Source organism: Vitis riparia, chromosome 9 (genome assembly GCF_004353265.1).
Source record: "Vitis riparia cultivar Riparia Gloire de Montpellier isolate 1030 chromosome 9, EGFV_Vit.rip_1.0, whole genome shotgun sequence".
Lineage (NCBI taxonomy): Eukaryota > Viridiplantae > Streptophyta > Magnoliopsida > Vitales > Vitaceae > Vitis > Vitis riparia.
In genome coordinates this window covers 15284173-15356261 of record NC_048439.1, presented here as the reverse complement: position 1 = coordinate 15356261, position 72089 = coordinate 15284173, and the positions used below count along the sequence as shown (strand labels likewise).

The window sequence follows — 72089 nt, the reverse complement described above, 5'->3', positions numbered from 1 at the left end:
TTGTTCACAGTATCTAAATCCCTGATTACTACCAAAAAGTGCTATTTTATAGACCTAATTATAATGGTTTTAAGCACCTTTGAGTAGTAATCATATTCATTTAACCCAATTAATTCATTAAGGTCCTTAGTAATTGGTTTTAACCATTTTGTGGCAAGTTTACATGTTTATATCAGCTTATGAATCAATTCAAGCATGCCAAATGATGGAGGAGCTACTTAGACAAGCCAACCAAAGAAGAAAAGCAAAGAAAAGCAAAGAAAAGCAAAGAGAAGCAAAGAAAAGCAAAAGAAAAGCAAAGAGAAGCAAGGAGGAAATCTGAGGTCAGCAGCTGCAGTGTTCTTTGGCACTTTTTGAGAACTTCCCGAAGTCCATTTTTTACATTCTATATACCATTTCAAATCTCAGGAAGTCAAGAATCCAACGCTTCAAACCGTGCACGATTTGGAGCTGAAACGAGGAAGTTATGGCCTTCGGAAGAAAACTGCTCCAGGTATGCGAAAATTTCGCACACCTTCTGAATGGTGTGCAAATTTCGCACACCCCTATGCGAATTTCGCACACCTGTGCGAAATCTCCCCTGTTTTGCCGACTCCACACGAGATCTTTTCTTTTTAGATATTTTTGTATAAATTTCCATTCTTCTCCTTGTAATCCACCAATCATAAGATTTCTTAGCTAGGAAGGTTGGAAAAACTTCTCTATATAAACTCCTTTGCATCCGTTGAAACATATGGAGAAATTTATGTAATATACCCATATATATTGAAATATACCACAGAGCCTTGCTCTGTTTCTCCTTCTCTTCTCTTTCTCATTTTCTTAGTAGCCAAACATCCTTGGTGGATGAAATCCCCGAGGATGAGAGGCTAACCTTTTAAGTTTCTCAAAGTATGGATGTTATGTGATGGTTTGGATGCATTCCCATGGAAATTTCTTGCACCCGGAAGGTAAGGTAGTCGTTTTTCATAAATGGTTCATTAATGCAAAGTTTAGTTTTTATTTCCATTGGACAACTTCCAATGGTCAATACTTGATAAGCTTTTGGATTTCTATCCATTAGTTATCTCCTACGAGCTATTGGGAGGTGAGGTTTTCAATTCCAAGTTTTGCATTAATCCATTAGAACCAATTTCAATGGCCATTGAAAGGTGAGTTTATCACCCGGAATGACTTTGAGTTGCCAATATTTGGTAAGCTTTTGGCTTTAGACCATTAGTTATCTCTTACGAGCCATTCAAAGGAAGTCTAAGGTGAATAACCATTGATGAAATGCACTACCATCTGTTTTGTCATTTTAAAGGATTAAAACTTGATTTGCTAAATCCATACCGGTTCGGGAAGCAAGCATCACCATAGTTGCAACCCCAACGCGAGGAGCCTATCCTGAGATTTCCAATTTGCATAAAAGCCATAGCATAGCCATCCTATCTTTGAGAAACTTGTTTTTACACCCTTTCATTTTAGTCTTTAATGTTAGCTTAAATTAGTTTAAATCTTTCTAAACCATTTACATCTTCTTTTAAAGCTAACATCCATAAGAAAATCACCTATTTTCCTAATTTGAATATCACTTGTGTTTGCGAAAACCCTTCCCAGTGAACGATCCTAGAACCACTATGCTATAGTAGCTTGGCTACTTTAGTAATAGTATCTAAGGTATAAATTTTGTTGATACGCCTTTAAAGCTAAGCTACCATGAGTCGCATCAATCCCTAATCTTATGATCTAGAGTCATTGATGTCATACATAGCCCTGAGTTGTTCTTACCATCTAGAGCCCTGAGCACATGACCCGGAGTCATTCATATCATTCATAACCCCAAGTTGTTTAGAGCATTTAGTTCCCTGAGCTTCTGATTTGGAGTAGTTCATATCATCCACAACCTTGAGTTGTTCATAGCATTTAGAGCCCTAAGCTCATGACCCAAAGTCATTCATGTCATCTATAGCCCTGAGTTATTCATAGCATTTAAAACCATGACCTCACAACTCCTAGTCATTCATATCATCCATAGTATTGAGCTGTTCATAGCATCTAAAGCCTTGAGCACTCGACTTGGAATCATTAATGTCATCCACAACCACTAGCTATTCATGGCATCTAGAGTCTTGAACTTACCACCCAGAATCATTCATATCATTTGCAAACCTATGCTTTTCGTAGGATCTAGAGCCTTGAAATCAAAGGACCCCGAGTCATTCATATCTTCCACAACCCTCAATAGTTCATAGCATCTAGAGCCCTAAACTTATGACCCATAGTTGTTCATGTCATCCACAGCTCTGTGCTATTCATAGTATCTAGAGCCCTAGCCTCACAACTTAGAGTCATGCATGTCATCCACAACATTGAACTATTCATAGCATCTATAAGCTTAAGCTCATGAGACCTTGAGTCATTCATATCTTTCACAATCCTCGGTTGTTTATAGCATCTAGACCCTTAAACTCATGATCTAGAGTCATTCATATCATTTATAGCCTTAAGCTACTAAGAGAAAGTAGAGACTTAAGCTCTCAGGACTTGGATTCATTCGTGTCATCCACAAACCTAAGCTGTTCATAGCATCTAGAACATTGAGCTCACAACTTCAACTCGTTCATATCATCCACAATATTGAGTTGTTCATAACATTTAGAACCTTAAGAACCTGACTCAGAGTCATTTATGCTTCCACAACCATTCACTATTTATAGCATCTAGAGCCTTGAGCTCATGACTCGGAGTCGTTCATGTCATCCACCACCCTAAGTTGTTCATAGTGTCTAAAGCCTTGAGCAAATGAGACCTCGAGTCATTCATATCATCCATAACCCTCAACTTTTCATAAAATCTAGAGCCCTAAGCTCATGACCCAGAGTAGGGCCACCCTGAGTTGATGACCCAAAGTCGTTCATATCATCCTTAGCTTTGAGTTGTTCACAACATATGTAGCCCTCAATTCACGATCTTAATTTGTTCATGTTATCCACAACCTTGAGCCATTCATATCATTTAGACCCTTGAGTTCATGGGACCCTGAGTCATTCATATCATCCATAGCCCTCCGTAGTGCATAGCATCTAGAGCCCTGAGCTCACGACCCATAGTCATTCATGTCATCCACAACCCTGAGTTGTTGATATATTCTAAAACCCTATTCATAACATCCCCGAAATCGTTCATATCATCCACATCCCCGAATCATTCATAACATTTAGAGCTTTGAGCTCACGACCCAGAGTTTTTCATGTCATCCATAGCTTTAAGATGTTCATAGCATCAAGGGCCTTGAGCTCACGAGACAGAGTCATTCATGTCATCCTCATCTCTAAGATGTGGATAGCATCTATAACCCTTAGCTCACAAGCCAGAATTATTCATATTGTCCACAACTTTGAGTTGTATAAAGCATCTAGAGCCTTGAGCTCGTGACCCACAATCGTTCATGTCATCCTTAACTTTGAGTTGTTCATGGCATCTAAAGCCTTTAGTTCACAACCCTGAGTTGTTCATAACATCCATTACCTCGAGTTATTCCTAGAATTTAGAGCCTTGAGCTCACAACCCGAAGTTGTTCATGTCATCCATAGCCCTGACCTGTTTATAGCATTTAGATCCTTAAGCTCATGACCCGAAGTCATTGTTATCATTTTCAGATCTAAGCCATTCATAGCATCTAGAACCCTCAGCTCACGACCTAGAGCCATTCATATTATCCATAGCCTTGAGGTATTCATGTCATTTAAAGCCTTGAGTTCATGACCTAGAGTCATTCATGTCATCCACATCCCTAAGTTGTTTATAGAATCTAGAGCCCTAAGCTCATGAAACCATGAGTTGTTCATGTCATCCAAAGCCTTGAGCTGCTCATGACATCAAAGCCCTGAGCTCACGACCCAGAGATGTTCATATCATCAATAACCCTAAGTTGTTCAAAGAATCTAGAGCCCTGAGCTCACGACTCAAAGTCATTCATGTCATCAATAACCCTCAATTATTTATTGCATCTAGAGCCTTGAGCTTACAACTGAGAGGTGTTCAAGTCAACCATAGCCTTGAGCTGTTTATAGCATTTAGAGCTTGAGCTCACCATTGAGAATCATCTCTATCATTCGCAGGTTTGAGCTATTCATAGCATTTAGAGCCTTAAGCTCATGGGACCTTGAGTCATTTATGTCATCCACAACCCTGAGTTATTCATAGCATATGGAGCCTTGAGCTCACGACCCAAAGTCATTCATTTCATCCACAACCCTTAGTTGTTCATGTCATCCACAACATTGAGTTGTTCATAGCATCTAGAGCCTTGAGCTCACAACCCAGAATCATTGATATCAACCACAACCCTAAGTTGTCATAGAGCTGTGGGCTCACGGGACTCGGAGTTGTTCATATCATCCATTGTTGATTCATGCCTAATTGGTGTCCCAGCTGATTCGTGTCCAGCTGGTGCTCCTTAATTGAGGGAGTAATCGACAAAATTTATAACCTATTACACCATATACTAGGGTAGCAAAGACAAAGCTACTATAGCATAGTGGCTCTAGGATCGTTCACTGGGATGGGTTTTCACTTCACAAATGATATTAATTCAAAGTTGAATTAGTGCCTTTTCATTTCAAGGTTAGCTTTAAAAGAAAACATAAAGACGTTTGAACAAAGATTGGTTTTAAGCTAACAAAAAATAGTAACTGATTTTACTTAGAAAAGAAAAAATGTTTCTTGGAGTTTTAGATCACTAGGCTCAGATTCCTCATATAAAAAGGGAGTTCCGGTCACTTGTTTCTTTTCCTCGCATTAGAGAATTAACATATAGTTCCTTCTCCAACCGGTGCTATACAGATGCTTCCCATTAATGGGTTCAAACACTAAATCCCTCTCACTGATGCATCTTGCAATGGCTCATACCTCTCACCTAGCACTTGCCATTCAAGGTGATCTTTAACCTTGGATTACCTGTCACAAGCTCGCAAGAGATAACTAATGGATGTCTCCTTGGAGTCTAAAAGCTTACCAAGTGTTGGCTATTCTAGAAAATCCTACCTTCAAGTCACCTCCCAGAGGCTCGCAAGGGGTAAACTAGTGCATCTCCATGGACGGAGATCACTTGCCTTACCAAGTGTTGGCCCAGGTGATTTAAAGACATTTTAAGTTAACTAAAAAGATAAAAACCATTAACGGGTCACACTTTCTCTTCATTAAAAACTAAAACAACAAAACTTCCAATTTATACATGTGGAAACTTACCCGGCTTTCTTCACTCCAAGAGACGAAGAGCCTAGCCTCTCATCCTCTGAGGAAAAATCCTCAGAGTTTGATTGGCTAGAAAGAAAACTAAAGAGAAAACAAGAATATAAAGAAGAAACAGAGCAAGTGCTCTGTATTTTACTTCCTTGCTAATTTGTACAAAGGATGCTTTGGAACAAGCTACTCCCCGAATCCTCTCTTTTTTAGTGTTTACAAGAGAGTTTATATAGGAAGGTAATTTACCCTTCCTTGGATACTTCCTAGCTAAGGAATTACATGAGTGGCTGAATACAAGGAGAAAATGGAAATTTATACAAAAATATCTGAAGAAAATATCTAAAAGAGTCGATGCAAATATCGGGAAGCACTAAGGACCATTTCGCAGGTGAAAATGAGGTCTGCGAGATTTCGCAGATGTACAAAAAGGGCTGCGAAATTACTTCGCAGCAACCGGTTAATTTCGCACCGCTGTGAAGTGGTCTTCCAGGTTGCGGCTATTGGCTTCCAACTTGACGTGAAACTTCAGGGGGAATTCACAGCACTGTGCAAAAAGGCTGCGAAATATCTCGCAACAAAAGGGTGATTTCGCAGCACTTTGCAAAATCTTCCTTCAGCTTGGAGTGATCGGCTTCCAACGGCTGTAACTTCCTCATTTCGACTCCGAATTGCACACCATTTGAAGCATTGGATTCTTGACTTCCTGAGCTTTGAAATGGTATATAGAATGTAGAAAATGGACTTCGGGAAGTGCTCCAAAAGTGCGAAAGAAGACTGCAGCTGCTGTCCTCTGTTTTCTTCTTTGCTTTTCTCCTCTTTGCTTCTCTCCTTGCATACTTTGAACGACTTTGGCAAAGGGCTATGGAGCTCCAAAGCTTGGTTCTTCATGAATTTGAGCTTTCCATTGCTTTGCCATGGATTCCAAATAACTCTCCTCAATCTCATATTGCTTTGGTGATCAAAAAGCTATCAAAACACCAAAACTTAACACAATTTGATTAGAATTGATTGCAAGGGTCCTTAACATGTTAATTGGGTTAAAAGGCAATAACTACTACTCAAAAGTGTTTAAAAGAGTTAATTACAAGCTACAAAATAGCACTTTTTGAGTAGTAATCAATTGTCCTCAGTTTGACATAGCATTTAGAGCCTAAAGCTTACTACTCAGAGTTGTTCATGTCGTCCACAACCCTAAGTTCATGGGACCCTAAGCCATTCATATCATCTAGATCCTTGAGCTGCTCATGGCATGTAAAGCTTTTAGTTGTTCAAAGAATCTAAAGTCCTAAGCTTATGACTCAAAGTTGTTCAAATCATCGACAGTCATGAGTTGTCATAGTATCTAGAGCCATGGGCTCATAGGACATAGAGTTGTTCATATCATCCATAGCTCTAAGCTACTCATAGCATCTAGAGCATAAAGCTCACAACATGGAGTCCTTCATGTCATCCATAGAACTTCGTTATTCATAGCATATAGAGCCTTGAGCTCATGACACCGAGTCGATCATGTCATCCACAACCCTAATCTGTTAATAACATCTAAAGTCGTGAGCTAACAACCTAGAATTGTTCATATCATCCACAACCTTGAACTTCTCATACCATCTAGAGTCATGAGTTCATGAGACCTTGATTCATTCAAATCATTCACAACCCTCAACTATCCATAGCATCTAAAACCCTAAGCTCACGAGCCAAAGTCAGTCATGTCATCCATAACCCTGAGTTGTACATAGATCTAGAGCCCTAAGCTCACAACCTAGAGTCATTCATGTCATCCAAAACCTGAGCTATTTGTAGCATCTAAATCCTTGAGCTCATGACCTAGAGCCATTTATGTCATCGATAACCCTAAGTTGTTCATAGAATAAAAAACCTTAAGCTCATGACCTCGAGTCGTTCATATCATCCATAATCATGAGCTATTCATAACATTTAGAGCCTTAAGCTAACAACCTAAAGTCGTTCATATCATCCACAACTCTATGTTGTTTATAGCATTTAGATTTTTTAGCTCACGACCTAAAGTCATTCATGTCATCCAAAACCTTGAGTTGTTCATAGCATTTAGAGCCTTGAGCACACGACCCTAAGACAATCATATCATCTATAACCCTATGCTTTTTATAGCATTTAGAGCCCTAAGCTCACAACCTAGAGTCGTTCATGTCATCTACAACCCTAAGCTATTCATAGTATTTAGGGGCTTAAGCTCATGACCTGGAGTCATTCAAGTCATGCATAACCCTAAGTTGTTCGTAGCATCTAGAGCCTTAAGCCGACGACTCAAAATTTCTCATATCATCCACAACTCTGAGCTATTCATAGCATCTAGAGCCCTAAGCTCATAGGGTCTCGAGTCGTTCATATCATCCAGAGCCCTGACCTACTTGTAGCATCTAAAGCTCCAAGCTCACGACTAGGAGATGTTAATGTCATCCATAGCCCTGGGCTATTCAAAGAATGTAGAGCATTGAGCTCACGACCTGGAGTCATTCATGTCATCCATAACCCTTAGCTATTCATAGCATTTAGAGCCTTAAGCTCACTACTTGGAGTCATTCATATCATCCACAGCCTTGAGCTATTCATAGCATTTAGAGCCTTGAACATACGACCCCGAGTCATTCATATATCAACAACACTACGCTTTTTATAGCATTTAGAGCCCTCATCTCATGACCTGGAGTCATTCATATCATCTACATTCCTGAGCTATTCGTAGCATTTAGCAGCTGATTCGCATGAATACCCAGTCGGGTCATTTAATCAAAAACATTTATAAAACCTATGACCTCATACTAGTGTAGCAAAGCTACTATAGTATAGTGGCTCTAGGGTCGAACTCTGGGATGAGTTTTCATTCTACCAGTGATATACTCATGATTAGAAATTAAATTTAATGATTTCCTTTATCAAAAACTTAAAGCTTAAAAAGAAAATAAAATTTGTTTTGAAAGTATTTGAACCTAAATTAACATAAACTAATTAAAAATGGAAGAAAGAAAGTTTCTCGGAGCTAAGGATTGCTAGGATCAAGTTTAGAATGCAAAGTGGAAAATTCCGGATTTTTCTCCTCGCATTGGGGATTTAACCTATAGTTATTTCCCGAATCGGTGTAGGTTTAACAATGAAGATTTAATCCATAAAAATCAATAGAAATGGTAGTCAAGGTCCATTAATGGCTTTAGACACTATATAGGTCTTCACCTTGAACCACTTTCCAATGGCTCGTACATGATAACTAATGGACTAATATGGATCTAGCAATAAGCATCCATAAAGACCTGAAGCTTACCATGTATTGGCCATTCAAAGTGATTCTAAGGGATTTAAAGCAAAACTTTGGATTAAAAAGCCATTTATGAACTTCAACTACCTGAATTTAATGCACGAGCGTTTTCCACCTTTTCATCTGGACTTTTCACCTAGCTTCCTTCACTCCAAGAAACCAAGAGTTTAGCCTCTCATCCTCTAAGAAAACATCCTCAGAGGTTGTTTGGCTTCCAAGAAAGATAAAATAGTAACGAGAAAATAGAAAATAAGAGTGCTCTGTATATTGCTAAGTGTTCAGCTTAACACTCGGGTTCCATGTCTTCAAGAGGTGATTTCCACCCCTTATATAGTTTTTACAAAAGCAAAGCTTTTCATTGGCTTGATACAAGGAGAAGAAAGGAAATTACATCAAAAGAAACTTAAGAAAATATCTAAAGTGGAGTCGGCAAAAACAGAGGAGATTTTGCACAGGTGTGCGAAATTCGCACACCATTCAGAGGAGATTTCGCACAGGTGTGCGAAATTCGCACACCATTTAGGAGGTGTGCGAAATTTTCGCACACCTGGAGCAGTTTTCTTCCAAAGGTCATAACTTCCTCGTTTCAACTCCAAATCGTGCACGGTTTGAAGCGTTGGATTCTTGACTTCTTGAGATTTGAAACGGTATATAGCATGCAAAAAATGGACTTCGGGAAGTGCTCCAAAAGTGCCAAAGAACACTGCAGCTGCTGTCTTCAGATTTCCTCCTTGCTTCTCTTTTGATTTTCTTTGCTTCTCTTTGCTTTTCTTCTTTGGTTGGCTTGTCTTAATGATCCAAAAAGATGTCAAAACACTAAAACTAGCCACAAATATGATTAGAAGTCATTGCTAGGTCCTTAACATGCCAATTGGAATAAAGATGAAGAATTACTACACAAAAGTGCTTAAAACATAATGACTTAAAGGTGTAAAATGGCACTTTTGGGTAGTAATCACTCCCCCCAACTGACACATTGCTCGTCCCTGAGCATGAAGGAGAGAAAAAGAAAGAAAAATAGATAATAATAATTCACAAAATCATGCTGATCACTCCAAAAAATAATCAAGTGGCATGATTGGATCAAACTCTCACATGGCAAGTCAAGGATATAAAACTCAATCATCAACAAGAGTTATCAAATAACTTACCAATCACAACTTGCAAAGAGTGGGCATTATGCAAATTTGAGTATCAAAATAATTTCCACTCCCAAAGGATCAATACTTAATCTTCCATAAAAAATCTAAGTGTTAAGGTGCTTAGCTTCCAGTTATAGTATGTCAAACTATATTCTCCCCCAACTAAGGCTTTTCTCTAACTTTAGCAACACTAACTCATATATAAAAGGCTAAGAACGCACCCCTTTTCTTTTTCATTTTTTTTATTTTTTATTTTTTTATTATACTTCACCCATCCACCCATGTAATGAGCATTGAGGTCGGTGAACTCTCAACCAGTAAAGGCTTAGGGCACCAGGCTTTAAAGATTTTCACCATATACCCCTCGGACCTTGCTCGGGTTTCAAAGCAAGTGAAGCAAAAATATTTTCATAAGACACATTGGCCTTTTATAAGGTGTCCAACACTAATAGAATGAAGTCAATGGCACCAAGTCGAAAATTTCCTAAGTTTAGGGAGTGAGAAAGTTTTCCATCTTATAACTGGAATCTAATGTGTTCAGTGTGTGAAAAGATTAGAGTGGAAGACTTAAGATTGAAAACAAAAGGAGCTTCAACAATTTATCAACTTTAATAAGCATAATACAAACTCTGAGACTATGGCAATAAGATAAGAATTTAATTTCTCCCATTTACTTTTGAGAATTTATCTTTGAGAAAACAAAGAGAGTTTGTAAAAAAATTTTGTTAGCAAAATAATTTAACCAACAATTCAACAACTTACTTCCTCAATTCTCCCCCCAACTAGGACGAACATTGTCCCCAATGTTCCAAAAACAACCGATAAAATAAGGGAGGAAGTGATACCTCCTGATAATAAGGGACTCTAAATGAACAGGAGAAACCACATGCTTCATAAGAAAAGAAAAATCATAAGTGTACTGAATAGAGGAAATAAAATGGAGCTAAAATACACAAAAGAGAAGATGTCTATATAAACTGAGAGAGTACAATATACAAAATAAACATGGAGTACATCCAATCCCAGTATAACAGTGGTCCAAAATATATAAGACATCTAAACATGTAGCATATAGATACAAAAAAGGAGAGGAGTGATCGTATGATCAAGTGGTAGGCTCCTCTGGTGGATAGGAGGGGTCCTCCACTGCAACTGTGGAAGGAACCTCTACAGGTGGAACTGATGATGAAAGACCGAGATGCTGTTGAATCTCTCGGAGAATGAGAGTCTGCTGGTCCTGCTGAAGCTGGAAGTGGTCCATACGCTCCATAATGGCTGTCTGAGTAGTGGTCAAAGTCTGGAAAGAAGCGAGCAAAGCACGATATCGGCACCAGGGATAGTAATGGGCGGCTCTGATATAGGAGGAACAGCAGGTGGGGCATCAGATGATGCGGCCTCTGGTACTGGCTGTGGAGGCTCTGAAGTGGATGGAGAGAAGGGACTTCCCTTGGCTTGGGAAGTTCTGGGAACTGGCGATGGAGCCATATCTGAGCCATTGGTCAAGAGAGAAGCTCTCTCGACAATGGCGGTGAGGCTCAGAATGAGGGTCTGCAGGAAAACCCAATGCGCCAAAACATGGCATAGCAGCCGAGGAAAAGTAAAGGAATGGAGTCTGCCCTCGCAAGATGCCGCCTATGCACCTTCTCCTCAAAATGGAGGAGAGCGGCCATAATCAAATGATGAGGGGCAAAGTAGTAGCCCTCATAGATACGAACTAATGCCTCTAAAATGGCCCATCGCCTCTACACTTTATGCTGAAGAGGAAAAAGATTGGCGCGAAGCACCACATCGACTAGGAGCATCTCTGGGGGAAGCTCTCTCCTCAAAATGGTCCTCTGGGAAGATGTCCCTCGAGATAGGCTACGGACCATGTCCCACTCAGAAAGTGGGGCCAGCGTCTAAATGCAGCGGGATGTGCCGGTGCATAAGGGATATGGAAAGCATCGGCAATCTGTCTAGCCCCCAAAATACCCTGGCGTCCATCAATGGTAAAAAGGAGCGAGGCTAGAATCGGGACGCCACGAGTAGTCATAGACTGGTAAAAGTCTAGAGCTACTCAGGATAGAAGAACTGGGGCAAAGTCATAAAGGGTATAAGATGGTACCCCTCAAGTAGGCGGTATGAATCCCGCAACTGAGGCTGCTGTCGCATCAGAGAGTGATCGAAATATGTCTCGACATGAAAGTCTTCGATCGGCAATCGGAGTTGCCCTCAATGGGCGAGCTGGGTCTAGGGCGCCTGGCAGAAGAAGGCTGAGGTGCTCTGGATGACTCTCCTGGTTCTGTAGTCTTCGCTTTCTTTAAAGGAGGACTCCGAGGTGGAATTTGTGTAGGGGCCACAGACCTAGCGGATGCTCTCCTCGTATGGTATCTGCTCTGAGGTGCCGAATCAAGTAAAAATGAGGGCGCATCAAGTGGGGCCCGCACAGGGGCGGCTCTCTGACTGCTCTGGGAAGCTGAAGTAGATCCTCCTCGGGTCTTGGGCATGATGAAATGATGAAAGGAGGCTCAGAGGCTCGGAATTATAGAAGGTAGGGGTGGAGAGGCTAAGATTTTCGCACAGGGGGGGGGTGTGCGAATTTCGCACCTCAAAAGGGGTGTGCGAAATTTGCACAGGGCACTATTCACCACGCGGCTAAAGAGTGATGGCTCTTTTGAAATGGTGAGAATTTGTGGCTTTTGAGGATGGGAATTGGTGGCTTAGGTAAGGAAAGGATTTGTCATGGTGAATGGGCTTGGAATTGGAGCTTTTCAAGTGGAAAATTGGAGAATTGGAGCTCCATGGCCGGCGGCAATGGATTTCTTTGAAGAAATTAAGGCTTGGATGCTTATGGTTTGGGCTTTGGATTGGCAAGAACAAGGTTTGGATGGGATTATGGAAGTTTTTAGAGTGTTGGGTGATGAATTGGAAGGATTTGATGGTGGAGGAGGATGGAATTGCCGAATTGGAAGATGATGAATAGTGATTGCCGCGGAATGGAGTGGAATATTGGAGATGGGCCGCTTTGGTGGTGTTGATGGTGATGATTGATGAAGAAAGGGTTTTATGGATGGCAATGGGTGAACGGAAGGAGGTTTTGAGAGAATTGAAGAAGGAGCTTGAAGTTTAAGTGGAGAATCAAAGCTTTTAAAGAGAAAAATGAGTTTCGCACACCTTAAAATGGTGTGCGAAAATTTCGCATACCTGTAATTCTCCAAGACAGAGAGCATGGTTTTGAAAATTGGCGCAAAAACAAATTCGCACCGGGTTCGCACCAGGTTCGCATACCTGTGAAATTCGCACAGGGGGACAGAGAGTATGGAATTTTGAAAGTGGAGCAAAAATGAATTCGCACGGGTAGGGGGGTGTGCGAATTCGCACACCTCAAAGGGGTGTGCGAATTTTGCTGAAACTTGATTTTTCTCCCCTGTTTCCCTGTTTCCACCAAGACTCATTCTTCAAGCCTTCTACCTACATGTTAACACAAAAAACACATTCAAACCATATTAGAATGAATTTAACGTCAAAAATAGAAATCAAAACATGCATAAATACAAGAAAACACTAAGTTAAACTAAAATCAACTTAAAAGAAAACAAAAAGAGGATGAACTTTTTAGTCTTTGGAGAGACTAAGTTCACCCATGAACCAAGTGTTCTCATGCTAGAGGTGGATCAAGGAGGATGAATTCCTCCTTGTCTCGGGAAAAAGATTCGATATAAGGCTTGAGACGATGCCCATTCACTTTGAAAGTTCGAGTGCTATTGAAGTTGAGTAGTTCCACTACTCCATTTGGTTGCACTTCATGAATTATGAAAGGACCCGTCCATCTTGATTTCAATTTTCCCGGAAAAGATGAAGCTTAGAGTCATAAAGCAAGACTCTTTGCCCCTTGGCAAAATTCTTTTGATTTACCAATTGATCATGCCATTTCTTCAACCTCTCCTTTGCAATTTTGAATTGAGGTAAGCATCATTCCTCATTTCTCTAACTCATTCAAATCCAAACATCTTTCAACCCGGCTCTTGTCAAATCCATGTTGAGCTTCTGATTGCCCACCATGCTTTATATTCAATCTCCACTGGAAGATGGCACGCTTTGCCATAAACAAGGCGATAAGGAGACATTCCAAGGATGGTCTTATAAGCGGTCCTATAGCCCATAAGGAATCTAGGAGCTTAATAGACCAATCCTTCCTATTAACATTCACCACCTTCATCAATATATTCTTGATCTCCCGGTTGGCTAACTCAACTTGGCCACTGTTTGAGGGTGATAGGGTGTAGCTACCTTGTGCTTAACCCCATATTTGGCTAGAAGAGCCTCAAAAGGTTTATTGCAAAAGTGGGTTCCTCCATCACTTATAATGGCCTTAGGCACTCCAAATCTTGCAAAGATGTTGTCCTTGAGGAATTTAAGAACCACCTTGTGATCATTGCTCCTACATGGGATTGCTTCCACCCACTTAGAGACATAATCCACTCCCACCAAAATGTAGGAATGTCCAAATGACATTGGAAATGGTCCCATGAATCTATCCCCCAAACATCAAAGACATCCACTATCAAGATGGGATTCAAGGGCATCATATTTCGGCGTGTAAGCTTACCAAGCCTTTGACACCGATCACATCCCTTGCACATAGAGTGGGCATCCTTGAAAAGAGAGGGCCACCAAAACCCTGATTGGATCACTTTCATGCTGTCTTTTGGGAGGCAAAGTGACCTCCACATGCACTATCATGGCAATGGGAAAGAATTCCCGATTGCTCTTGTTCAGGAACACATTTCCTTATGATTTGATCCGCACAATATTTGAAGAGAAAAGGCTCCTCCAATAGTAAGCATGGATCTTAGCAAAGAAATGCCTCTTGTCTTGGGCACTCCACTCGCTTGGAACTTCCCCAGTAACCAAGTAATTCGCAATGTGAGAATACCATGGGCTACATCTATTGACATGAGAGACTCCTCAGGGAAGTCATCATTGATAGGCAGACCATGTGAGTCATGTGCTATCACAAGTCTTGACAAGTGGTCAGCTACCACATTTTCTACTCCCTTTTTATCCCGGATTTGGAGATTAATTCTTGGAGCAAAAGGATCCATCTTATCAATCTTGCTTGGCATCTTGCTTGGTTAGCAAGTACTTCAAAGCGGAATGGTCAGTGAACACCACTATAGAGGACCCTACCAAATAGGCACGAAACTTATCCAAGGCAAAAACTACTGCCAACAACTCCTTCTCAGTAGTTGTGTAGTTCCTTTGAGCCTCGTTCAAAGTCTTGCTCGCGTAATAAATCACATAGGGCTTTCCATCTCTCTTTGCCCTAAAACAGCCCCCATAGCAAGATCACTTGCATCACACATTACCTCAAAAGGTAATTTCCAATTTGGGGCTCTCACTATTGGTGCGGTTGTGAGGAATTGCTTAAGTTCCTCAAAACTCTTCTGACACTTCTCATCCCACACAAACTTGGCATCCTTTACCAAGAGTTCACAAAGAGGCTTTGAGATTTTTGAGAAATCCTTAATGAACCTCCTATAGAACCCGCATGTCCTAGGAATTGCCTAATTCCTTTAACATTTGTGGGAGGTGCAACTTAACAATTAGCTCCACTTTGCCTTATCTACCTCAATGCCATTTTTGGAGATTACATGTCCTAAGACAATGCCTTGTTGTACCATAAAATGGCACTTCTCCCAATTTAGCACTAGGTCTTTCTCAATACATCTATGGAGAACTGCTTCTAAGTGTAACAAACACTCCTCAAAAGAACTTCCATAAACAGTGATGTCATCCATGAAGACTTCCATGATGCGTTCTACCATATCACTGAAGATGCTTAGCATACATCTTTGGAAAGTTGCAGGAGCATTACATAAACCAAAGGGCATTCTCCTATACGCAAAGTACCAAAGGGGCATGTAAGGTTGTCTTTTCTTGATCTTCCAAATCAATCTCTATTTGGAAGTACCCCGAGTACCATCTAAAAAACAGTAGAAAGGATGTCCTGAGACTCTCTCAAGGACTTGGTCCATGAAAGGCAATGGGAAATGGTCCTTCCTAGTCACTGAATTCAACCTCCTGTAGTCTATACACACCCTCCATCCTGAGGTAGGACGTGTAGAGACTTCCTCCCCTTTCTCATTCTGGATCACAGTGATACCAGATTCTTTGGAACTACTTGGTGGGGCTCACCCACAAGCTATCAGAAATGGGATATATGATCCCTGCTTGTAGTAGCTTCAGAACTTCACCCCTCACCACCTCTTGCATGTGAGGTTCAACCTCCTCTGGGGCTGTCTCACTGGTTTTGCATCTTCCTCCATGTAAATATGGTGGGTGCACACCAGAGGACTAATCCCCTTCAGATCAAAATTTGCCATCCAATGGCTTTCTTGCATTTTCTGAGGACTCCCAAAGACTATCCTCTTGATCACTTGTGAGATTTGAAGAGACCACCACTGGACATTTCTCATCTTCCTCTAAATATGCATACTTCAAATTAACAGGAAGTGGCTTCAAAAAAGCTTTGGAGGTCCTCCATAGCTGCTCCTTGTGAGTCCTCCTTATTGAACAGTGGTAAGATCTCTTCCCGTCTCCTCCATGGAGACATGGTAGCTAGCACATCAGAGGGTTCAGGTAACCCTTCTTCAAGCACTTCAAGGCTTTCATTCAAGGTCTCTTCTAAGCTCTTGTCACAATGCTCTTCAACCAAGGTGTTGATCAGGCACACCTCTTCCAATCCTTCATCCTCTTCTGGGTGAAGATGCCTCTTGCAAAGATGGAATATGTTTAACTCCAAAGTCATGTTTCCAAATGTGAGCTGCATCACCCCATTTCTACAATTGATGACGGCATTGGAGGTAGCCAGGAAAGGTCTCCCAAGGATGATTGGCACGTAATTGGCTTCCATAACAGTGGGATCGGTATCAAGCACAACAAAATCCACGGGATAGTAGAATTTGTCCACTTGCACTAGAACATCCTCTATCACCCCCCTTGGGATTTTGACAGATCTATCAGCTAAGGAGAGAGTGATGGCTGTGGGCTTCAATCCTCCAAGTCCCAGTTGCTTGTACACAGAGTATGGGAGCAAATTCACACTTGCCCCCAAGTCTAGTAAAGCTTTCTCCACAAGTGTCCTCCAATGTTGACTGCAATGGTGGGGCAACCCGGATCTTTATACTTGACTGGAGACTTACTCTGAATGATAGCACTTACTTGCTCAGTGAGAAATGCATTCTTTGTCACATGTAGCCCTCTCTTGACCGTGCACAAGTCCTTAGAAACTTTGCATATGTGGGGACTTGCTTGATCATATCAAGTAAGGGTATATTCACCTTCACTTGTCTCAAGACTTCAAGAATTTCTGGTGAATTCTTGATTTCCTTCTTTCCATGTAAAGCTTGAGGAAAAGGGGGAGGCATATGTTTCTTCATCATATCTTCTTTAATCACTATCCTCGGCTCTTCTTCAAGCTTGATTTGGATGCACTTTTTTCCCACTCTTCTCTTCTTGGTTATTGCTCTCTTTAACCAAGGTTTTCTTTGACAAGGTTCTTCATCTTGCCTCACCTTAGGCAAGGGTTGATCAACCTCCTTTCCACTCCTCAAGTGATCACGGCTTTGACCTCCCTCAACTTTGAAGAATCCCCCTCTTGGGTTTCAACTTCATGAACACCCTTTGGATTTTGGCTTGGTTGAGAGGGGAACTTTCCTTTCTCATTCACTGTGTTGAGGTTGGTAAGCCTAGAGATGGAGTATTGAATGTTATCTATCTTCTGATATAGATCATTTTGCATCCCATCCATTCTCTTATTTAGAGAACTCTCAACATTCTCAATCTTTTGGTGCAATTGGAGTTGATTGCCCTTTGTTCACCCACAAAGTCACTCATGACTTTGCTTAGGTTTGCCATGGCTTGCTCCACTGAAGAGGTTGTTGAGGTGCTTGAGTTTGGGCTTGTGGTTGGTATGGAGGTGGTCTTGGTCTCCAAGAAAAATTTGGATGGTTTCTCCAGCTTGAATTATAGGTGTTTCCATAAGGTGCATTGTTGTTAGGCCTAAATTGCCCCACAACATTGGCTTGATCACCTAACATCTCCCTCACAGCTGGCATGGTTGGGCACTCATCTACCACATGGTCACATGATTGGCAAATGGTGCATGGCATGGCATGGGCTTGAGTCTCGGAAATGGCTTGGACTTCATGCATCTTTTTCAACTCAAGTTCTTCCAACCTCCTTGCTATTGTTGCCACCTTAGCTTTCATGTCCATGTCTTCACTTAACATGTACATCCACCCTTTGGATTATAGGAGCTTTCATCCTTCCCAATTCCTTTGAGTTGGGCTCATCCCATCCTCTTGTTACCTCAGATACATAACTTAAAAAATCCATGGCTTCTTCCGGATTCTTACTCATAAAATCTCCCCCACACATGGTTTCAAGAATTTGCTTCATGGAGGAAGACATTCCATCATAGAAATAGCTCACCAAGAGCCATGTATCAAAGCCATGATGAGGACAAGCATTATGGCCTCCATATACCTTTCCCAACATTCATGGAATTTCTCATTTTCTTTAGCAGAAAAGTTTGAGATTTGCCTCTTCAACCCATTGGTTCTATGGGTGGGGAAAAATTTCTTCAAAAACTCGGCCTGAAGATCAACCCAATTCCTTATGCTCCTTGGCCTTAAAGAATTAAGCCATATTTTTGCTTGTCCTTCAAAGTGAAAGGGAATAGCTTGAGTCTCATCAAGTCTATTGAAGCTCCTCCCTCTCTAAAGGTATTGCACACCTCCTCAAACTCCTTGATGTGGGCATATGGATTCTCACTCTCCATTCCATGGAAATTTGGTAGAAGGGGCACAATATGGGGCCTTATAATCAGCTGCTCAAGAGGAGGTATTATGCATGAGGGTGCACTCATCCTTGGTGGGTGCATTCTATCCCTCATGGATAGATATGCATTTGGATTACCCCCCCCCCCCCCCCCCCCCTTGACCTTGTTGAGAATTCTGATCCTCTTGTGGAGGGTCCATGATGTTTACACAGATATTCAACTCTGTGTCTTGAGGATTCTCAATCCTTACTAATCTTCCCTCTTGGTCCCGAATCCAATAGGGCATGCACAAATCTCTACTTACCTGAAAACAAAACAAAAACAACAAAAACAAAAGAAAACTAGAAAAAGTTAAGGTTAGAAAGAAAACAAAAGAAATTCTAAAATTAAAGAAAGGAAATAAAGTTAGTGAAAAAGGAATTCACCAAACTTGTGATGAAAGTCACAAGTAGCCTCTAAAAGGTTGTATCACTGTATTGTGGCACCATCCCCAGCAACGGCGCCATTTTGATTCGCATGGAAAAACAGTCGGGTCATTTAATCAAAAACATTTATAAAACCTATGACCTCATACTAGTGTAGCAAAGCTACTATAGTATAGTGGCTCTAGGGTCGAACTCTGGGATGGGTTTTCATTCTACCAGTGATATACTCATGATTAGAAATTAAATTTAATGATTTCCTTTATCAAAAACTTAAAGCTTAAAAAGAAAATAAAATTTGTTTTGAAAGTATTTGAACCTAAATTAACATAAACTAATTAAAAATGGAAGAAAGAAAGTTTCTCGGAGCTAAGGATTGCTAGGATCAAGTTTAGAATGCAAAGTGGAAAATTCCGGATTTTTCTCCTCGCATTGGGGATTTAACCTATAGTTATTTCCCGAACCGGTGTAGGTTTAACAATGAAGATTTAATCCATAAAAATCAATAGAAATGGTAGTCAAGGTCCATTAATGGCTTTAGACACTATATAGGTCTTCACCTTGAACCACTTTCCAATGGCTCATACATGATAACTAATGGAGTAATATGGATCTAGCAATAAGCATCCATAAAGACCTGAAGCTTACCATGTATTGGCCATTCAAAGTGATTCTAAGGGATTTAAAGCAAAACTTTGGATTAAAAAGCCATTTATGAACTTCAACTACCTGAATTTAATGCACGAGCGTTTTCCACCTTTTCATCTGGACTTTTCACCTAGCTTCCTTCACTCCAAGAAACCAAGAGTTTAGCCTCTCATCCTCTAAGAAAACATCCTCAGAGGTTGTTTGGCTTCCAAGAAAGATAAAATAGTAACGAGAAAATAGAAAATAAGAGTGCTCTGTATATTGCTAAGTGTTCAGTTAACACTCGGGTTCCATGTCTTCAAGAGGTGATTTCCACCCCTTATATAGTTTTTACAAAAGCAAAGCTTTTCATTGGCTTGATACAAGGAGAAGAAAGGAAATTACATCAAAAGAAACTTAAGAAAATATCTAAAGTGGAGTCGGCAAAAACAGAGGAGATTTGCACAGGTGTGCGAAATTCGCACACCATCAGAGGAGATTTCGCACAGGTGTGCGAAATTCGCACACCATTTAGGAGGTGTGCGAAATTTTCGCACACCTGGAGCAGTTTTCTTCCGAAGGTCATAACTTCCTCGTTTCACTCCAAATCGTGCACGGTTTGAAGCGTTGGATTCTTGACTTCTTGAGATTTGAAACGGTATATAGAATGCAAAAAATGACTTCGGGAAGTGCTCCAAAAGTGCCAAAGAACACTGCAGCTGCTGTCTTCAGATTTCCTCCTTGCTTCTCTTTTGATTTTCTTTGCTTCTCTTTGCTTTTCTTCTTTGGTTGGCTTGTCTTAATGATCCAAAAAGATGTCAAAACACTAAAACTAGCCACAAATATGATTAGAAGTCATTGCTAGGTCCTTAACATGCCAATTGGAATAAAGGTGAAGAATTACTACACAAAAGTGCTTAAAACATAATGACTTAAAGGTGTAAAATGGCACTTTTGGGTCGTAATCAGCAGCCTAAGCTCATGACTCAAATTCATTAAAGTCATGCATAACCCTGAGCTATTCATAGCATCTAAAGCCTTAGGCCCATGACCTAGACTTGTTGATATCAGCCATAACCTTGAGTTGCTCATAAAATTTAAAGCCCTGACTTAATGGGACCCCTAGTTATTCATATCATGTAGAGCCCTGAGCTGATCATGGTGTTTAAAGCCCTGAGCTCACAACTTAAAGATGTTCATGTCATCTATAGCTTTGAGTTATTTAAAGAATCTGAAGCCCTAAGCTCATAACCTGGAGTCATTCTTGTCATCCATAGTCCTGAGTTGTTCATAACATCTAAAGCCCTAAGATTACGGGACCTTGAGTTATTCATATCATCTAGAGCCCTAAGCTACTTATGGCACCTAAAGCCCTAAGCTCATGACCCGAAGACGTTCATGTCATCCATAGACTTGAGTTGTTCAAAGAATCTAGAGCACTGAGCTCATGATCTGAATTCATTCATGTCATCCATAGCCCTAAATTGTTCATAACATCTAAAGCCTTGAAAACATGACCTTGAGTCATTCATATGATTGACTACCCTATACTTTTTATAGTATTTAGAGCCCTCATCTCACGACCCGAAGTCATTTATGTCATCCATAGTCCTGAGCTACTTATAGCATTTAGAAGCCTAAGCTCACGACCCGGAGTTGTTAAAGTCATGCACAACCCTAAAATGTTTGAAGCATCTAGAGCCTTGAGCTCATGACCCATAATCATTCATATCATTCACAACCTTGAGTTGTCATAGCATCTAGAGCCATAGGCTAACAAGATTTGGAGTCGTTCATATCATCCACAACTTTGAGCTCACAAATAAGAGTCGTTCATGTCACCCACAACCTTGATTTGTTCATAGTTCTAGAGCCTTAACCTCACGACTTGGAGTTGTTTATGTCATCCATAGCCTTGAGCTATTCATAGCATTTAGAGTGTTGAGATCACAACCTAGAGTCGTTCATTTCATCCATAGCACTGAGCTATTCGTAGCATCTAAACCTTTAAACTCATGACCCAAAATAATTCGTATCATCCCCAACCTTGAGCTATTCATGCCATCTAAAGTCGTGGGTCACTAAACCTCAAGTTGTTCATATCATCTACAAAATTGAACTGCTCATAGCATCTAGAGCTCAAAGCTCATGACCTCGAGTCATTCATGTCATCCATTACCCTAAGTTTTTCAAAGTATCTAAAGCCTTGAGCTCACGATTTGGAGTCTATCATGTCATCCATAACTCTAATCTAATAAAAACATCTTAAGCCTTGAGTTGACCACCTAGAATCGTTAATATAATCCATAACTATTCATAGCATCTAAAGCCCTGAGCTCACGACCTAGAGTAGTTCATATCATTCACAACACTTAACTGTTCATAGCATTTAGAGCCTTGAGCTCATGACTCAGAGTCATTCATGTCATCCACAGCCCTGAGCTGTTCATTACATCTAGAGCCTCAAGCTCATGACATGGAGTCATTCATGTCATCCACAACCCTAAGCTATTCTTAGCATCTAAAGTCTCGAGCACATGACCTAGAGTCATTTATATCATTCACATCCCTAAGTTGTTTAGAGCATTTAGGGCCTTGAGCTCACAATCTGGAGTCATTCATATCATCTAGAACCCTGAGTTGTTTAGAGCATTTAGAGCCCTAAGCTCAAACTTAGATTCATTCATGTCATCCATAACCTTGAGCTATTCATTGCATCTAGAACCCTAAGCTCACGACTCTGAGTTATTCATATCATCCATAATGTTGAGATATTCATTGCATTTAGAGCCTTAAGAACCCAACCTGGAGTTGGTCATGTCATTCACAACCACTAGCTATTCATAGCATTTAGAGTCTTGAGCTCACCACCTAGAATCATTGATATCATCCATAGACCTATGCTTTTCATAGGATCTAAAGCCTTGAGATCATAGGATCCTAAGTTGTTCATATCATCCATAGCCCTCAATAGTTTGTAACATCTAGAGCCTCAAGCTCATGACCAACAGTCGTTCATGTCATCCACAATCTTGTACTATTCATAGCATCTAAAGTCTTAAGCTCGCGACTTGGAGTCGTTCATGTCATCCTCAACACTGAACCGTTCATAGCATCCAGAGCACTGAGCTCATGAGACCCTAAGTTGATCAAATCATTTAATGGCATCAGTTGTTCATAACATCTACACCCATGAGTTCACAACTTAAAATCGTTCATATCATCCATAACCCTAAGTCGATCATATCATTCAATGGCCTCAGAGAAAGTAGAGCCTTGAGGTCTCAAAACTCAAAGTCATTCATGTCATCCATAGACCTGAGTTGTTCATAGCATCTAGAACCTTGAGCTTATGAATTTGAGTCATTTATATCATCCATGGTGTTGAGGTTTTCCTATCATTTAGAGCCTTGGGCACCCAACTTGAAATCGTTTATGTCATCCACAACCATTAGCTATTCAAAGCATCTAAAGCCCTAAGCTCATAACCCAAAATTATTCATCTCATCCACAACCCTGAGCTTTTCATAGAATTTAAAGCCCATAACTCATGACCTAGAGTCCTTTATGCATCCACAACCCTAAGTTGTTTATAGAGTCTACAACATTGAGCTCGCGGGGCCCCAAGTCATTCATATCATCCACAACCCTCAACTTTTCATAGCATCTAGAGCCTTGAGCTCACTACCTAGAGTCGTTCATGTCATCCACAGTCCTAAGTTATTCATCTAAAGCCCTAAGATGATGACCTAGAGTCATTCATGCCATCCTTAACTTTAAGATGTTCGCAACATCTAAAGCTCTCAGCTCATGACCCTAAGTCATTCAAATTATCCATAACCTTGAGCTAGTCATTGCATCTAGAACCTTGAGCTCATGACCCATAGTCGTTCATGTCATCTTCAACTTTGAGTTGTTCATAACATCTAGAGCCTTGAGCTCACGACCTAGATTCATTGATGTCATCCAAAACCCGAAGCTGTTCATAGCATCTAAAGCCTCGAGCTCATGACCCGAAGTTGTTCATGTGATCCTTAGCTTTGATCTATTCATAACATCTAGAGCCCTCAACTCATAACCCTGAGTCATTAATATTATCCATAACCCTAACCTGTTAATAGCATCTAGTGCCTTGAGCTCACCACCTAAAATCGTTCATATCATACTCAGTGTTGAGTTGTTCATAGCATCTAGACCCTCAAGCTTAAGGGACCTTGAGTCATTCATATCATCCACAACCCTCAGCAGTTCATAGCATCTAGAGCCCTAAGCTCATGACCCGCAGTCTTTCATGTAATCCACAACCTTGAGTTATTCATATCATCTAGAACCATAAGCTTATGACCCAGAATCGTTCATGTCATCCACAACCCCATGCTATTCATAGCATCTAAAACCTTGAGCTCATGGGACCTCGAGTCATTCTACAACCCCCAGTTGTTCATAACATTTAGAGCCCTTAACGCATGACCTGAGTTGTTCATATTATCCATATCCTTGGGTTGTTCAAAGCATCTCGAGCCCTAAGCTCACAACGCATAGACATTTATGTCGTCCTCGTCTTTGAGTCATTCATAGCATTTAAAGCCCTTAGCTCACAACCCTGAGTCATTCATAACATCCACTACCCTATGTTGTTTATAGCATTTACAGCTTTAAGCTCACAACTTCAAGTCATTGTTGTCATCTTCAACTCTAAGCTATTCATAGTATCTGGAGCTCTCAGCTCATGACCTCAAGTTGTTTATATTATCCATAGCCCTAAGCTGTTCATAGCATTTAGAGCCTTAAGTTCACAACCCAGAGTTATTCATGCCATCCATAGTCCTCAGCTATTCATAGCATCTACAACCCTAAGCCCACAACCTAGAGTTTTTCATGTCATCCTTAGCTCTAAGTTGTTCATAGCATATGAAGCCTAGAGCTCCAAACCTCGAGTCATTCATATTATCAACAACCCTAAGTTGTTCATAAGATCTAGAGCCTTGAGCTCATGACCTAGAATTTTTATCCATGACTTTAAGCTCTTAATAGCATCCAAATCCTTGACTTTGAGTTGTTCACATCATCCACAACCCTCAACTGTTCATAGCTTCTAGAGCCTTGAGCTCATGACCCGATATCATTCATGTCATCCATAGCCTTGAGCTATTCATAGGATGTAGAGCATTGAGCTCATGACTGAAGTCTTTTATGTCATCCATAGTTATGAGTTATTCATAGCATTTAAAGCCTTAAGTACATGACCCTAAGTTTTTCATGTAATCAAAAACCCTAAATAATCATTTAATTTAGAGTTGTGAGCTTATGGGACCTAGGGTCATTCATATCATCAATAACCTTGAGCTACTCATAGCATCTATAACCTAGAGCTCATGACCTAGAATCGTTCATGAAGTCCATGGCCTTGAGCTGTTCATAGCATCTAGAGCTTAGAGCTCACAAGACCCTAATTCGTTTATATCATTCGCTACCCTTAGTTGTTTGTAACATCTAAAGCCTTGAGCTCTTGACTTGATGTCGTTCATGTTATCCACAACCTTGAGTTGTTCATAACATCTAGAGCCCTAAGCTTAGACCTAGAGTTGATCATGTCATCCTTAGCTCTAAGTTGTTCATAACATCTAAAACCCTCAACTCAAGACCTTAAGTTACTAATATTATCTATAATCCCAAGTTGTTCATAGCATCTAAAGCATAGAGCACACCACCTAGCATTGTTCATATCATCCATAGTTCTCAGTAGTTCAAGCATCTAGAGCCTTGAGCTCATGACCCACAATCATTTATGTCATCCACAACCCTGAGTTGGTCATATCATTTGAAATCCTATGCTCACGACTCAAAACCATTCATGTCATCCACAATCCCGAGCTATTCATAACATCTTAAGCCTTGAGCTCACGGGACTCCGAGTCATTCATATCATCTGTAGCCCTCATTTGTTCATAGCATTTAAAGCCCTAAGCTCATGACTAGGAGTTGTTCATGTCCATCCACAACTTTGAGCTATTCATATCATCCAAAACCCTAAGCTTAGGACCCAAAATCATTCATGACACCCACAACCCTGCGTTATTTAGAGCACCTAGAGCCTTGAGATCATGGGACCCCGAGTCATTTATATCATATGTAGCCCTTAGCTAGTCATAGCATTTAGAGTCGCGAGCTCAAAATCTAGAGTCATTCATGTCATTCTCAACCCTAAGTTGTTCATAGCATCTAGAGCCCTAAGCTCATGACTCGGAGTATTCATGTCATCATTAGCTCTGAGATGTTGATAGCATCTAAAGCCCTCAACCCACGACCCTGAACCATTCATATTATCCACAACCCTAAGTTGTTCAATGCATATAGATGATGGGAAAAACATGGATCTCTCCATATCTCAAGTTTGGGTCAAGTTAGGATCATACATAACTATCCTAGGCTTTTTCTAAATCTTATGCATAGTGGAAAAATAACATTTTTATACTTTAAAAGGATTCAAAAAGTACTAACGAAAACCATACCTCAGATTCATATGTTCTCGAATCAAATCCATATGGTGAAGATGAAGATCAAAATTGTAGAAGCCTCGTAAACCCGAAGTCTTCCCCCTGATGACTTGAACCTTGATCTTGGCATACTTCCGGTGGAGAGGGAAAGAGAGTGGAGGCTATGGCTCTCTATTTCTCTGGATGGTGGAAGACAAAAGCTATAGAACCTTACATGATTACCAAAATTCCCTTATGCACAAAAGTGAACCTAAAGCAAATTCAAACCTCATAATCCAAGCCAAAAAGGTATATGAGCTCATAGTGGGGACCATTGGTACCTATAGGATTATTGACACCCTTAGAATCCAATTCTCAATTTGATTCAACATCCAACTACAGAGAATCAACTAAACTTCAGTATCCTATGTAAATAATAACGAGACACCAAATTCTTAGGTCTATGACTTTCTATCCATTGTGTTCAGTTTCCCCATGAACTAGTGTCTGTAGTGAAACAAGGTGCAAGCTATCAGACTTTCAAGACTATCTCTACCATCCTTGAGTTATAGATCCTCATATTGTGTGTTTGATTAACATATCTTAGCTCTTAAAGAGCCTATGTCAAGTTCCACTTAAGGAACTACTATAGCCATAGTTTCAATGAACACACCTCCTTAGGATCACCCAAGAGGATACTCTGTCTTGATCCCAAGAGATATCATGGTGCCTTTATTGAGAATACCTATTACTACTGGCTTCCATCAATAGTGACCCAATCCATAGGGAATATATGATCAGTGTACGATCTTACCCATAGGTCAAAATCACTGCTAACTTTAGCACAAGCTCAATATTCTCTCAAGGTTGAGAGACAATATAATGAAGTAGCTTGGTGGAATCATGACTACTTGATAGCCTTAAGTCATAACTCACCATAGGTCCTGTCTAATATGCAACCATACACACTAGTGCACTCACCATGAGAAACCCATTCCTATAGCCAAGACCAGCCATCCCTCCAATTAGGAAGTGGTGCACTACAACCTCTAATGGGTTGCCTAGGCCCATGAATCGACTTTGAACAAGTCATCTATTTGCAAGGAACCCATGACTTAGATCTTTGTGCAACTCCTAATGAACTTAAGTCACATACAATATAAGAGATGTAAGCAATAATGCTCATAAAGTATAATACACGGAATAAGGATAGAACATTATTAAATAAATAATGAATTCCAAATTTATTACATCGTGTCATGCTGTTAAGGGCTCTATCCTAACAATTTCCCACTAGTCCTTAAAGTATCATGCGCATAAAGCATGTCAAATACTTATTTGAAACCTATGTTATCCTTGTGACTAACAATGACTCTCTATGTCAATGTCTTAGTGAAGGGACCCACTAGGTTCTCCGCATAAGAAATCTTGTCAGCCACCATGTCACCCTCTAAACTATCTCAACACTTTAGAGCATAATCACATAATCCTTCATTCTCCTAAGATACTTGAGTATATGCTTGATAGTAGTCCAGTGTTCTGGACCTGGATTAGATTGATATCTACTCACCATACCCACTGCAAAGCAAATATTTGGCCTAGTACATAACATCGCATACATAAGGCTACCCACTGCAGAGGCATAGGGTATATTGACTATATGCACTCTTTCTTCTCAAGTGTTTTAGGACAATAATCCCGAGAAAGAAGAATTCCATGCTTAAAAGGTAACAAACCTTTCTTGCAATCCTACATCACTTACTTTACCAAAAGCTTATCTATCTAGGTGGCTTAAGATAACATTAGTTTCCTATTCTTATGGTCCTTAAAGACTTTAATCCTAAGAATATACTATGCTTATCCCAGATCCTTCATTTGGAACTGAGTTCAAAACCAGATCTTGACTGATGATGATAACCTTACATCATTACCAATGAGTAGATTCTCATCTACCTATAAGATCCTAGAGTACCACCATGCTTCCCTACAATTTCTTGTACTCACAAGGCCCTTTGCTATAGAAATATTTGGTTACATCATATAGATACTAAAATCAAGATAATTGTTTAAGAAGACTATCTTGACATCGTATTGCAGTATCTCATAAATGAGATACACCGTAATGGGTAGTACTCTGATGGATCTAAATATGGATATTGGTGAAATGCTTTCTATATTCGAAATAATGTTTCAAACTATAACCTTTCGCTACAACCTAGCCACATAAATATCGACTTTTCCATCTACTCCTTTATTCCTCTTGTAGACCAACTTACACTTATGGGTTTTATCCCTTTCAATGCTTCTATAGGAACCCAAACTACATTAGAATCATAAGGATTCTAACTCCGTCTCCATAGCTTTTTGCCAAAGATGTGCATCCACATCACTCATTGATTTATCGTAATCTAAGGGATCAATCTCATGTTCCTTTAAAATGGCCTCAAAAGACTTTCCTAAGTACATGAATTGGTCTGGTTGTTTAACAACCCTCCCACTACAATAAAGTATCGATGTACGAGAAATGGGAATGGTTGGTACTGGATCTATAGTATCTTGTGTATAGTGGGACTATGTTCTAGTATTCTCCAATCTATATAATTATTTGCCTTATTATATATCATATAGTCTTCATCAGAAATCTGGTATTTGTAACAACAGACACTTTCTAAGAATTCTAACTATAAAATAATAATTCCAAAACCCTCTTGGATATCCTATAAACCGATACACCATTTAAGAAAAAGAAGAGGTATTACACAATCTTTAAGATATATCCCAAAAGAATATGGGAAATAATGAGAAACTAATCACCGATCTCACTTTGTTTGTCAAAGTTCAATATCTTATTTCCATTACTCCATTTTGAAATGGAGTCCTTAGTGCACACAATTGGGATAGGATCTCATGCTCCATTTGGAAAGAATCAAACCTACTAGACTAACCACCTCAATCTAATCGAAGTGCCTTGATATGTTTACCCAATAAGTTATCAGATTCCAACTTAAATTCAATGAATTTATCCAAGGCATCAGATTTCCTATCTACATATTCAAAACTAGAGTATTTATCAATAAAATGATCAAATACCCATACTTTTCATATAAAAACACAAAAAGGTTCATATATGTGGGTATGCACTAACTCCAAACATTCCTTAGTTCCAGGTCCTTTAAAAAATAAAGGGGTCTCTTGGTCATTTTACCATCTATATAGGATTTTAGTATTTGGATCCTATATATATTAATATGACCTAGGGCAGTAAAAGCCAAATGTTTGATTAGTGCTAGGTTCTTTCTTTTAGTGAGAAATGACTATTCTCATTACTTGGAAAAATGATAATGAAGTCTCACATGAAAAAAGTAATACCTCCCACTAGCTTGCACAACTAACCTTGCAATTGAAGCTAAGGTAAGTATAATCCCATCATGTGACCTTCTCACTTGTTGAAAACCCTATAAAGAACTACAAATAATGAGCCTAGAATCTATCCAACACAATTGGTGAAATCTACCACTATTTATTTAACAATGAGAATATGATGTGTACTTGCCTATCCTTAGGCACTCTGAGCATTCCTTTTCTAATGCCCTAAAAGGTCACAAATAAATCAATGCCCATGAGTTTGTTCTCTCATTCATTTTCTTGAATTTTCTTTATTTGGTGTTGTTATTCTTTTTCTTGGTAGAAGAGCCTAAAGAACCTTGACTTCCATATGAACACCCTTCCATTCTTTGAGAATCTTCTTACCCATCTCAAAGGAATCTAGTAAGATCTTTATGATAACATGAATCCTGGTGTTCATAATAGTCTTAAGGGAAACTTGTTTAATTGAGTTGCCCTTATCACTAAATAACCCTTGCAATTTTAAAGAGAATATCATAGACTATGGCAATAGATATGCGTTACTTTTGCAACACATTATCTAAAGACCTAAGTATGAGATACTTAGTCTTTTGATCCGTCTTATGCCACCTTTGATATGCTTCTTTTACTTGATGAAAGGGTTGTTCAAAGGAAATAACAAACCCTATCAAAATAAGCTTCTATGCAATTAATACTATATCCAAATTATTTTCAATATATAATTAGATCCAATTTTAAAAAAATATAATAGGTGATGGGTTAAAGACATGATATTTGTAATAAATATAATAATTCCATGCACTAATAAAAAGAAACTGAGCATTCAAGGCAAGTTGATAATTATTTTATAAAAAATATAGTGCTCTCAAACTACATATATCCATGCAAGGTATCCTAGTATCATAAGAATCAAGCCTACTTTAGGTAAGTCATAACTCTTATTACTAGGTAGAGATCCTCTCTAATTAATCAACCTACCTTGGACCTCTAATGATTATCCTAAGGTATTGATCAACATACCTTTATGTTTAGCCCTTAACCCATGCAAGTGGGACTAGTTTTGGTGATTCTACCATTTCATGTCTAAGTTAAGTGTGTAACCAAGATCCTTGACCTTGATGTTACCAAATGAACAGTTCCATCTTTAGGATTAGCCACTCGTACTATAAACATATATAGTCTTGTCCATAAAGGATAGTCCATACCCTTGATTCCTTGGGTCACCCATCTTTAGGATGGTGATGGGCCTAAAATCAAGATGGGCTCAATCTTGAAGGCTATGGGCTTTCCTACGGCCTACTCCCACTTAATATTTTGAAAGAGAGACTTTAAGATAATTTTGGTAACTATCTTAAAATAAATTATCTATCATGAGAATTTCCAAAACTTTTATTTATTACTTGAATTAAGACTCTTGTGCCAAATAATTTTGGCAACTATCTTAATATTTTGAATTGGGACTCCTATGCCAAATAGTGATATCTTTCATATTCCTTATCCTTGAACTTTCATTTTTCAAACTAAATGGTTTCCTCTTTCTTTCAGGGGGGAGAAAGCCTAGAGGAACAATTTAGGTGTCATTCTCATTCTTTATGGGGGGGGAGCCTGGAGAACCACCTAACCTAAATAAAGGAAAGTCTTAAAAATAATTTGAAATTCCAAATGACAACAACCAATTCCTTAAATAAATTATAATGGAAATAAAACTCATGAAAATTTATTCTTTTAAGAAAATCCAAAATTACCATTTTAATTTATTTTATTTGAAACAATATCTTTGTAAGCTATCTTAATCATGAATTATCAATCATATATTTTTCCCAAAATAATTTATTTCTTTAAATTAGAATTTTGTACTAAATAGGAAAGATTTTATTTCATAAAGGTTTGGCAAAATAAAACTTCTTTCTTCAAAATAAAAATATTCTTAGAGATCTAAAATCTAAAAATATTTATTTTTTAAAAAAATATCTAAGAGTTTAATTTTGAAAAGGAAGTAGGTTCCTTATTTTTTTCCAACTTGTCTTAACCTAAAATAAAAATTTCCTAATACTTAGCATGTTACAATTTAATAAATTATCTAAAAGAAAGAAAAAAAAATGAAAATTCATTTACTTAAGAATACCAAAATATATTCTATGCCAAAAATAAAAAATCATAAAAGACACAAAAAGAAATTAAATAAATAATTCCCATGGCCTTAGGAGTCCTATTGCAAATTTGGTAACAAAAATTTAGATAAAATCCAAATTACCAAAATTGCGTTGCAACCAAAGATAGGGTTAGTGAAAATAAATAAAAACCTAACGAGCCCAATTGCTACAAAAAGAGCCCAAACAACCAAAACCAATTTGGTCTGAACTCAATCCCGTAATTGCATGCCCTTTGTCCAACCTTACTTCAATCAACTATCTCTCTCGTTTCAACTCTGAATTGAAGTTCGTTTAAAGTACCGGATTCCTGACTTCCTAAACTTCAAAACCATATGTGGTTTGCCCCAAAAAGCTCAAGGTAGGTAGCCTTGATTTTGAGTTGAAGTTAGCATCACTGCACTACCATGCTCTTTGCCAAGCATTGCTTCAATTGGCTATAACTCCCTCGTTTCAACTCCAAATTACAATCCATTTGAAGCTTTGCATTCCTGACTTCTTAAAGATGACAAAACTATGCTGCCAAGGATCTCAAATTAAGATTTTCCAAGAATCTTTCTTTTCTCTTAAAACACCATATAAACTTATAAAAAAAAACTTTAAGAAGCCCTATGTTCTCTTTTCCAACAAGGGAATGTGCACAAACACTTTGTGATGCTTCAGATTGCTTGCTTATTCTCCATAGGTTACAAAGAATGATTAAAAAAAATGGATTTTTACAACAAAATCCTATACTCCAATGATTTAGAGTTTACATATCATTCTCAGATAAAAATAGGATTTTTACAAAAGAACAAAAATCTTATGCCTCTTATGAGGTTTGCAACCCATCTAGGAAAACTAAATCCAAGTAATTATTACATCCCCAATAAAAAGCAATCACAATTATAACCATCATATTATAACAAGATCATAATAAAGAACATATATTAATTATCCATAGGGCCATGGGATAAATAAAAGCCCTGAAAAATAATTTAGCACACCATAGAATGGTTTTGGCATGATTACTAACCTATGGCTTTGATACTAATTAATGGAAAAAACTCAGATCTCTCCATTTCCCAAGTCTAGATCAGGTTAGGAACTTGTATAACTATCTTATGCTTTTTCTAAATCCTATGCACAATGAAAAAGGTAACATTTTTATACTTTAAAAGGATTCAGAAAGTGCTAAAAAAAACCATACCTCATATTAGAATATTCTTGAATCAAATCCACATGGTGAAGATGAAGATCGAAATTGTAGAAGTCTCGTAAACCCGAAGTCTTTCACCCAATGACTCAAACCTTGATCTTGGCACACTTCTATTGGAGAGTAAAAGAGGATGAAGGCTATGGCTCTCTATCTCTCTGGATGGTGGAAGACAAAAGCTATGGAAACCCTAACCCCTAGGGGGTATTTATAGGGTTCCTAAGTGGGCATAAGTGACTTAAGCTTACATGGGCTTGGGTCACTTAATCTAGCCCAAAATGGGGTCTAATTGATTAATTAGCCTAATAAGGCCTACTACTTAATCAATTAGCCTAATCTAGAGACCTTGTTCACTTAACCTTATGCAACCTTGCAGAGTAACGAAAACACCCTTATGCACAAAAGTGAACCTAGAGCCAATCCGACCCTCATAACCCATGCCAACAAGGTACATGAGCTTAGAATGGGGACCATTTGGACCTATAGGAATATTGGCTTCCTTATAATCCAATTCTAAATTTGATTCAACATCCCACTATAGAGAATCAACTAAACTCTAGTATCTTATGTAAATAATAATGAGACACTAAGTGCTCGAGTCTGTGACCTTCTATCCATTGTGTTAAGTCTCCCCATGAATTGGTGTTCATAGTCAAACAAAGTCAAAGCCATTAGCTTTTCAAGACTACCTTTACCATCCTTGAGTTATAGATCCTCCTATTGTGTGTTCAATTAACATATCTTAGCTCTCAAAGAGACTATGTCAAATTCCACTTAAGAAACTACTATGACCATAATTTCCATGAATACACTTCCTTAGGATCACCCAATGGGATACTCTGTCTTAATCCCAAGAGATATCATGGTGCCTTTATTGATAATACCTATTGCTATCGGCTTCCATCAATAGTGACCCAATCTATAGGGAATATATGATCAATGTACGATCTCACCCGTAAGTCAAAACCATTGCTAATTTTAGCACAAGCTCAATATTCTCTCAAGGTTGAGAGATAATACAATGAAGCATCTTGGTGAAGTCATGACTACTTGATAACCTTAAGTCATAACTCACCATAGGTCCTATCCAATATGCAACTAGACATACTAGTGCACTCACCATGGGAAACCCATCCCAATAGCCAAGACCAACCATTTCTCTAATTAGGAGGTGGTGGACTACAACCTCTAATGGGTTGCCATTCCTTCATAGCCCTTACTTGTTTAGTATTTAGGTTCCTAAGCTCCCATTCCAAAGTTATTGTTGTCATCTTTAGCTCTGAGCTGTTCATAGTATCTATAGCCCTCACCTCACGACCTTATGTCTTCTTATTATCCATAACCCTAGGTTGTTCATAGCATTTTGCGTCGTGAGATCCATTTGATGTCCATAATCTTGACCAGTTCATAACATCTTCAACCTTGAACTCATGACCTAGAGTCGTTCATGTCATCCTTAACTCTAAGTTATTCATATCATATAGAGCTCAAATCCAGACCTCGACTCATTCATATTACAACAACCCTAAGGTTTTCATATCATCTTGAGCCTTGAGCTCACGACCTAGATTTATTCATATCATCCATAACTTTAAGCTTTCCATAACATCTAAAGCCTTAAGCTCATGAGACTTCAAGTCATTCATATCATCCACAATCCTTAGCTATTCATAGTATCTAGAACCCTGAGATCACGACTCGAAGTCATTCATGTCATTCACAACCTTGAGTTGTTCATAGCATGTAGAGCATTAAGCTCAAGACCTAGAGTCATTCATGTCATCCATAGTCATGAGCTGTTCATAGCATCTAGAGCCTTAGTCATTCATGTCATCAATAACCTTGATTAGTTATAGCATTTAGAGTTGTGGGCTCATAGGACCTGAATTCATTCATATCATCCATAACCCGAAGTTGCTCATAGAATCTATAGCTTAGAGCTCACGACCCGAAGTCATTCATGAAACCTACAACCTTCAGCTATTCATAGAATCTAGAGCGTAGAGCTAACGAGACCCCAAGTTGTTCATATCATCAACAACCCTTAGCTATTCATAACATCTAGAGCCTTGAGCTCACGACCCAAAGTCGTTCATGTCATCCATAGTCTTAAGTTGTTTGTAGCATCTAGAGCCCTAAGCTCATGACCTAGAGTCGTTCATGTCATCTATTGGGATTGAGACCCAAAAAGCAAGATATGATGTAACAAAGTTAGACTTAAATATCCTTTTTGCTATTATTTTGGTGTATTAACATTGATTTGAGCATTCAACTCATGTCTCTTACATTGTACATGACTTAAGTGCATTAGGAGTTGCACAAAAGATACAAGTCATAAGTTCCTTGTAAGTAGATAAGTTGTTTACACTTGGTTCATGGATTTAGGCAATCAACTAGAGACTTTAGTGTATCACCTCTTAATTTGAGGGATGGCTTGTCTTGGCCATCAAGATGGGTTTCCCATGGTGAGTGCACTAGTGTATGTGATGCACACTGGACAAGATTTATGATGAATCATGACATAAGGCTATCAATTTTCATGATTCACCAAGCTATTATAATGCATGGACTCTCAACATCAAGAGGATATTGAGCATGTGGCAAAATCAACAAGAGGCTTTGACTTGTGGGTAAGACCCTCAAGTGATCATATATTCTTATGGATTGGGTTACTATTGATGAAGGTTGGTGGCAACAAGTATTCTTAATAGAGGAACCATGATATCTCATAGGATTGAGATAGTGTGTCCCTTTGCATAATCCAAAGAACATATGATCATGAAATCTATGACCACATTAATTCCTTTTGTAGAATTTGACATATGCTCATTGGAGCTAGAGTATGTCAATTGATCACATATTAAGTTGGATATGTAACTCAAGGATTTGAGAGGTAATAACACTACCTTGTTAGATTACGAACATCGGTTCAATGGAAGTCTACGTAAAGTGGATAGTAGTAGGTCACAGACCTGAGCACTTGGTGTCTCATTGTAATTTACATAAGGTACTAGAGTGTAGTTAACTCTTTATAGTAGGATATTGAGTCAATTTCATAATTTGATTATAAGGGAGCCAGTACTCCTATGTGTCCTAGTGGTTGCCACTTTGAGCTCATATTCCTTTATAACATAGTTTATGAGGGTTGGATGGGTTTTTAGTTCACTTTTGTGCATAAGGGTATTTCGGTAATTATGTAAGGTTGCATAGGATAAGTGAGTGGCATCTTTGGACTAGGCTAATTGATTAATTAGGGCGTTGTATGGTTAATTAATTAGTTAACAAACTTTTTGGGCTAGATTAAGTGACCCAAGCCTATGATGGGCTTAAGTCACTTAAGCCTAGTAAGAAGTCTATAAATACCCCTTCAGGGGTTAGGGTTTCAAAGTCTTGCCATTCTCCTCATTAGTTTGGAGAGAGAACCCCATCTTCCACCCTTTAGATTTCCACCATCTTAGTGCTTAGACATAAGGAAGAGTCATTGGGAGGATGATCATAGTGTTTACGAGATATACTATAACTTTGGAGTTATTTACATCTACTAGAATTGATTCAATAACATTCAAATCAAAATTATGTGGCTTTATTCTCTAGATCCATGCTTTCTATGGTATTCATATTGTTTTTAAATACCTGTTTATCCGTTACAATGGATGTAGAGAGCCTGGGATAGATTTGCATGAACCCTACACAATCCAGGGCATAAGAACGAAACAATTCGAGGTTCCCACCAACATCCTCAACATTGAGATGTTTATAGCATCTAGAGCCCTTAGCTAACGACTCCAAGTCGTTCATATTATCTATAGCCTTGAGTTGTTCAAAGCATCTAGAACCCTGAGCTCAGAACCTGTATTCATTCATGTTGTCCTCAACCCTAAGCTATTCATATATCCCTATGGATTGGGTCACTATTGATGAAGGTTAGTGGCAACATGTATTCTCAATAGGGGCACCATGATATCTCATAGAATTGAGACAGTATGTCCTGTTGGATGATCCAAAGGATATGTGATCATGACATTTGTGGCCATAGTAATTCCTTTATGAGAATTTGACATATGCTCCTTAGAGCTATAGTCTGTCATTTGATCATATAATAAACGGGATCTGTAACTCAATGATTTGAGAGGTAATCTTGATAGGTGGTAGTTCTTACCTTGTTAGATTATGAACATTAGTTCATGGGGAGTCTGCATGCAATGGATAGTTAGTCACAAACCTAAGCACTTGGTGTCTCATTGTAATAAACATGGGGTGTTAGAGTACAATTAACTCTCTATAGTGGGATGTTGAGTCAATTTCATAATTTGATTACGAGGAATCCAATACTCTTATGGGTCCTAATGGTCCCCATTTTGAGCTTAAATTCCTTATTGGCACTAGATGAAGGTTGGATGGGTTTTTAGTTCACTTTTGTGCATAAGGGCATTTTGGTAATTACACATGCATAGGGATAAGTGAGTGGTATCTCTAGACTTGGCTAAGTGAATAATTAGGCCTTGCATGGTTAATTAATCAATTGGAAACCTTTTTAGGCTAGATTAAGTGACCTAAGCCTATGGTGGGTTTAAGTTACTTAAGCTTAATAGGAAGCTTATAAATACCTCTTTAGGGGTTAGGGTTTCAAAGTCTTGTTGTTCTCCCCTTCAGTCTAGAGAGAGAACCCTAGCCTCCATCCTTAAGATCTCCACCATCTCAGTGCTTAGACACAAGAGTCATTGAGCAAAAGATCATGGTGTTTATGAGATCCATTACGACTTTAGAGTTATCTACATCGATTGTAATTCATTCGAGAACATTTGGATCAAAAGTATGTGGATTTATTCTTTAGATCTATGTTTTTTATGGTATCCTTATTGCTTTTAAATACCTGTTTATTCATTGTAATAGATCAAGAGAGCCCTAAGGAGTTGCATGCACCTTACACAATCAAAGGCAATGTCATCCACATCCTTGAGTTGTTCATAGCATTTCGAGCCCTGAGCTCATGACCAGAGTCATTCATGTCATCCATAACCTTGATTTGTTCATAGCAACTAGAGACTTAAGCTCACAACCTGAACTCATTGATATCGTTCACAACCTTAAGTTGTTCATAACATTTAAAGACTTGAGCTCATGACCCAAAGTCATTCATGTCATCCATAACCTTGAGCTATTAATAGCATCTAGAGCACTGAGATCACAATCCTAAGTCATTCATATCATCAAAAGCCTTGAGCTATTCATAGCATTTAGCGCCCTGAGCTCACAACCTAGAGTTGTTCATGTCATCCAATACCCTACATTTTTCATAGAATCTAGACCCTTGAGCTCATGACCCAAAATCGTTCATTTCATCCACAACCTTGAGTTGTCCATAAAATCTAAAGTCTTAAACTCACAAGATACCAAGTTGTTCATATCAACCTTAGTCATTAACTGTTTATAGCAACTAGATCCCTTAGCTCACAACCCAGAGTTGTTCATGTCATTAATAGCCTTGAGTTGCTCATAATATATAGAGTCGTGATCTCATGATCGAGTGTCATTCATGCCATCCACAACCCTAAGTTATACATAAAATTTAGAGCCCTAAGCTCATGACCTAGAGTAGTTCATGTCATTTATAGCCTTGAGTTATTCATAGCATGTGGAGCCCTAAGCTCATGACCCAAAGTCATTCATGCCATCCATAACTCTGAGTAGTCCATAGCATCTAGAGACTTGAGCTCACGATCCTAAGTCATTCATATCATCCACAACCTTGAGTTGCTCATAGCATTTAGAGCCTTGAGCTCACAACCCGAAGTTGTTCATGTCATCCAAAGCCTTGAGTTGTTTATAGCATCTTGAGCCTTGAGCTCATGATCCTAAGTTGTTCATGTCATCCTCAACTCAGAGCTACTAATAGCATCTAGAGCCCTAAGCTTATGATTTAGAGTCATTCATATCATCCATAACCCTAAGTTGTTCATAACATTTAGATCCTTGAGCTCACGACCCGAAGTTGTTCATGTCATCTAATGCCCTTAGTTATTTATAGCATCTAAACCCTTGAGCTCATGATTTAGAAACATTGATATCATCCACAGCCCTATGTTCTCTGTAGCATCTAGAGCCCTGAGCTCATGGGCCTCGAGTCGTTAATATCAACCATAACCCTTAACTATTCATAACATGTAGAGCCCTCAGTTCACAACCCGAAGTTGTTCATGTTATCCATAGCCTTGAGCTATACATAACATTTGGAGACCTGAGCTCATGACCCAAAATCATTCATATCATCCACAAGTTTAAGTTGTTTATAGCATTTAGAGCCATCAGCTAATGACTTAAGTCATTTATATCATCTGCAGCTCTCAACTGTTCATAGAATCTAAAGCTCTAAGCTCATGACCCAAAGTCGTTCATGTCATCCATCGCCTTGAGTTGTACATTGCATCTAAAGGCCTAAGCTATAACCCAAATGTATTCATATCATCCAAAGCCTTGTGTTATTCATAGCATCTAAAGCCTTGAGCTCATGACAAAAAATCTTTCATATCATTCATAGCATTTATAGGCTTGAAATCATGATGTAGCATCTTTTATAGAATCCGCAACCTTGAGTGGTTCATAACATCTAGAGGCCTAAGCTCATGGGATCCTGATTCATTCATATCACCCATAATTTTGAGCTATTTATAGCATCCAGAGCCTTGAGCTCACTACCTGGAGCAACTTTTTTCATCCACAGCCTTGAGATGTTTATAGCATCTAGAGCCTTGAGCTCACGACTAGGAGTCGGTCATATCAACCACAACACTTAGTTGTTCATAGTATCTAGAGACCTAAGCTTTCGATCCAGATTCATTCATGTCATCCATAACCATGAGTTGTGCGTAGCATCTAGATCCTTAAGCTCTTGACTTGGAGTCTTTCATGACATAAACTGACCTAAGTTGTGCATAGCATTTAAAGCTCTGAACTCATGACCCAGAGACTTTCATGTCATCGACAACCCTAAGATGTGCATAGCATCTAGATGTCTGAGCTCATGTCCTGGAGTCTTTCATGTCAATCACAACCTTGAGCTGTTCATAGTATTTAAAGGCCAAAGCTAATCACCCAAAGTCATTTTTGTCTTCCACAACCTTGAGTTGTTCATAGAATTTAGAGTCCTAAGATCACGACCTAGAGTCATTAATGTCAACCACAGGCCTAGGCTGTTCATAACATCTAAAGCCCTGAGCTCACAACCCTAAGCTATCAACGACAGCCCTGAGCTATTCATAGCATCTAAAGCCTTAAGCTCATAACTCAGAGTTATTCAACTCAACCAAAGCAAAGAGATGTTCATTTCAAATAGAGCCTTGAGCTCATAACCAAGAGTTGTTCATGTCATCCATAGCCTTAAGCTATTCATAGTACTTAGAGACTTGAGCTAATGATGTATAATCATTCATATCATCCACGGCTCTAAGCGGTTCATAGTATCCAAAGGCCTGAGCTGACAAAATCCAAAATAGTTCATATCATCCACAATTTTAAGCTATTCATAGCATCTAAAGCCTTGAGCTCACAACCCAGAGTCGTTCATGTCAACCAAATCCCTAAGTGATTTATAGCATCTATAGGCTTGAGCTCATGGGATTATTATCATTCACAACTCTAGGTTGTTCATATCATCCATAACCTTTACCTCATGATCCAGAGTAGCTAATGTCATCCACTGTCCTTAGTGGTTCATAGCATCCAAAGCCCTAAGCTCACGACCTAGAATAGCCCATTTCATCTACAAACAGAAATCGTTCATGTCATCCATAACCCTAAGTTGTTCATAGCATCTAAAGGTTTAAGCTCGTGATGAAGAATTGTTCATATCATCTATAGCCTTTAGCGGTTCATAGCATCTTAAGGTGTGAGCTCATAGGAAGTTGAGTAATCCATATCATCCACAACTCTGAGTTGTTCATTACTTTTAAAGCACTAAGCTTAAGACCCGAAGTCTTTCATGTCGAACATAACCTTGTGCATAGAATCTAAAGCCCTAAGCTCATGACCCAAAGTTGTTCATGTCATTTATAGCCCTGAGTTGTTCATAGCATCTAGAGCCCTAAGCTTACGACCTAAAGTTATTCATATTAACCACAACCCTGAGCTGTTCATAGCATATAGAGCATAGAGCTCCTAACTTGTAGTCTTTCAAGTCAATAATTGCCTTAAGCTATTTAGAGTATCTATTGGTCTCATCTCATGACCCATAGTCATTCATGTCATCCATAGCCTTGAATTGTTCATAGTATCTAGAGCCCGTAGCTCACAACCTCGAGTCATTCATTTCAACCCCAATCCAGAGCTGTTCATAGCATATAGAGCCTTGACCTCAAGACCTAAAGTCTTTTAAGTCAACAACAGCCCAGAGCTGGTCATAGTATTTAGAGGCTTGAGCTTAGGAGCCGGAGTCATTCATGTCATCCATAATCTTAGGTTGTTCACAACATATAAATCCTTGAGATCACGAGCTGGAGTTGTTCATGTCAACCGTAGCCCTAAGCTTTTCATAGCATCTAGAGCCTTGAGCTCACGACCCATAGTCGTTCATGTCAATTGCAACCCAGAGTTATTCATAGCATCTACAGACCTGTCCTCATGACCTATAGTCATTCATGTCAACTATAGCCTTGAGTTGTGTATAGTATCTCAAGCCTAAAGCTCAAGACCCATAGCGCTTCATGTCAAGCATAACCTAGAGTTATTCATAGCATTTAGTGCCCTTAGCTCTTGACCTAGAGTTGTTCATGTGAACCATAACCCTTAATTATTCATAGCATCTAAAACCATGTGTCAGTCGTAGCCTAAAGTTGTTTGTAACATCTAGAGCTTTAAGCTCATGATCTAAAGTTATTCATGTCAATCAAAACCTTTAGTGGTTTATAGCATCAAAACCCTGAGCTCATGACCCATAGTTGTTCATGTCAACCACAACCTAAAGTTGTTAATAGCTTCTAAAGCTTTAAGCTCACAATTTGGAGTCATCATGTGAACCACAACCTTAAGCTCTTCATATTATCTAGTAGCTTGAGCTCATGACCTAGAATCGTTCAAGTCATCTACAAGCCCGAATTATTCATAAGATCTAGAGCCTTGAGATCATGACTCCAAGTCGTTGATGTCAACCACAACACCGACTTGTTCATAACATCTAGAGCATTGAGCTCATGTCCCGAAGTCTCTCAAGTCAATAATAGCCCTGGCCGGTTCAAAATATCTAGAAACCTGAGCTCATGAGCCATAGTCATTCATGTCATCTACAACCCAGAGTTGTTCATAGCATCTAGAGCCTTAAGCTCATGACCTGGAGTCGTTCATGTCAACCACAACCCTGAGTTATTCATAATATCTAAAGGCTTGTGCTCATGACCCAGAGTTGTTCAAGTCATCCATAACCTTGAATTTTTCATAGGATTTAGAGCCTTTAGCTCACAACCAATAGTCATTTAGGTCAACCATAGCCTTGAGCTACTCATAACTTCTTGAGTCACACGAATCGAAGTCTTTAAAGTCAATATCAAAGTTGAGCTATTCATAGTATGTAGAGTCCTGAGCTCATGAGTCGAAGTTGTTCATGTCATCCATAGCCCTGAGTTGTTAATACTAATCTAGAGCCCTCAGGTCAAGACCTAAAGTTGTTCATGTCAACCATAGATCTAAGTTGTTCATAGCATCTAGAGCCTTGAGCTCATTACCTTAAGTCATTTAAGTCAACAATAGGCCTGAGCTCATGAGTTGGAGTCATTCATGTCATCCACAACCCTGAGTTATTCACAACATTAAGAGCCTTGAGATCACGAGCCGAAGTTGTTCATTTCAACCAAAGCCCTCAATTGCTTATAACATCTGATTCCTTGAGCTCATGACTCATAGTTATTCATGTCAACTACACTCTAGAGCTATTCATACCATTTAAAGACCTAAGCTCATGACCTAGAGTCATTCATGTCAACCACAACTCTAAGTTGTTCATAGCATCTAGAGTGTTGAGCTCACGACCTATAGTTGTTCATGTAAACCACAACCAAGAGTTGTTCATAACATCTAGAACTCTGATCCAACGACCTAGATTCATTCATGTCAGCTATAACCCGAAGCTCTTCATAGTATCTAGAGGCCTGAGCTCATGACCCAAAGTCGTTCATGTCATCTGCAACCCTAAATTATTCATAGGATTAAGATCCTTGATATCACGACCCAGAGTTGTTCATGTTAACCACAACCTTGAGTCATTCAAAGCATCTATATCCTTGAGGTGATGGCCTAGAGTATTTCAAGTCAACAATACCACTAAGCCAATCATAGAATCTAAGGCCACAACTCATGAGCCATAGTCCTTCATGTCATCCATAACCCACAATTGTTCATAGAATCTAGAGCCCTGAGCTCAGGACTTGGTGTCGTTCATGTCAACCACAAACCTAAGGTGTTCATAATATCTATAGGCCTAAGCACATGACTTGGAGTAGTTCATGTTATCCATAACCCTGAATTTATTATAAGATCTAGAGCCTTGAGCTCACGACCTCGAATCATTCATTTCAACGATAGCACTAAGCTGTTCATTTCATCTAGAGCCATTAGATCATGACTTGGAGTCTATCATGTAAATAAAGGCCTTGAGCATTTCATAGTATCTAGAGGCTTGAGCTCTTATTCCAGTTTCATTCATGTCATCCACAACCCTGAGTTGTTCATAGCATCTAGAGCCTTGAGCTCATGACCTGAAGTTGTTCATGTCAACCATAGCTTTGAGCTGGTCATAGCATCTAGAGCCTTGAGCTTATGACCTATGATAATTCATGTTAACCACAACCCAGAGCAGCTCATAGCATCTAGAACCTATAACTCAAAACCTGGAGTCATTCATTTCAACTATAGCCCTAACCTGTTCATAGCATCTAAAACCTAAAGTCATTCAAGTCAATAATAGCCCTGAGTTTATCACAATATCTAGAGGGCTGAGCTTATGAGCTGAAGTCATTCATGTCATCCACAACCCTAAGTTGTTCACAACATCTAGACCCTTGAGATCATAGGCTATAGTTTTTCATGTCAGTTATAGCCCTTAATTGTTTATATCATCTAGTGCCTTGAGCTCACGACCCATAGTCATTCATGTTAACCGCAACCTAGAGCTATTCATACCATCTAGAGACCTAAGCTCATGACCCAGAGTCATTCATTTTAACCACAACTCTTAGTTGTTCATAGCATCTAGAGCCTTGAGCTTGCGACCTGTAGTCGTTCATGTCAACCAAAACCTAGAGTTGTTCATAGAATATAGGGCTTTAAGCTCATGACTTGGATTTGTTTGTGTTAACCATAACCTTAAGCTCTTCATAGTATTTAGAGGCCTGAGCTCATGTCCTAGTGTCATTCATGTCATCTACAACCCTGAATTATTCATACCATCAAGATTCTTGAGCTCACGACCTGCAATTGTTCATGTCAAGAACAACCTTGAACTATTTAAAACATTAAAGCCTTAAGCTTACGACCCTGAGCTATTCATAGTATCTAAAGGCTTGAGCTCATCAGCCAGAGTCATTCATGTCATCCACAACCTAAAGCTGTTCATAGAATATAGAGCCCTAAGCTCACGACTTAGTGTCGTTCATGTCAATCACAACACTAAGTTGTTCATAATATCTAGAGGCCTAAGCTCATCACCCACAGTAGTTCATGATATCCACATCCCTAAATTATTCATAGGATTTAGAGCCCTAAGCTCACAACCTTGAGTCATTCATTTCAACGACAACCCTAAGTTGTTCATTATCTAGAGCCATTAGCTTATGACTCAGAGTATTTCAAGTGAATAACAACTTTAAGGTATTCATAGTATCTAGAGGCCTGAGCTCTTGAGCTAGAGTCGTTCATGTCATCCACAACCCTGAGTTGTTTGTAGCATCTAGAGCCCTGAGCTCACTACCATGAGTTGTAAATGTTAATCATAGCCTTGAGCTGTTCATAGCATTTAGAGCCTCGAGCTCATGACCTGTAGTCATTCATGTCAGGAAAAGCCCAAAGTTACTCATAGCATTTAGAGCCTTGAGTACATGAACTAGAGTCAGTCATATCAACCATAGCCTTGACCTGTGCATAGCATCTAAAGCCCTAAGTTCATGATCAAAATGTTGCATGTCAACCATAGGCTTAAGCTATTCATAGTCTCTAAAGGCCTGAGCTCATGACCTGGAGTCATTCATGTCATCCATAACCCTAACTTTTTAATGGGATCTAGAGCCCTTAGCTCACGACCCAGACTCATTCATTTAAACCCCCAACCCTAATCTCTTCCACCATCTAGAGCCTTGAGCTGATGACCCAAAGTCTTTCAAATCAACAACAACCTTGAGCTAGTCATAGTATCTAGAGGCTTGAGTGCAAAAGTCGAACTCGTTCATGTCATCCACAGTTGTTCTTAGCATCTAGATCCTTAAGATCTAGGATGGATTTTTTCATGTCAACCACAACCTTGAGTTGTTCATAGTATCTAAAGACCTGAACTCATGACCCGGAGTCGTTCATGTCATCTACAACCTTTAATTATTCATAGGATCTAAAGCCCTGAGCTCACAATCGAGAGTCATTAATGTCAACCTGGACTGGCTGATGTCATCCATAGCCTTCAGTTGTTCATAGCATCTAAAGCCATTAGCTCACATTTCGGAGTCTTTCATGCCAACAACAACCTAGAGCTATTCATTATATTTAGGACCTTGAGCTCATGACCTAGAGTTGTTCACATCATCTACAACTCTGAGTTGTCCATAGCATCTAGAGCCCGGAGCTCATGACATAGAGTCATTCATGTAAACCACATCCCAATGTTATTCATAGCATTTAGAGCCCTGAGCTCACAACCAAGAGTATCCCATGTTATCCACAACCCTTAGTTGTTCATATCAATTAGAGCCTTGAGTTCACGACCGGGAGTCATTCATGTCAACCATAACCTTGAGTTGCTCATAGTATCTACAGTGTTGAGCTCATGACCTGTAGTCTTTCATGTCATTGATAACTCTAAGTTGTTCATAACATCAAGAGCCCTAAGCTCATGATCTGGAGTCTTTCATCTCAACCATATCCCAAATATGTTCATAGTGTCTAGAGCCCAGAGCTCACGACTTAGAGTACCTCATGTCTTTCACAACCCTGAACTATTAATAGCATCTAAAGCCTAAGCTCATGACTCAGATTCATTCATGTTAAGCACAACCCAGAGTTGTTCATAGCATTTAGAGCCTTAAGCTCAAGACCTAGAGTGGATAATGTCATCCATAGCCCTGAGTTGTTCATAGCATCTAGAACCATGTGCTCACAACTCAGAGTCTTTCAAGCCACCCATAGGCTAGACTTGTTCATTGCATCTAGGGCCCTGAGCCCATGACCTAGAGTTATTCATGGCATCCACAACTCTAAGTTGTTTATAGCATCTAGAGCCCTGAGCTCATGACACAGAGTCATTCATGTCAACCACAGCCTAATGTTGTTCATTGCATATAGAGCCTTGAGCTCACAACCAAGAGTATCCCATGTTATCCACAACCCTTTGATGTTCATAGTAACTAGAGCCTTGAGATCACAATTGACACTCATTCATGTCAACCATAACCATGAGTTATTCATAGTATCTATAGTGTTGAGCTCATGACCTGTAGTCTTTCATGTCATTGACAGCTCTAAGTTGTTCATAGCATCAAGAGCCCTGAGCTCACAACCTGAAGTCCTTCATCTAGACAATAGCCCAAATCTGTTCATAGCATCTAAAGCCCTAAGCTCACAACCTATAGTATCTCATGTCTTCCACAACCCTCAACTATTAATAGCATCTTGATCCTAAGCTCATGACTCGAAGTCGTTCATCTCAACCACAACCCAGAGTTGTTCATAGCATTTAGAGACATGAGCTCAAGACTTAGAGGGCTAATGTCATCCATAGCCCTGAGTTGTTCATAACATCTAAGGCCTTGAGCCCACGAGCTAAAGTCGTTTATCTCATCCACAACTTTGAGCTTCTTGTAACATCTAGAGCCCTGAGCTCACGACATAGAGTCATTCATGTCAACAACATCCCAACATTGTTCATAGCATTTCAATCCTTGAACTCACAACCAAGAGTATCCCATGTTATCCATAGCTGATTACTACTCAAAAAGTGCTTTTTTATAGCTTGTTATAAACTCTTTTAAACACATTTAAGTAGTAATTAATACCTTTTAACTCAATTGGCACATTAAGGACCTTTGCATATGTTTTTTTTTTTTATCAATTTTTGGCTAGTTTTGGTGTTTTTGATAGCTTTTTTATCATTGAAGAAAGCCAATAATGAGGGAGAACTTTGTGAAAACCCTTGGAATGAGTTTACAAGCCAATCAAAAGGTGCAAGGAAGAGGATTAGAGAGATAAATCCATCATGAAGCAATTTTTGCATGCTGATCTGAAATCTTCACATGATATGCAAAATTCAAAGGACAGAAGTTGCAAGGAAAATTTGGAGCACTTCCTGGAGTCCAATTATTACATGCTATATATTATTTCATTAGGAAGTCAGGAGTCCAACACTTTAAACAGTGTGCAATTTGGAGCTGAAACGAGGAAGTTATGGCCATTTGAAGGCGACTGCGCAAAGCTGAGGAGGAATTTTCGCATTGACATTTCCTGATGCGAAAATTTTCGCATTGACTTCGCACTGACATTTCTCAATGCGAAAATTTTCGCAGCACACTTTCCCAATGCAAAAATTTCCGCACTGACTTTCTCCGATGCGAAATTCTCCGCACCACCTGTCTCCAATGCGAAAATGTAATATCTAGATATTTTACACCGACTCTTTTAGATCTTTTTACCTTAAGATATTTGGTGTAAATTATCAATTCTCTCCTTGTAATCAGTTGAAGATCTTTTAAGATATTTAGGATATCTAAAGGGAGGTTAAAAATATCTCTTTGGATATTTCTTAGAAAATATCTTCTATATATATCTTTGATATCATGTAAAAAAAAAAGATGTATGTAATGTAATAGACAAAGGAGGATAGTAAGAAATATATCTACAGAACACTTGCTCTGTTTTTCCTTCACATTTTCGTTTTCATTTTCTTTATAGCCAAACATCCTCGGAGGCCTCGAGGATGAGTGGCTAGGCTCTTTTTGTTTCTTGGATTGAAGGAAGCTTGGTAAGGGACCCGACTACAAAAGTGAGAGATTTCCTTGTTTCAGTTTTTAATGAAGAGGAAGTTGTGACCTGTTAATGTTTTTTATATTTTTAGTTAACTTAAAACACCTTAAAATCACCTGGGCGAACACTTGGTAAGGCAAGTGGACTCCATCATTGAGTTACACTAGTTTGTCTCTTGCGAGCCTCTGGTAGGTGGTTTAAAGGTAGGATTTTCTAGAATAGCCAACACTTGGTAGGCTTTTGGACTCTAAGGAGACATCCATTAGTTATCTCTTGCGAGCTTGTGAAGGGTAATCCAAGGTTAAGGATCACCTTGAATGGCAAATGCTAGGTGAGAGGTACGAGCCATTGCAAGATGCATCAATAAGAGGGAATTAGCGTTGAAACCATTAATGGGAAGCAACTATAACACACCGATTGGGAGGTGCCATTCATAGCATCTATAGGCTCGAGCTCATAGGATTATGAGTCATTCATATCATTCACAACTCTAAGTTGTTCATAGCATCCATAACCTTTATCTCACGATCCAAAGTAGCTAATGTCATCCACTGCCTTGAGCAGTTCGTAGCATCCAAAGCCCTAAGCTCATGACCTAGAATAGCCCATCTCATCCATAACCCTGAGCAGTTCATAGCATCAAAATCCCTAAGCTCATGACTTAGAGTCGTTTATGTCAACCATAACCTTGAGTTATTCATAGTATTTCGAGCCTTGAGCTCACGACTAGGAATCATTCATGTCATCCATAGCCCTAAGTAGTTCATAGCATCTAAAGACTTGAGTTCATGATGAAGAATCATTCATATCATCCACAACCTTTAGCGGTCCATAGGGTCTTAAGGCGTTAGCTCATAGGATCCTGAGTCATTCATATCATCCACAACTCTTAGTTGTTCATTACTTTTAAAGCACTAAGCTTAAGACCCGAAGTCTTTCATGTCGAGCACCACCTTATTCATAACATCTAGAGCCCTAAGCTCATTACTCGAAGTTGTTCATATCATTCATAGCCTTGAGTTATTCGTAGCATCTACAACCCTAAGATCATGACCTGGAGTCATTCTTACTAATCACAACCCTAAGCTATTCATAACATGTAGAGCTTAGAGCTCCCAACCCATAGTCTTTCAAGTCAACAATAACCTTAAGCTGTTCAGAGTATCTAGTGACCTCATCTCATGACCCAAAATCATTCATGTCATCCACAACCTTACATTGTTCATAAGATCTAGAATTCGTAGTTCACAACCTCGAGTTGTTCATTTCAACCCCAACCTTGAGTTGTTCATAGGATCTAAAGCCTTGACTTCAAGACCCAGACTCTTTCAAGAGAACACCTGCTTAGAGCTGGTCATAGTATCTAGAGGCTTGAGCTCAAGAGCCGGATTCGTTCATGTCATCCACAACCCTGAGTTTTTCACAACATCTAGAGCCTTGAGATCACGAGTTGGAGTTGTTTATGTCAACCATAGCCCTGAGCTTCTAGAGCCTTGAGCTCATAACCTATAGTCATTTATGTCAACTACAGCCCAAAGTTATTTATAGCATCTACAGACTTGTTCTCATGACCTGGAGTCATTCATGTCAACTATAGCCTTGAGCTATGCATATTATCTCAAGCCTAGAACTCAAGACCCATAGCGGTTCATGTCAAGCACAACCCATAGCTATTCATAGCATTTAGTGCCCTAAGCTCATGACCTAGAGTCGTTCATGTGAACCACAACCCTTAGTTGTTCATAGCATCTAAAGCATTGAGCTCACAACCTGTAGTCACTCATGTCAATCAAAGCCTAAAGCTGTTTGTAGCATCTAGCCTTGAGCTCATGACCTATAGTCATTCATGTCAACCACAACCCTTAGTGGTTGATCGCATCAAAAGCCCCAAGCTCATGACCCATAGTCGTTAATGTCAACCACTACCTAAAGTTGTTCATAGCTTCTAAAGCTTTGAGCTCACGACCTGGAGTCATCATGTCAACCACAACCCTAACCTAGTTATAGTATCTAATAGCCTAAACTCATAACCTAGAGTCGTTCAAGTCATCTACAAGCCTGAATTATTCTTAGGACCTAGAGCCTTGAGCTCATGACCCGAAGTCTCTTCAGTCAATAACAACCTTGAGCTATTCATAGTATATAGAAGCTTAAGCTCATGAGCCATAATCGTTCATGTCATTCAGAACCCAGAGTTGTTCATAGCATGTAAAGGCTTGAGCTCATGACCTGGAGTCATTTATGTCAACCACAACCTTAAGCCGTTCATAGTATCTAGAGGCTTGAGCTCATGACCTAAAGTTGTTTAAGTCATCCACAGCCCTAAATTATTCACAGGATCTATAGCCTTTAGCTCACAACCCATAGTAATTTATGCCAACCACAACCTTGAGCTACTCATAACATCTAGAGCCTTGAGCTCACGACCTATGGTCTTTCAAGTTAATATCAAACTTGAGCTATTCATAGTCTGTAGAGCCCTGAGCTCATGAGTCGGAGTTGTTCATGCCATCCATAACCTTGAGTTGTTCATAATAATCTAGAGCCCTCAACTCATGACCTAAAGTTGTTCATGCCAACCATTGCTCTGAGTTATTCATAGCATCTAGAGCCCTAAGCTCATGACTCGTAGTCATTCATGTCAACCATAGCCCAGAGTTGCTCATTGCTTCTAGAACCCTCGGCTCATAACTTGGAGTCATTTATGTCAACCACAACCCTAACTTGTTCATAGCATCTAGAGCCTTAAGCTTATGACCCAAAGTCATTCAAGTCAGCAATAAACCTGAGCTCATGAGCCGGAGTCATTCAAGTCATCCATAACCTTGAGTCGTTCACAACATCAAGAGCCTTCAGATCATAAGCTGGAGTTGTTCATTTTTACTAAAGCCCTCAATTGCTCAAAACATCTATAGTCCTGAGCTCACGACCCATAGTTGTTCATGTCAACCACACTCTAGAGCTATTCATACCATTTAGAGACCTGAGCTCATGACTTGAAGTCATTTATGTAAACCATAACTTTAAGTTTTTCATAGCATCTAGAGTCTTGAGCTCACGACCTACAGTCGTTCGTGTCAACCATTACCAAGCGTTGTTCATAACATCTAGAACTCTAAGCTAACGACTCTGGATTCGTTCCTATCAACCATAACCCTAAGCTCTTCATAGTATCTAAAGGCCTAAGCTCATGACTCGGAGTTATTCATTCATACACATCCATGAATTATTCATAGGATTAAGATCTTTGAGACCCCAACTCAGAGTTATTCATGTCAAGAACAACCTTGAGCTATTCAAAGCATCTAGAGCCTTGAGCTCACGACCCAAAGTCTTCTAAGTCAACAATAACACTAATTTGTTCATAGTATCTAAAGGCCTTAGCTCATGGGCCAAAGTCATTTATGTCATCCACATCCCAGAGCTATTCATAGAATCTAGAGCCCTAAGCTCACGACTTGGTGTCGTTCATGTCAACCATAATCCTGAGGTGGTTATAGTATCTATAGACCTAAGCTCATGGCCTGGAGTAGTTCATGTTATCCATATCCCTAAATTAACCATAGGATCTAGAGCCTTGAGTTCATGACTTAGAGTTGTTTATTTCAATGACAGCACTGAGTTGTTCATTCCATCTAGAGCCATTATATCGCGAATAAGAGTCTTTTCAAGTCAATAAAGGCCTTGAGCATTTCATAGTATCTAGAGGCCTGAGCTCTTGAGCTAGTGTCATTCATGTCATCTACAACCCTAAGTTGTTCATAGCATCTAGAGCCTTGAGCTCATGACCTAGAGTTGTTCATGTCAACCATAGCTCTGAGCTGGTCATAACATCTAGAGCCCAAAGCTCATGACCCATGGCCATTCATGTCAACCACAACCCAGAGCTACTCATAGCATTTAGAACCATGAGCTCATGACCTGGAGTCGTTCATGTCAACTGATTACTACCCAAAAAGTGCTATTTTGTGCTTTTAATTCATTATGTTTTAAGCACTTTTGTGTAGTAGTTCTCCATTTTTATTCCAATTGGCATGTTAAGGACCTAGCAATGACTTCTAATCATATTTTTGGCTAGTTTTATGGTTTTGACATCTTTTTGGATCATTAAGACAAGCCAAGTAAAGGAGAGAAGCAAAGAGGAAAACAGAGTGAAGAAAACAGAGGACAGCAGCTGCAGTCTTCCTTCACACTTTTGGAGCACTTTCCAAAGTCCATTTTCTACATGATATATACCATTTCAAAGCTCAGGAAGTCAAGAATCCAACGCTTCAAACCGTGTACGATTTGGAGCTGAAATGAGGAAGATATGGCCTCAGGAAGCTAAGTATGAATTTCGCACAACAACCCAAGCAAGTGCGAATTTCGCACCAGCCCATGCGTCTTTGGTGCGAAATCTCCTCTGTTCTGCCGACTCCACATGAGATCTTTTCTTTTGTATTTTTTTGATGTAAATTCCTTTCTTATCCTTGTATTTAGCCAATCACAAACTTTGCTTTTGTAAAAACTATAAGAAGGGTGGAAATCATCTCTCGAAAGACACGAACATATGTTATGTTTTACACTTAGTAAAATATAGGCGTAGACCCTCAATTTTGTCCCTTTAGCACATGTCTTTAAATTCGTTTTCAGTGCTCCACAGTAGTTCCTTGGTGGCCCATTGCTACTCATACTACTTACCTTTTCTGTCACCTTGGAGACTTTGGTTGAGGAATTACTTGATCCTTATTGTGAGCCTTAGCAGGCCTGATTTAGACTTAGGGTTTTCTTTCTTTTTTTAGGATAGCTTTTAGGGTAGCCTACTTAGGCCCACTTAGGCACCCTAGGCCCATTTAGACACCCTAGGCCTATTTAGATACACTTGGCCCACTTAGGTCACCTTTTAAGTATTTTTTTTGCATGTTTGCATGATTGCATTTTTTTTGTATGGCTTGCATGACTTGCATGGCTCGTTTATTTTAAAGTGGCATGACTTGAATTTTTATTATTTTATTTTTATTTATTATATTCATTATCTTGTCTATTTCTTCATCTATTTTATTTCCTTATTATTTGGTCACTTTTTCCGTAATAATTGCCCTTACTTATCTATTTTAATTTAAAAATTTTATTTATATGTTTTATTTTTATTTTATAACTGCTATTATTATTATTACTTTTACTCATTTTTATCATTATTATTATGATTTTTTTTATTTAATCTATTAACTTTGAAATTTTGTAGGAAAAGTATGGAAGGTGTGAACAATCACATTGGGATTGAATAATTGGAGGATTTCCTTGGATGCATGGTGGGATGGATACATTGAAAGGTAGGCATGAATGTTTTGGGAAGAGTCCTCATTAAGGGAAGTGAGATCATGGCTTCAAATAGGAATCCGGGCTGCATATAGAAAAAGGAGATCACGGCTGAATGGAAGAGGGGGAAAAGGAGATTTATATTGTTAAAAATAAAAAGGAAAGAGAGGGAAGGTGATTCTGGACTTGAAGGGAGAGCAGATTCGGTGATGAAGTGGGCTAGTTTTGAGAGGAGAAAAGGGAAGAGAGGAGATTCGGAGATCTTCTTGAGGAAAAAGCACAAAGGAATTGGAGAAGAGAGCAATTGCAACCAAGGCTGCCCAGGTATGCTTCTCGTCACTCTTGGAATTCTTACCCATATTCGATTTCTCCGTGCATTTGTTTTTGAATATTTAATATATTGTTGATTGGTGTGGACGGAAAGGGCCACAAATTGATTTGTTCAGATTGGATACTCACTTGTTTGCCCTGTTTTGGATTATGATTCTCTTATGTGTCATTGATGTCATCTGAAATTCATGACTCCATGCCTGAATTTGATCATGTTCTTTTTTTGTTTAAATCCCATTCTGCATTTTGCTCTCTGTCCTTAGCCCACGGATTTAATATTTGAAATGGAGCTATTTATGTTTATGGACCAAAGTCTTCCACTCTCTTCTTCTCTGGGTTCTACATCTGTTTTTTTATTTGTTCTCTATCCCTCTTCCTGTACGGTATTTGAATCTATTTGAGGTGCTTACGGTGTGTTTGAAGAAATGTCCAGAGATGAAGATTTGATTAATTCCTTAGTTTCCTGTTTTGGATCAATTGGGTTTTATGATAAACTGTTGATTCTCTTTGAGCAAAGACTAGATGTGGTTTTATTACTTTCTTTGGATTCTGCATTTCATGAAATTATGGTTTGTGGTGAATCGGGATACTTGAAAAAGGAGCATTGATTCATGAGTTTCTAATTGAATTCCTTGATTTCAATGTATATTAAGATTGGAGAGATAGATTTTGAGAGACGCGTTTTGTGTAACATGCTAAAAGGAGATATAGTGTCTTGGAATTCGTTGATTACAACATATGCACAGAATGGTAATTGGGCTGAAGCATTCAACCTTTTTCTTATCCATGAAAAATGCTGGAGATTTGTTTCCAAACCGAATCACATTTTTTAGGTTTATTGTTGGCTTGTGGACAAGTTGGGGATCTTGATCTAGAAAAAAGCATTCATGGGTACTTGATTTGCACGAGGTTAATTTCTGACCTCCGTCTTGGAACAGCTATGGTCAATATATATGCAAAGTGTAATAGAGTTGGGTGTGCTCAGACCATATTTAAAGGGGAATTATCTGACAGGAGTTTGGTTTCCTGGAACTCATTCAATGGTTATGATCAGAAGGCAACATTACTCTATGAAAGAATGATGTCAGAGCCAAATTTGAAACCTGATATAATCACCTTCGCCAATGTGGTTCCTGCTTATGCAAGCTTAGCAAATATAAGAAGAATCCAATCAAACCACACGTTCATGGTAAAGAAAGGCCTCGACATGGATGAAGATATTTATTCTAGGAACAGCAATGGCGCATGTATATGGGAAGTGTCCAGATATAAAGGGAATAATCTGAATCACCATGCTGACAAAAGCATGTCCCTGTTCCTTGAAATGCTCCAAAGCAAGGTGTTTCCAATTATAATCACAATGGTCATGCTATCTCAATCTTGAGGCGAAATCGGATCACTGAAGCAAGAGACTATGGTCCATTGTTGTTGCCTTTCTAAAGGTTCACTCCCAAAGAAGAAATTCCTCTTGACATTACTGTACTAGAAGCCCCTCCTAACATCATTATCCCTTCGGATGTCCCAAATATCCTGCTGGTAAATTCTATCCTAATGCAAACTATGGTGTCTGCCAGATCCGTTTCTCATGTCTTAGCTGCTACACATATACCAGAATTTCGGGGCTATTCAGACATGGGCAATATATGGCCAGTTTATTCATCCAACCTACCAGTACTTTCTGGTTATGGAGCATCACGATCAGAAGTTAATTGTAAGAGCTTTGCATCCATTTGACAAGATTGGACCTGTAATCGGCAGGGGGAGAATTCTGTTAAAAGTGTAAGGAAGGCTAGTGGCGCACACGTTGAGATTGATGATGCCAAGACTGACCAGATTATTAAAAAAGGAAAATGAGGCTGATGTGAATTTAATGACAAGCTGGCATCATTTGGTCACTTGTTATTATCTTCATGAGGACTATGAATCAGATAATCGAGATATGAATGACTTTGAGTGTTGTTGGCCAGAGAGCAGTTTTGAAGCCCGCCCAGTATATTGGTGTTCATGTAACAGCTGAAAGGTATATACCAGATTTTGAAGGAATTTGAAATCGCTAAGAGAAAGAATGGGAAACTGAATACCATCATGATGTTCTGCAGATGAGGGGGGTTGCATCATGTTTGAAGTGCTTTTGGTGCCTCCTGAAGTCGTTGTTGAGGGTTTGGAAGTGTCAGAATGCCTGGGATGGGAAGCTGTCATAATTGATGAACGTCAGCACCCCATAATTTCATCACATCTTGGAGGGTATAAGATGCTTGTGGCTGATTTAAGGCTTCTTCTTTTCAGTGATCAGATAAAGGAGAGTACATTGGAGTTTGTTAATCTGCTGTCATTCCACGACTTTAACAATGATGTAAGTAGCAGTAATGCTTTGAAAACTGACTACAATGACAGATGTGCACACCTCCTTTGGTAAGGCTGCTCATTTGGTGGATAACATCAATTTAATTAGGCACTTCTAGAAGATCCTCACTGCCTGTGGTAATTTGTGTATTTGATGTATTTTTGTTGGAATGATTATCGAGATTGTTGTCATGTATCCAGTACAGCACCGCATGAATAGAGAATACTTGGACAGTTCATACATGGATTCGCCCAGATTTCGAAAAGCTTTCCAAGGTACCCGGTTCCCTGTAGTTGCTTTTGTTCCAGAACTTAAGGAAATTCCTGCCAGTATCCAAACATTTGCTCACGAGGACAAAAGCCCTAGGAAACTACTTCATCACTAATCCAATGTATGTGTATGACTCAAATTGGGACGGGTCAGATTGGGCCACTGATGGAGAATGACTTCGACATGGTGATAGCTCTGTCCAGCTTCTTGTTGCTGCACATGCTGTTAATGATGCTCAAGCCATCATTATAGCTCTTATGGAGGAGTATGAGAACGTTCTTGATGGTGACAATCTGCACAGATACTTTATTTCAACAGATTCATGGATTGAAAACAGCGGGAATGAAGATTCAGCAGATGATGAAAACATAGATATGCATGAGTAGAAGTGAACCTATTGAGATTGCTTGTTTTGGTATCAAGAACCGACTTCCATCAGGAACAATGCATGCTATCCTACAGCTGCATTCTATTCTTACCAGAACTCATTCCATCCTTTTTAATTTTCTTGATGAAGGAGGACTGCCCATGCTTCCACCTTTGCCAACAAGTAGTCTATTTTCTACGTTTGACAATGTCGCTGCTACTATAATCCGGTATATCCTAGAAGTTCCTCACTTGGTACAAAGATCACCAAAGAAGCTGATCTTGGTCTGAAAATTGGTCACAGCAAAGCGCTCTTGAAGTCAGAGGATGTAGGTCAGACTTTTGATTTGCCAATGCGTGGGCTATGGAGAGAACTTTATAAAGAGTTGGCCAACATATTTGATATGGAGAGAGAGTTAAGGTGCTGAACAATGCATTCTATAAAGATGACAAGTTGGCATTATTCAGAAGGTAGTGGACTTTGTATGTGTTCACACACAGCATGTCCCATTTTTGCATTCCAGTTTGTCCCACATCAGCATGCTCGCCCAACCACTCTTCACATCCTCATTTTGAACACACCCTTTACTAAAATCATCATCAACTCATCCACCAAATTCAGCATTTAGCATACTTCTCTCGGTTATCAATGTGGGTTGCTATCAAAGTACCCGAAATTGTTTACATTTGCTAGTCGCCAATCATTCCGCAATAGCTGATTTGCCATCCAGATCACGAAGGTCCAGAATTCCAGTTCTTCTGGCTGAAGCTAAGCGACAGTTCAGTTTGCGTTACGGCAAAGGCATAGAAACCGAAGTTGAAAGGATATATGTTTTGCATGGTATCTTCAGGGAAGACCCGTCTAGAAACACTGATACTTCTGTAGTTTCCAGTGGCTGTTAGATGTGAATTGATGTATTCGGATGACGGGAATCCAACATTGATGGACATGTCAATTTCAAACCTTCTGAGGAGATAGTTGGAAGTCAGGGATTTCTAGTTCCAATTTTAGAGACTATTGAATGCAAATTGCCTCTAACTGAACTTAGAGAAGAGAAGGATGAGGGGCAAAATAATATAGAATCAATACCATAAAAGTCAGAGAAAACCAGATTCATGTGACTGTTTGCTTCTAGATCCAATTTCATATTGCTGATTTGTAACTGGTGAGTTCTAAGCCCACAAAGAAAGTAAACTCTACAGTCAAAGAATGAATTTGAAACTGAAGATGAGATGATTGGTGATGGAGCAATAGGAGATCAAAACCATGAGCTTGGAGTTACTAAAGAGTTGAAATAATCAGTTTTTGTCCATTATACTTATGCTTTTGATGATCTTCTTCAAATCCTGCAGAACCACTGGAATGGTTCCGTTAAATTTCAGTCATTTTTACCTTTCACAGAGGATGGAGATCAGCTTCCAGATAGCAATTCAAATCTGGATGAGGGGAGCTGCTCAGGTGTAGATAACTCAGTCAGCTTGTCTATTTCAAGAGAGCTTCAAGATGGAATAGGCCAAATTGTTATTCAACCATTAACTACTCAAGAAAATCTTGACAGCTCCAAAAGACATCAGTAATGAGCAGATCATCCAACTTTGCGCCTTTCATGTAATGGTTCTGGTTCATAGAACAGAGAAGAAGCCTTCAGGAGGAACAAGAGGATGATGAAGCTAGGTGTCTTCTTGGCAGCCACACTCGAAATTCTCGAAATACAGGATCCATCAGAAAGTCTCTAGCTCACTGCCCATTTGCCTTCATACACGCGACTAAGTTGCTGAATCCTTTTGACCGAGGGTTAATTTCTGATTATGGGCAATTTGATATACCTGAAGGATGAGGATTTATTCGAAGAACTGGACATCTGAAAATCAATTAAGACGCAAGTATGCAGTTGAAGAAAATTGTTTGTGAGCAAGCTGACAATAGAAACAGAATTCAGATGTTAATATAAGGGAATTTAATTCTACACATTCTCAAACCAGATGTGAACCCAGAATTCATAGAAGGTTATTACATGTTAGAGTCAAACCATCTGTCAGAAATATTTACAGTCCATGAATCTTCGTATGAGCTTCTAGAATTTAAATTCAGAAATACGGGGAAGGAAGATCTTAAAAGAGGAAACAGTGGCTGGTACAAGGATGTTTCATTAAGAATTGTTGAAAGCCATATTCCAGAAATGAGTAGGCAGGTTGGCTTGAGACAGTCTGTAAAAGGCAAGCATCCTTCTTCTAACCATAGAAGACCAAAAAACTCCAGCTTTAACTCTCCTATATTAAAATCAGTTTGCGAAATGGTGGTCACCTTGGCAGCGTCAACCATGCTAAAAATGCTTCAATGCTCCTACCCCTTTTATTCCAACCTTGAACTAAGGAAAATGATGCAAAACCCAGAATTTCATTGCTTGCTAACTCCACCAATGAAAACAGGAACGTTAACTACAATGAGCAACGAGAAGCTTAAATGTTCAGGAAAATGGCCCTGAGAAATCAGATATGGAGATTCCGGAAGTGAAGAGAATTCATAAGGATGCAGCAGGCTGAAAATATTAAAGAGGCAGAGAATGTGTCAATCATTTTTCGAAAAGGCAATGGAATTTTGCTTCAGCAAAAGAAATTCAAGAGCTAGGATATCAGACTACAGTTAAATTAAATATTGTGAAACCAGATTGGTCCATGGTAACAATGAGGGTATGTATTCCAACGGAGCTGTTGAATCAAGCCTTGATGGTGAGTAAATAACGCTGAATGCAGGAAATATAACACTGCAGAAAAGTAGGGATTTTGAGCTTTATGTTCGGTGTTTGACCAATGTTGGGGAGAATCCATTTGAGCTTATGGACCAACTTACCTTATACATGGAAATGCTTCTGACCACTGAATATCCTGACGACGAATTGGGTCCTTCTATCCCGAATTCTGAGACTCCAGTCCCTCATGGCTATCTTGCTACACACACCTCCTCCTCTCTTCGCTTTTTTGATTGGGAATTTATTGTTTTAAATTTAATTTTTGAATCATTTTTCAACTAAATATTCTCAGCATTGAAAAATCCATCTTTAATAATCCTTTGCTGCCATTTTTTCCTCTCGGCATGCACTTTCACTATTTTCTTTGACTTTCAACCATTTTCTTGATCTTCTTGATTTTTCACAAGCATGAATAACTTTCATGATTCCAAACAATGGAATTCATAGAATCAACTCATGCGAAATTGATTAGGGCTTTGGAGAGGGCCCGACATTCATGATATCTTCTTCGATAGTGTTTGTCTGACATTTGATTAATTGTGCTTTCTCTTTGAGATACGTGAGATTATTATGCACCTATCATTAAGCAATCTTGTTTCCCATAGAGGCGTTTTAGCTTGCTATCCAGGTATGCTCCTTCACACCTATTTTTGAGAATTCTATAGACACATACGTTACTGATGACTATATCCATACATGATGCGATTCTTGGGTGTTTTCATATATGCTTGATTTGTTTGGATAAAACACTTTGTGTGATATATCATCTAAACTAAGCATTGATGTTTTATAATAGCGCTCAAGAAGCGGTTCAGGTACGCACCCTAACTCTCCTTTATTGTGTTCTTATCTTGTTTAGCATGCAATTTTTTTTTTAAAATCACCCTAGCTCACTTAAGTATCCATGATTAACCGTTTAATTGCTATATTTCCCTCAATTAATCAGTAGAGACCTTTGTAGGGCTTAGAGGGGTGCTACCTCCTAGAGGTACCTTTCCAATAAGTAACCTGATCCCTAGACCTAGATTCGGGTTTTTCAAAGACATGTTTTTTTCCAAAAATTATGGAGTCACATTTTAGGGTTTTTCTTTCTTGTTTTATTTTCCCTTTAAAATAAAAATAAAATAAGTGGCGACTCCGACTTTTTTAAAACTAAAAATTTTTCACAAATAAAAAGTGAGTCTCACCGATCGAGTGGGGACGCACGTGAAAAATGCGGGTCCACAACAGGGCTCTCTTTGCTTTCCTTTTCTCTCTACTATTTTCTTTTTTTTGGAAGCCAAACAACCTCTGGGGATGTTTTCCCAAAGGATGAGAGGCTAAACTTTTGGTTTCTTGGAGTGAAGGAAGCTAGGTGAAAAGTCCAGATGCAAAAGTGGAAAACTCTCATGCATTAAATACAGGTAGTTGGAGTTCATAAATGGCTTTTAAATCTAAAGTTTTGCTTTAAATCCCTTAGAATCACTTTGAACAGCCAATACATGATACGCTTTAGGTCTCTGTGGATACTTATTGCTAGATCCACATCAGACCATTAGTTATCATGTACGAGCCATTGGAAAGTGGCTCAAGGTGAAGACCCACAGTGTCTAAAGCTATTAATGGAACCTGACTACCATTTCTATTGACTTTTTATGGATTAAATCTTCATTGTTAAACCTATACCAGTTCGGGAAACAACCATCCTTTATGTTGTTGTCCCCAATACGAGATGAGGAATCCGGAATTTCCACTTTGCATTCTGAACTTGATCCTAGCAACCCTTAGCTCCGGGAGACTTTCTCTCTTCCATTTTACCTAGTTCTATATTAGTTTAGTTTCAAACACCACTTGCAAAACAAATTTTATTTTCTTTTAAACTTTAAGTTTTTGACAAAGGAAATCATCAGACTCAATTTCTAATCTTGAGTATATTACTGGTAGAATGAAAACCCATCCCAGAGTTCGACCCTAGAGCTGCTATACTATAGTAGCTTTGCTACGCTAGCATGAGGTCATAGGATTTATAAATATTTTTTATTAAAACACCCAACTGGGCACGAATCAAAAATGGTGTCGTTGTCGGGGATGGTGCCACGATACAGTGATACAACTTTTTAGAGGTTACTTGTGATTTCCATCAAAAGTTTGGTGAATTCCTTTTTCACTAACTTCATTTTCTTTCTTTTAATGGTAGAATTCCTTTTGTTAAGTTTATTTTCATTTTCTTTCTAACCTTAACTATCTTCTAGCTTTCTTTTATTTTTGTTGTCTTTGTTTTGTTTTCAGGGAAGTTGTAACTTGTGCATGCCCTATTGGATTCGTGACCAAGAGGGAAGGCTAGTAAGGATAGAGAATCCTCAAGACACAAAGTTGGATATCTGTGTAAATATCATGGACCCTCCACAAGAGGATCAAAATTCTCAACACGGTCAAGGGGGTAATCCAAATGCATATCTATCCATGAGGGATAGAATGCACCCACCAAGGATGAGTGCACCCTCATGCATCGTACCTCCTCTTGAGCAGCTGATTATAAGGCCCCATATTGTGCCCTTCCTACCAAATTTCCATGGAATGGAGAGTGAGAACCCATATGCCCACATCAAGGAGTTTGACGAGGTATGCAATACTTTTAGAGAGGGAGGAGCTTCAATAGACTTGGTGAGACTCAAGCTATTCCCTTTTACTTTGAAGGACAAGGCAAAAATGTGGCTTAACTCTTTAAGGCTAAGGAGCATAAGGAAGTGGGTTGATCTTCAGGCCGAATTTTTGAAGAAATTTTTCCCCACCCATAGGACCAATGGGTTGAAGAGACAAATCTCAAACTTTTCTGCAAAAGAAAATGAGAAGTTTTACGAATGTTGGGAAAGGCATATGGAGGCCATCAATGCTTGTCCTCATCATGCCTTTGATACATGGCTCTTGGTGAGCTATTTTTATGATGGGATGTCTTACTCCATGAAGCAGATTCTTGAAACCATGTGTGGGGGAGATTTTATGAGTAAGAATCCAGAAGAAGCCATGGACTTTTTAAGTTATGTATCTGAGGTATCAAGAGGATGGGATGAGCCCAACTCAAGAGAAAAAGGAAAATTTCCCTCTCAACCAACCCAAAATCCAAAGGGTGGAATGTACATGTTAAGTGAAGACATGGACATGAAAGCTAAGGTGGCAACAATGGCAAGGAGGTTGGAAGAACTTGAGTTGAAAAAAATGCATGAAGTCCAAGCCATTTCCGAGACACAAGCCCATGTCATGCCATGCACCATTTGCCAATCATGTGATCATGTGGTAGATGAGTGCCCAACCATCCTAGCTGTGAGGGAGATGTTAGGTGATCAAGCCAATGTTGTGGGGCAATTTAGGCCCAACAACAATGCACCTTATGGAAACACCTATAATTCATGCTGGAGAAACCATCCAAATTTTTCTTGGAAACCAAGGCCACCTCCATACCAACCACAAGCCCAAACCCAAGCACCTCAACAAACCTCTTAAGTGGAGCAAGCCATTGTGAACCTAAGTAAAGTCATGGGTGACTTTGTGGGTGAACAAAAGGCAATCAACTCCCAATTGCACCAAAAGATTGAAAATGTTGAGAGTTCTCAAATTAAGAGAATGGATGGGATGCAAAATGATCTATCTCAAAAGATAGATAATATTCAATACTCCATCTCTAGGCTTACCAACCTCAACACGGTGAATGAGAAAGGAAAGTTTCCCTCTCAACCAAGCCAAAATCCAAAGGGTGTTCATGAAGTTGAAACCCAAGATGGGGAGTCTTCAAAGTTGAGGGAGGTCAAAGCTGTGATCACCTTGAGGAGTGGGAAGGAGGTTGATCAACCCTTGCCTAAGGTGAGGCAAGATGAAGAACTCTCATGTCAAAGAGAACCTTGGTTAAAGAGAGCAATAACCAAGAAGAGAAGAGTGGGAAGAAAAATGTATCTAAATTAAGCAATGAAGAAAAGCCAAGGATAGTGATTAAAGAGGATATGATGAAGAAACATATGCCTCCCCCTTTTCCTCAAGCTTTACATGGAAAGAAGGGAATCAAGAATTCATCAGAAATTCTTGAAGTTTTGAGACAAGTGAAGTTGAATATACCCTTACTTGATATGATCAAGCAAGTCCCCACATATGCAAAATTTTTAAGGGACTTGTGCATGGTCAAGAGAGGGTTACATGTGACAAAGAATGCATTCCTCACTGAGCAAGTAAGTGTCATCATTCAGTGTAAGTCTCCAGTTAAGTACAAAGATCTGGGATGTCCCACCATTTCAGTCAACATTGGAGGGACACATGTGGAGAAGGCTTTACTAAACTTGGGGGCAAGTGTGAATTTGCTCCCATACTCTGTGTACAAGCAACTGGGACTTGGAGGATTAAAGCCCACAGCCATCACTCTCTCCTTAGCTGATAGGTCAGTTAAAATCCCAAGGGGGGTGATAGAGGATGTTCTAGTTCAAGTGGACAAATTCTACTATCCCGTGGATTTTGTTGTGCTTGATACCGATCCCACTGTTAAGGAAGCTAATTATGTGCCAATTATCCTTGGGAGACCTTTCCTAGCTACCTCCAATGCCATCATCAATTGTAGGAATGGGGTGATGCAGCTCACATTTGGAAACATGAACTTGGAATTAAACATATTCCACCTATGCAAGAGGCATCTTCACCCAGAAGAGGAGGAAGGATTGGAGGAGGTGTGCTTGATCAACACTTTGGTTGAAGAACATTGTGACAAGAATTTAGAAGAGAGCTTGAATGACAACCTTGGAGTTCTTGAAGAAGGGTTACCTGAACCCTCTGATGTGTTAGCCATCATGTCTCCTTGGAGGAGACAGGAAGAGATCTTACCACTGTTCAATAAGGAGGACTCACAAGGAGCAGCTACGGAGGACCCTCAAAAGCTGGTTTTGAAGCCACTTCCTATTGATTTGAAGTATGCATATTTGGAGGAAGATGAGAAGTGTCCAGTGGTGGTTTCTTCAACTCTCACAAGTGATCAAGAGGATAGTCTTCTGGGAGTCCTCAGAAAATGCAAAAAAGCCATTGGATGGCAAATTTCTGATTTGAAAGGGATTAGCCCTTTGGTATGCACCCACCATATCTACATGGAGGAAGATGCAAAACCAGTGAGGCAACCCCAGAGGAGGTTGAATCCTCACATGCAAGAGGTGGTAAGGGGTGAAATTCTGAAGCTACTTCAAGCAGGGATCATATATCCCATTTCAGATAGCTTATGGGTGAGCCCCACCCAAATAGTCCCAAAGAAATCTGGAATTACTGTGATCTAGAATGAGAAAGGGGAGGAAGTCTCTACACATCTTACCTCAGGATGGAGGGTGTGTATAGACTACAGGAGGTTGAATTCAGTGACTAGGAAGGACCATTTCCCATTGCCTTTCATGGACCAAGTCCTTGAGAGAGTCTCAAGGCATCCTTTCTACTATTTTTTGGATGGTTACTCGGGGTACTTCCAAATAGAGATTGATTTGGAAGATCAAGAAAAGACAACCTTCACTTGCCCCTTTGGTACTTTTGCCTATAGGAGGATGCCCTTTGGTCTATGTAATGCACCTGCAACTTTCCAAAGATGTATGCTAAGCATCTTCAGTGATATGGTGGAGCGCATCATGGAAGTCTTCATGGATGACATCACTATATATGGAGGTTCTTATGAGGAGTGTTTGTTGCATTTAGAAGCTGTTCTCCAAAGATGTATTGAGAAAGACCTAGTGCTAAATCGGGAGAAGTGCCATTTTATGGTACAACAAGGAATTGTCTTAGGACATATAATCTCTAAGAATGACATTGAGGTAGATAAGGCAAAGGTGGAGCTAATTGTTAAGTTGCCACCTCCCACAAATGTTAAGGGAATTAGGCAATTCCTAGGACATGCTGGGTTCTATAGGAGGTTCATTAAGGATTTCTCAAAAATCTCAAAACCTCTTTGTGAACTCTTGGTAAAGGATGCCAAGTTTGTGTGGGATGAGAAATGTCAGAAGAGTTTTGAGGAACTGAAACAATTCCTCACAACTGCACCAATAGTGAGAGCCCCAAATTGGAAATTACCTTTTGAGGTAATGTGTGATGCAAGTGATCTTGCTATGGGGGCTGTTTTGGGGCAAAGAGAAGATGGAAAGCCCTATGTGATTTATTATGAAAGCAAAACTTTGAATGAGGCTTAAAATAACTACACAACTACTGAGAAGGAGTTGTTGGCAGTAGTTTTTGCCTTGGATAAGTTTCGTGCCTATTTGGTAGGGTCCTCTATAGTTGTGTTCACTGACCATTCTGCTTTGAAGTACTTGCTAACCAAGCAAGATGCCAAGGCAAGATTGATAAGATGGATCATTTTGCTTCAAGAATTCAATCTCCAAATCCGGGATAAAAAAGGAGTAGAAAATATGGTAGCTGACCACTTGTCAAGACTTGTGATAGCACATGACTCACATGGTCTACCTATCAATGATGACTTCCCTGAGGAGTCTCTTATGTCAATAGAGGTAGCTCCATGGTATTCTCACATTGCAAATTACTTGGTTACTGGAGAAGTTCCAAGTGAGTGGAGTGCCCAAGGCAAGAAGCATTTCTTTGCTAAGATCCATGCCTATTATTGGGAGGAGCCTTTTCTCTTCAAATATTGTGCGGATCAAGTCATAAGAAAATGTGTTCCTGAGCAAGAGCAATCAGGAATTCTATCCCATTGTCATGATAGTGCATGTAGAGGTCATTTTGCTTCCCAGAAAACAACCATGAGAGTGGTCCAATCAGGTTTTTGGTGGCCCTCTTTTTTCAAGGACGCCCACGCTATGTGCAAGGGATGTGATCGGTGTCAAAGGCTTGGGAAGCTAACACGCCGGAATATGATGCCCTTGAACCCCATCTTGATAGTGGATGTCTTTGATGTTTAGGGGATAGACTTCATGGGACCATTTCCAACGTCATTTGGACACTCCTACATTTTGGTGGGAGTGGATTATGTCTCTAAGTGGGTAGAAGCAATCCCATGTAGGAGCAATGATCATAAAGTGGTTCTTAAATTTCTCAAGGAGAACATCTTGTCAAGATTTGGAGTGCCTAAGGCCATTATCAGTGATGGAGGAACCCACTTTTGCAACAAGCCTTTTGAGACTCTTCTAGCCAAATATGGGGTCAAGCACAAGGTAGCTACACCTTATCACCCTCAAACAAGTGGCCAAGTTGGGTTAGCCAACCAGGAGATCAAGAATATATTGATGAAGGTGGTGAATGTGAATAGAAAGGATTGGCCTATTAAGCTCCTGGATTCATTATGGGCTTATAGGACCGCTTATAAGACCATTCTTGGAATGTCTCCTTATCGCCTTGTTTATGGCAAAGCGTGCCATCTCCCAGTGGAGGTTGAATATAAAGCATGGTGGGCAATCAAGAAGCTTAACATGGACTTGACAAGAGCCGGGTTAAAGAGATGTTTGGATTTGAATGAATTGGAGGAAATGAGGAATGATGCTTACCTCAATTCAAAGATTGCAAAAGTGAGGTTGAAGAAATGGCATGATCAGATGGTAAATCAGAAGAATTTTACCAAAGGACAAAGAGTCTTGCTTTATGACTCTAAACTTCATCTTTTTCGGGGAAAATTGAAATCAAGGTGGACGAGTCCTTTCATAATTCATGATGTGCAATCAAATGGAGTAGTGGAACTACTCAACTTCAACAGCACTCGAACTTTCAAAGTGAATGGGCATCGTCTCAAGCCCTATGTTGAATCATTTTCTCGAGACAAGGAGGAATTCATCCTCCTTGATCCACCTCCGACATGAAAACACTCAGTTCATGGTTGAACTTAGTCTCTTCAAAGACTAAAAAGTTCATCCTCTTTTTGTTTCCTTTTGCGTTAATTTTAGTTTAATCTAGTGTTTTTTTCTTGTGTATATGCATGTTTTGATTTTTATTTTTGCCCTTAATTTCATTCTAATGTGGTTTGAATTGGTTTTTGTGTTAACATGCAGGTAGGAAAGCTTGAAGAATGAAAACAAGGGAAAACAGGGGAGAAAAGCCAAGACACAGCAAAATTCGCATCACCCAATTCTCTGGTGTGAAATTCGCACCACCCTACCCCTTTGTGCGAAATCACTTTTGTGAGCATTTTCCAAAAGCATGCTCTCGGTCCCTACCCAAAATCTCAGTGCGAAAATGCACAGGAATGCGAACCTTGTGCGAAATTGCCTTTATGACCATTTTCCAAAAAAAAAATGCTCTCTGTCTTGGAGAACCACAGGAATGCGAAAATTTCGTACTTCACTATTCACCTTGTGCGAAATTCACACTTGTTCTTTAAAAGCCAATTTCTCTTTTTAAATTCTAAGCTTGTTCTTCTTCAATCCTCTCAACACCTCTTTTCCGATCACTTCTTTCCATCCACAAGGTCCTCTCCTTCCTCATCCTCCATCCTCAACCCCACCATGGTAGCCCATCTCAAGAGCTTCATTCCATAGTCGCGGCCATCACTATTCACAACAACCCATGCCTTCCATTTTCAGCTTTTTCTCCTCCTTCCACCATAAAAAACCCTTCATTTCTTCACTCAACACTCCAAATCCATCCCTAAACCCAACCCAACCTTGATTTTTCAAAATCAAAACCTCAAGCATAGGTTTCAAAGCCTCAGTTTCTTCATAAGAAACCCATTGCCGCTAACTATGGGAGCTTCAAAATTCTCCATTCTCTTCTTGTAAAGCTCCCATTTCCAAGCTTAACCACCATAAAAAACCCCTTTCCTACCTCAGGCAGCATTTCCCACCCTCAAAAACCAAGAATTTTTGCCATTTGAAAGCACCACAATTTCGCATTTGCACGAGTGAATAGTGTCTTGTCCGAAATTCGCACAACACTATCCACTTGTGCGAAATTAGCACAACACCTTCCCCTTCTGCGAAATTCGCACCACCCTTCCCTTGTGCAAATTTTTGAGCAAATTCATCCCTACCCTTCCCAATCCCAAGCCTCTAAGCCTCATTTCTTTGCTTCCTCATGCCTAAGACCCGAGGAGGCTCTACCTCAGCTCCCCAGAGCAGTCATAGAGCTGCCCCTGTGCAGGCCCCACTAGATGCACCCCCACATTTACCTGATTCTGCCCCCAGCGCAGATACCATACGAGGAGAGCAGCTGCCACGCCTGTGGCCCCTGCTTAGATTCCACCTAGGAGTCCTCCTACAAAGAAGACCAAGACTTCAGAGCCAGGAGAGTCCTCCAGAGCACCTCGAGATTCACAGTCTCAGCCTCCTCCCACCAGGCGCCCTATCCTCGCCAGCTCGCCCATTGAGGGCAACTCCAATTGCCGATCGAGAGCATTCCATGTCGAGGCATATTTTGATCACTCTGTTTTGCGACAACAGCCTGAGTTGGGGGATTCATACCGCCTACTTGAGAGGTACCATCTTGTACCCTTTATGACTTCACCACAGTTCTTTTATCCTCGAGTAGCTTTAGACTTTTACTAGTCTATGACTACTTGTGGCGTCCCGGTACCCGCCTCGATCCTTTTTAACATTAATGGACGCCAGGGTATTTTGGGGGCTAGATAGATTGCCGAGCTTTCCATATCCCTTATGCACCAGCAAATATAACTGTATTTAAACCCTGGGCCCCACTTTCTGAGTGGGACATGGTTCGTATGCTATCTCGAGGGACATTTTCAGACAGGATCATTATGAGGAAGGAGCTTCCCCCTGGGATGCTCCTAGTTGATGTGGTGCTTTGCGCTAATCTTTTTCCTCTTCAGCATAGAGTGCGGAGGCGAGGGACCATTCTAGAGGCATTATTCCGTATCTCTGAGGGCTACTACTTTGGCCCCTATCATTTGATTATGGCCGCTCTCCTCCATTTTGAGGAGAAGGTGCATAAGAGGCATCTTACGAGGGCAGACACCATTCTTTTACTTTTCCCTCGGCTGCTATGCCATGTTCTAGCGCATATGGGCTTCCCTGCAGACCCTCATTCTGAGACCCGCTGCCATTGTCGAGAGAGCTTCTCTCTTGACCAATGGAATCAAGTATTTTTCCATCAGCATTCCCCAGAACTTCCTGAGCCAAGGGAAGTTCCTCCACAGCCCTTACCATCTATATCTGCTCCGTCCACTTCAACTCCCTCAGAACCCGTACCAGAGGCAGCATCGTCTGATGCCCCACCTACTGTTCCTCCTACCCCAGAGCCGCCCATTACTATCCCTGGTGCAGAGTATCGTGACTTGCTTGCTTCTTTCCAGACTCTGACCACTACTCAGACGGCTATTATGGAGCGGATGGACCACTTCCAGCTTCGGCAGGACCAACAGACTCTCATTCTCCGTGAGATTCAGCAACACCTGGGTCTTTTGCCACCAGCTCCACCTGTTGCTCTTGTGCCCTCAGAGCCTTCTGCTCCAGCTGATGATGCTACACCTGTAGCGGTACCTTCCACAATTGCAGCTGAGGACCCCTCCTATCCACCAGAGGAGCCTACTACTTGATCATACGATTACTCCTCTCCCTTTTTGATTTGTATCTATATTCTATGTTTTTGGATGTCATATATATTTTGGACCACTTTTATACTGGGATTGGATGTATTCCATGTTTATCTTCTATATTGTACTCTCTCAGTTTATATAGACATCTTCCTTTTTGTGTATTTTAGCTTTTCCTTTTTATTTCCTCTACTCATCACTCTTATGATTTCTTTTTCTTTTGCAACATGTGGTTTCTCCTGTTCATTCAGAGTCCCTTACTATCAGGAGGTATCACTTCCTCCCTTTTATTATCACTTGCTTTTGGAACATCGGGGACAATGTTCATCCTAGTTGGGGGGAGAGTTGAGGAAGTAATTTGTTGGATTTTTGGTTAAGTTATTTTGCTAACAAATTTTTGCAAACTCTCTTTGTTTCTCAAAGATAAATTCTCAAAAGTAAATGGGAGAAATTAAATTCTTATCTTATTGCCATAGTCTCAGAGTTTGTATTATGCTTATTAAAGTTGATAAATTGTTGAAGCTCCTTTTGATTTCAATCTTAAGTCTTCCACTCTAATCTTTTCACACATTGAACACATTAGATTCCAGTTATAAGATGGAAAACTTTCTCACCCCCTAAACTTAGGAAATTTTCGACTTGGTGCCTTTAACCTCATTCTATTAGTGTTGGGACACCTTATAAAAGGCCAATGTGTCTTATGAAAAAATTTGCTTCACTTGCTTTGAAACCCGAGCAAGGTCCGAGGGGTATATGGTGAAAATCTTTGAAGCCTGGTGCCCTAAGCCTTTATTGGTTGGGAGTCACCGACCTCACTGCTCGTTACATGGGTGGATGGGTGAAGTTCTAAAAAAAAAAAAAAAAAAGAGGTGCGTTCTTAGCCTTTTATATGGGGGTTAGTGTTGCTAAAGTTAGAGAAAAACCTTAGTTGGGGGGAGAATATAGTTTGACATACTATAACTGGAAACTAAGCACCTTAACACTTAGATTTTTGTGGAAGATTAAGAGTTGGTCCTTTGGGAGTGGAAATTATTTTGATACTCAAATTTGCATAATGCCCACTCTTTGTATGTTGTGATAGGTAAGTTATTTGATGACTCTTGTTGATGATTGGGTTCTTATATCCTTGACTTGCCATATGAGAGTTTGATCCAATCATGCCACTTGATTATTTTTTGGAGTGATCAGCATGATTTTATAAAATATTATATTATCTATTTTTCTTTCTTTCTTTTTCTCTCCTTCATTGCTCAGGGACTAGCAATGTGTCAGTTGGGGGGAGTGATTACTACCCAAAAAGTGCTGTTTTGTGCTTTTAATTTATTATGTTTTAAGCACTTTTGTGTAGTAGTTCTCCATTTTTAATTGACATGTTAAGGACCTAGCAATGACTTCTAATCATATTTGTGGCTAGTTTTAGTGTTTTGACAGCTTTTTGGATCATTAAGACAAGCCAAGTAAAGGAGAGAAGCAAAGAGGAAAACAGAGTGAAGAAAACAGAGGACAGCAGCTGCAGTCTTCCTTCGCACTTTTGGAGCACTTCCCGAAGTCCATTTTCTACATGCTATATACCATTTCAAAGCTCAGTAAGTCAAGAATCCAACGCTTCAAACCGTGTATGATTTGGAGCTGAAATGAGGAAGATATGGCCTTCGGAAGACAACTGCATCAAGTTAAGTGCGAATTTCGCACAGCAGCCCAAGCAAGTGCGAATTTCGCACAGCAGCCCAAACAAGTGCGAATTTTGCACCATCCCATGCGTCTTTGGTGCGAAATCTCCTCTGTCCTGCTGACTCCACATGAGATATTTTCTTTTGTATTTTTTTGATGTAAATTCCTTTCTTATCCTTGTATTTAGCCAATCACGGGCTTTGCTTTTGTAAAGACCATAAGAGGGGTGGAAATCATCTCTCGAAAGACACGAACATATGTTATGTTTTACACTTAGTAAAATACAGGGCTCTCTTTGCTTTCCTTTTCTCTCTACTATTTTCTTTTTCTTGGAAGCCAAACAACCTCTGAGGATGTTTTCCCAGAGGATGAGAGGCTAACCTTTTGGTTTCTTGGAGTGAAGGAAGCTAGGTGAAAAGTCCATATGCAAAAGTGGAAAACTCTCGTGCATTAATACAGGTAGTTGGAGTTCATAAATGACTTTTAAATCTAAAGTTTTGCTTTAAATCCCTTGAAATCACTTTGAACGGCCAATACATGATAAGCTTTAGGTCTCTGTGGATACTTATTGCTAGATCCACATCAGACCATTAGTTATCATGTACGAGCCATTGGAAAGTGGCTCAAGGTGAAGACCCATAGTGTCTAAAGCCATT

The 72089-nt window shown here is 39.6% G+C and overlaps 1 protein-coding gene across 1 annotated transcript; it reads left to right on the top strand.

Annotated features, from left to right (window-relative positions):
* Positions 1–53218: 53218 nt before the first annotated feature.
* On the top strand, positions 53219–69765 carry LOC117921668. Its single transcript, XM_034839618.1, has 2 exons — positions 53219–53552; positions 67268–69765. The coding sequence occupies exon 2, from the start codon at positions 68923–68925 to the stop codon at positions 69763–69765; it is 843 nt and encodes a 280-aa protein (XP_034695509.1). The 5' UTR covers positions 53219–53552; positions 67268–68922.
* Positions 69766–72089: the final 2324 nt, after the last annotated feature.

Excerpts from the sequence above, each read along its gene's own strand:
- LOC117921668 (XM_034839618.1), top strand. The coding sequence starts at position 68,923 with ATGGTTCGTATGCTATCTCGAGGGACATTTTCAGACAGGATCATTATG.